The sequence below is a fragment of the Humulus lupulus genome, chromosome 7 (genome assembly GCF_963169125.1).
Source record: "Humulus lupulus chromosome 7, drHumLupu1.1, whole genome shotgun sequence".
In the NCBI taxonomy this organism is placed as follows: Eukaryota; Viridiplantae; Streptophyta; class Magnoliopsida; order Rosales; family Cannabaceae; genus Humulus; species Humulus lupulus.
The window spans coordinates 13521128-13593216 of record NC_084799.1 but is presented as its reverse complement, the minus strand read 5'-3'; the positions used below and the strand labels follow the sequence as shown (position 1 = coordinate 13593216).

General features: G+C 33.5%; 3 protein-coding genes across 3 annotated transcripts; 2 read left to right on the top strand and 1 right to left on the bottom strand.

Annotated features, from left to right (window-relative positions):
* Window positions 1–29671: 29671 nt before the first annotated feature.
* Window positions 29672–31101, bottom strand: LOC133790735 (auxin-responsive protein IAA3-like). Its single transcript, XM_062228488.1, has 3 exons — window positions 30680–31101; window positions 30259–30558; window positions 29672–30146 (listed from the first exon to the last, which is right to left on the bottom strand). Exons 1-3 carry the CDS (start codon window positions 30913–30915, stop codon window positions 30071–30073), a joined length of 612 nt encoding a protein of 203 aa, XP_062084472.1. The 5' UTR covers window positions 30916–31101; the 3' UTR covers window positions 29672–30070.
* Window positions 31102–45239: 14138 nt separating this feature from the next.
* Window positions 45240–47592, top strand: LOC133790734 (auxin-responsive protein IAA16). The gene is made up of 5 exons (XM_062228487.1): window positions 45240–45679; window positions 46403–46632; window positions 46760–46895; window positions 46991–47052; window positions 47155–47592. Exons 1-5 carry the CDS (start codon window positions 45399–45401, stop codon window positions 47190–47192), a joined length of 747 nt encoding a protein of 248 aa, XP_062084471.1. The 5' UTR covers window positions 45240–45398; the 3' UTR covers window positions 47193–47592.
* Window positions 47593–66868: 19276 nt separating this feature from the next.
* LOC133790733 (barwin-like) lies at window positions 66869–67931 on the top strand. The gene is made up of 2 exons (XM_062228486.1): window positions 66869–67327; window positions 67431–67931. The coding sequence occupies exons 1-2, from the start codon at window positions 66908–66910 to the stop codon at window positions 67668–67670; spliced, it is 660 nt and encodes a 219-aa protein (XP_062084470.1). The 5' UTR covers window positions 66869–66907; the 3' UTR covers window positions 67671–67931.
* Window positions 67932–72089: the final 4158 nt, after the last annotated feature.

Here is a 72089-nt window from a genome sequence, read left to right as displayed (position 1 = left end):
TGAGGATTTGGTTAATGCCAAGTTGTTTTGATGAATCAGATGGATAGAGTATTATGAGATTATCTTAATTGGATTTGTGATCCTCTTGATCGACAGTGTTGTGGTTTATTCTCTGCGGAAATTTTCCAAGGTCAAGGAATGCCTTAGGGGTAGAAGTTTCCTTGGACGGGCAAGATATTATATGTGTTTTAGGAAATAGTTCTGAGTCTTCTTACAGATCAGAACCAGTTAGTAGGTTGTTATGACACCTCAGTGATAGGGAAAAAAAAGGATTGCCTATGCATTGTGTTAGTTAAAGGATATGAACAGAACTAGAGTAGAGTTACTCGTGGACCAGGTGGCCAACATTATGTTTGATTTACTCTTTCAGATAGGATCAAGGGAAAACAGTTAAGTGACCCATAGATGGGAAGAATTGAGGGGAATGCCTTAGCTGGATTAGCTAAGGACTATGCAGTGTCAGGTATGAGTTTATTGTGGTAAAAAGGGATCGAACTTGGGATCCGATGGACACTGGGATTAAACGAGGGATTCTGGATGAACCTCATACTACTTTTTTATTCTCTTCATCCAGGCATTATGAAAGATGTATTAGGGTCTAAAAGTTTTATATAGGTGGCTTGGGATGGAGAGGGACGTAATGGAATGCATGACAAAGTTCACTACAAGAAAATGGGGTCTTTACCTACCAATTGTAAGTGTAGGCAAAACTAGCCTAATGGTGGGTAATATGGTATACCTACCAATATAGAATTGGTAGAGACTGGTAGGTAAATGTTAGTGGGGAAATAGTCTTTACCTACACTTATTAATACTGGTAGGTAAAAGAATCAGTGGACCTCACTAAGTTATAAATCAATTGATGAGTCATCAGATGACGTGTCTGCTGACATGGTTTCCATAGTAGCATACACGTGGCATACGTCAATACCGCTAATTGGCATCTTGTGGTTGCTCCACGTGTCAAACAATAATTTGTCCACGTGTCGTTTGATAATTAGTACATATGTCATCATTTGATATAGACCACATGGTTACTGCATGATTTTTTTTATGGATTGAATACTTGAATTATTGTAGTTTAGGTTGAGTAAAATTTTATACATGTTTAAGTAAATATCAACTTTTTATTTTTTTTACAATATTAATAATTTTAAAATTATCATAAAAACTAACAATATAAATAAAAATATATATATAAACTATACATTACTTAAATTTGAAATTTAATAAAATTGCAAGTTTAAAATCAAAATACAAAGTTACAATAATATAAATTCTCAAATTACAAATAAATACAATAAATCTCCCTAATTCTCAACTTTAATTCAAACGTCTCCCTTTCTTTTCCTTTGGCAGTGTAACCGGTTTTGGTTTTATTTCTTTGTATTTTTTCTTTCTCTTTCTTCATGTTCTTAGTTTTCTGTACTATAACTTTTGGACATTTTCTCCAACTGTACAAACTAAAAACCAAGTCCCAATTAGAGAAAGGTCTTCATTTGCAAAAGGAAATCAAATAACTTACTTGTCAATAAGAAATGAACTTCCCAATCTTCATCATGATAAGCAACATATATAGGATCTAATAAAGAATTGAAAAGAAATAAATATTTTAGCATAATAGGAACTAGTGAAATAGAGCCTTGTATGAATATATATATATATATATTTGAACATCTGATAAAAAAAAAAAACACATAATACTTTTGAATGTTGATGTTTTCGAATCAGAGTAAAGAGTTCGGTTGGATGCTTGAGGCAGAGGTGAAGAGATTAATTTCAACACAATAAATATCCCCAATTTAATCATCATAAGGATTTCAGAAAATATATGACTTATTATTATGGGCATTAATAATACTTGATATACCAGCATATATTAAAAACAAATATATGAGCACATCAAGTCCCATAATCATCAACATAAAATAAGTACACTTATTCTTGAACATCATAGGCAAAATAAATTCAAAGTCACAATGACATAAATCCGCAAACTAACTAACAAACTAAAAATCATATTATAGACATAGAACCAGACCCTACAACCAAAGAGCAACACTAAATATCAATACAAATATCAGAATCAATGTACCAAACAAAATATATTAAAATAAATCATCGCTCAAAACAGATCCCTTCATATATAGACATATTAAAACAGATTCCTTCCTCAAAACAGGATCAGTCCCTACAATCAAAAAGCAACACTAAAGCTAAATACAAATATCATAAACAAAGTACTAAACAAAATATATTAAAACAAATCCTTGCTCAAAACAAATCCCTTCCTATATAGACATATTAAAATAAATTCCTTGCTCAAAATAGAACCAGACCCTACAACCAAAGAGCAACACTAAATTTGAATAAAAATATCAGAATCAATGTACCAAACAAAATATATTAAAACAAATCCTTGCACAAAACAGATCCCTTCATATATAGACATATTAAAACATACTTCTTGCTCAAAATATGACCAGACCCTTCAACCAAAGAGCAACACAACACTAAATTTGAATACAAATATCAGAATCAATGTACCAAACAAGATATTTTAAAACAAATCCTTGCTCAAAACAGTTCCCTTCATATATAGACATATTATAACAGATGCCTGGCTCAAAACAGAACCAGACCCTACAACCAAATAACGTAGAGAAAAAATAACATTATACCAAATAAGCTTCTGTTTCAATGTGACTAACTTCCAACTCAGAAAAAATACTAATAGTCATTTGATTGAAACACGTTAGACAAACTACAAATAACAGAGGCAATGAAGGCAAGCTAATCTAACATTAAAAATATTATATGTGAACATAGTGCTCTCAAAGTCTTAAAAACTTGACATACATGGACCTCACAAAATCATATAGAACAAACACGTCTTGGATTCAAATGCACATATCTATGAGCTGATCTATAACTAAAAATATAACAAACATTATTGAAATTAGGGAAGCAGGAAAAAGGAAAACTTAAATCTAAGAACAAGTTTTTTTTTTCAAACACATACACCTATTACCAAGTGGCGGACTAAAAAATAAAAAAGAATCATAAAAGTTACAAAGATTCAAATCACTAGTTAGGAAGATTCAAATCATACAAGTTACTGATTTAGAAAGGACATAAATCCACAATTTTTTATCAATCAAATCAAAGAAAGAAAATAAAATATTGATTAGAAACTATATAAAGAAAATCAGACTATGAATGATTTCTAGTTTCTAGAATTGAAACAATTTATTTAGAAAAAGAGCACAAAAATCCAAATCTAAATAAACAAATTCATTTGAGGTTCAAACACATAAAATTGCAAATTCAAATTAAATAACAACAGTCAAAGCTCATAAATATCAACCACTCAGACTTGTAAACCAAAGGCACACATTTATATTATATTCAAACACATATCACAAAAGATTGCCTAAAACTAAATCAGAATACAAAATTATGGTGACCTAAATCTGAAACAATAAAGAACTAAACACAACAAATCAGAGCAACAAGAAATTCTTTTGTTTTTTAGTATAAACATGACAGTATATAAAACAAAGCAGTACAACACACTGCAAAATAAACATGGAAAAACACAAAATAGATTAAACACAACAAAAAAAAAATATAAATCTAATATCAACATAAAAAATAATCTGAAAATCTCAAATAAAAAAACATATCAATAAACAAAACAGAGTAGAAACACATAATTCCTAACTCTAAATCAATCAATATCATAAATATATAAACAATATATTATGCAATTCGAAAACCTCAAATCCAAAAAACATGGTAGTACATAAACATGGAAAAAATTTGCCTCAGATTAATGAAACATCACTAATCCTTCAGTTTATTGGGGATTTAGTCATTAGATCATACAAAAATTACCTTAACATAAGCAATCTCAAAAGCACAAATCCACCAGCCAATTCAAATACTTCAAAGCCTCTAGCCATTCCAATTAAAGCCTTAAAACCAATCAATCCAAAATAGGTATTATTATAAACTACACAGATTATACACAAAACAAAAGTTGAATTTAGTAAACCAAAAATACCAAGAAATAAAGATTAGTCTTACACACAAAAAAAAAAAAGTCAGAAACCAGAGCCACGGTTGGTAGGGGCTTAGAAGACGATGGCGACGATCTGGGCTCAAGATCGGAGTTGAGGTCTTTGGGCTCAAACTTAAAACTTAGAATCATGCCTGGGTTCGAGGAAAAACGAAGAACAACACTTGGGTCCACAGAAAAATGAATAATATCGTCTGGGTCTAGGAAGAATAATGAAGATTGCCTGGGTTGCGAATGGTTCGAGGCAGAACGACAGCATTGTGTCTGGGTTGCACTTGGGATCGAGGAAGAAAGGAGTCATCTGGGTTTGGGAAGGATGAAGAAAAGGCTGGGTTTGAGAGATGGGGAGTGAGGTAATATCAGCTAGGGTTCAGGCAAATGGCTAAGTGAAGAGAATGAGGGATTTAAGTCTTAGATTTTAGGATTTGTTTTAAAGTGTTATATTAAAATTTTATGTTTGTGTAAGTATGATAAGATGATATGGCAATTGACACCTAGGATATTAATTAACACATAGGGTGACACATCAACAGTTCTTTAAATAAAAAATAAAAAATAAAAATAAAATTAAAGGGAAAAAAGAGCTCCAAATGTTGAAAATTTTCCCTCCAATAAATGTGTAGGTAAATCTTTTCTCTACCAATGTTTATTGGTAGCTAAATATAAATCTAAAATATTTTAACAATTACTAATTTTTACCTACTAGTAGGTTGTACCATTAAATATTGGTAGGTAAAAATCACATTTGCCTACCAATAAATATAAGTAGGCAAGAAATTGGTAGGTAAAGACCATATTTCTTGTAGTGGTTCTTAACCTATTAGCAGGTCAAATCAAAGTAATAGAAACCAGTAAGGTCATTATAGCCTTTGTGCATTCCATAGTGGAAAAAAGGAAACATCGCGACAAGTTTCGCAGTGGAGCTGCCTAGGATAGTGGGCCAACGTGATTTGGTTTGGGTCATTATGGACCAGTATTTAAAGTGAGACACTTCTATCAGTATGGACGAGTAATACAATTGATCAGTATATAGAGATCTATGTGAGAGATGTATTCTTTCATAGAATTTGAGGTCTATCTTATCAGACGAGGACTCGGTTTTTATTTCCAAGTCTTGAGGAAGATTACAGAAGGCAATGAGTATATAGATGGAGTTTAGTATGGTTAATTATCCTCAGACTGATGGTAAATCAGAGAGAGAGTTATCCAATTATTGGAAATTCACCTTATGAGACGTTGTAAATCTCATAAGTTTTGTAAATCTTATTTTTTCTCAGTTTTAAAAAACTTAGTTGAATCCAGTTCATCTAATCTTGGGTTTGAGAATCATTTAATAAAAGTGTCAATTGGACGTAGTTCATCACCAATTCTTGGGGGCCGAACCACTATAAATGGTTAAGATTTGTTAAAATACAAAGGCCAAGTGTTCTTGCATAAGCTAGGTGTAAACACTAAATGACTTCACATAGTGAATATGTGAAATTTGAGTTTTTATTGTAGCCATTTTAAAATTGTGTTTTTGGATCCAAAGTGATACATTGATGTATCTAAGGATGCCCAAAAATTTTGGGAGCATTTGGAGGTGTTTAAGGTCAATTTTGAGAATTTTGACCTGGCGTTGCGTCGCCACCTTAGAGGCGTTACATCGTCTAAAACCCTAGGGTTTGGTGATGACCAACATGGGACGCATTTTCTGGTAGGAGATGTATTGCCTATAGACAGACAACGGGTCGCCTAACGTGTCCGTTGATAACTCTTCAAAATAGAGTTATTTTACCACTATTTATAAGGTAATTGGTGTTAAGTTCTTAAGTTTTTGATTAATTTATTAAGTTTCTAAGTAATTTTGAATTTATTAGTCTTATCATGATATTATAGATTTTTGTGTGTTTTCATAGTTATTTTGTTGTAGTTTAATTATTTGAATTATTGTTGTTTAGTTTGAGGTAAAAAAATGTGTTTTATTGAAACTAAATGTTAAATTAAATTAAGTTGTAATTAATATTTTCAAAGAAGTAGTATGATTTATTTTATAATTGAAAATATTTTATCATGACTTAATTTATATTTATTTTGTAGGAATTATGTTGTATTTTTTGGCTCTTGAAAGCCAAGAAAAAAAAGAAAAAATGTGGCAAATTTGAAAACAAATGCCTAACTACCAGATTTCTTGTCAGGCCCACGTAGCCACCTCCATCAGGCCCAGCCATCTGCCCAGGCCCACCACGCCACCAACAACTTCTCCACCAGGCCCGCCCACCTACAGTTCCTCCCAGCCACCTAGGGCAATAAGGCTTGAGGCCTTGATTAGCGTGCCTGGAGGGCAATAAGTGATTTATTATATTAATATGTGAATTTAATGAGTATGTGATTAGAAATGCATGTTTATGTGAATTAAATATGCATGTGGGCCCCATTTGGTTATTAGGGGCATGCTTGTAATTTTAGCCCGTTGAGGGTATAAATGCAATATTGTGAATATTGTGATCTTTACCACGTGTGAGTGGTGATATATTTGTGATGCACGATCTGAGACAGTCCTAGGGAGCGGTTTAGCTAGGAAGTCACAACGGGACCCGATACTCGACTCGGGGCAAGTCAAGGGGTATTCTGGGCATTAGATATTTTATTGGGGTTATCGGGTTATGGAAATAAATATTTGGAGATATATTTGAAGTTAGAGCGTTTAGGAGGGAATGTTGGAGAAATTTACCATTTTCTCTAAACTTTACCAAGGGAACCATTGAAGCTTAAGCAAGGAATTGAGGCTCTAGACTTGAGGATTAGCTCAGTTTCAACTTGTGGATTCAAGCAGAGGTTAAGGTAAGCATTGAATTGTGATTTTAGCCATTAAATTCCGTAGTTCTTGGCTGAGTTTTAGGATTCTTCAATCTTTGAAGTTGAAGATTGAATTTGGGATTTGATGAGGTTTTAAGCTAGCTTTTTGTTAGGTTTTGTTGCTGGGATTATTCTAGAACTACTGTGATAATTAAATTGAGTTGTGGGATTGATTTTGGGTTTAATTGGTTGGGTTTTGGTTGTGAAAATGGGGGAATTTTCTGGGTTCGAAGGGTCGGGCCGCGGCATTGTTCTTGGTGAGCCACAGCCCTCTAGAATAGAATGGAGGCCAGGATGAAGGGCGGGCCGCGGCACCCCTTTGGTTGGCCTGCAGCGAGCGTCTGCAAAAGTGGGAGGTTGAGCCTCTGGTTAAGGCGGGCCGCGACACTTAAGGGGATTTTGGACCCCGAGAAGGTTTTAGGCTCGGGAATCCAAAAGTTAAGGCTCAGGATGGATTTTATCACCCGGATTGATAGAATTCAAGGTCTAGGAGACTAGAATTATGTTCCAAAGTTATTTAATGGATTAGAACTTGATGGATGGGTGTTGTTGATACAATGTGACTAGGTTTTTAGCGAGGCACGGACTAGGGGACTGTGCTCAGGATATCGGTGCTCGGGAAGCTCGGGACACAGGTAAGAAAGCTGTTGTACCCATAGAGCAGGGCGTGGCCCTATAATTTGTATTGCAGGGCATGACCCTATGTGATTGTGTTGCAGGGCGTAGCCTTATTGCTTATGTGTGTATATTTTTTTTTATGTATTTGTTGAATTTATGATATGTGTTGCATATCTGTGAATGAACAGCGAAGGCCGGGAACGGCGAAGGCTGAGAACGGCAGGAAGCCGAGTACGGCAAGGGCTGGGAGCAGCAGTAAGCACGCGGAGTGCAAGTCGCTAAGGTGAGACCCTTCTCGGATGCTTGAGACATCCTCACGGTGTAGACTGCGAATCCAGAGCCTGGTAAAGCGCCTGGAACGGCATGGCCGCTATGTGTTTAGCCTGTTGGCTGCCTTGTTGTATGCTAATTGATAGTTATGCATATGTTGTTTGTTTCTGTTGAGTTTTCTTGCTGGGCTTCGGCTCACGGGTGCTCTATGGTGCAAGTAAGAGCAAGGGAAATGTCGTCCAACCATGAATACGGAGAGCGTGGAGCGATGTGTGTTATATTATTTTATATAATATAATATTAGATTAAATAATGTGACAAAATGTGATTTGTCACACAAATGTGATTTGTCACACAAATGTGATTTGTCACAAAAATGTGATTTGTCACACCTTGTAACATATTATTGAGAGTCACAAAATTGGACTAATGTGTGTGCCCAAATGTGACATATTTTGGAGTTACAAAATTAGTTACAAATTTGTAACTCCCACATATTACCCAATAATGTGTATATTATATGTTACACATTTGAGATTGGATTTCATAAAGTCATGATGATATATGACTGTTGGAGACATGTTTTTAACTCCCAATAGGTGTTTGGAGGTTACAAAATCAAGTGGGAAAGGATTTGGGACGTTTTGGAAAAATGACTTTTTTGTGCTGAAAATGGCCTGTGGCCGCGGTGAGTGAGGCTGACAGCCTATGTGAATTTTCAGTTTTTTCCAAATTGAACGGTTCTAACATCTCAAATAACTCCCAAATCTCCATTTTAATTCCATAAACATCCAATTAAACATTAGTAACAACCATGAGGGTTGGTGGAATTTGAAATTCAAAGGGGTATCTCAAACTCTATAAATAGGAGCCTAATGCTCACTTGTAAGACACACCATTTTTCATCCACAAAGCACTTGGCTGAAAAATACACCTTGAGGCTTGATTATTCCATAGAGCTATTTCCTTGAGAGATCCCTTAGTGCTTAGAGAATAGGGGGAAATATGCTTTTGGACAAAGGTCTTGAACCTTGTTCAAGTTTGTGATCCCCATTACTCTACACTTTGGTTGTGTGAGAGTTTCTTTGTATTTTCATTCTTTTGATCTTGTTGATCTTATTTACTTGTATTATTATTGTTTTGAGTTTGTAATCTTCTTCTCCTACATCTTTCTAGTTACTTGTATTTTGAGCAATTGAGTTGTAATATTTATTTAATCAATATTACCTTGTCTATTGTATTTTTTGCATAGAGTTGTATTTTTGGTTTTTCCACTTTTCCATTGAGCAATAAAATTATATTCTCTAACAATCAAAAGCTTAGTTTCTCTTTGTTTCAATGGAAGGGGAGACCATCAAGATCATGAACCAAGACCTAGTGAGGTTGGATAGGTTTGATGGATCCAATTTCACTAGGTGGCAAGACAAGGTGAAATTCCTTTTGACAACACTCAAGATAGCCTACATCCTTGAGTCATCCTTGGCTCCTCTAGCCGAGCCATCCGACAAAGACACTCCCGAGGAGGTGGAGAAAAGAAGGAAGAGAGAAGAGGACAACCTTCTTTGTAGGGGTCATATCCTTAATGCCCTATCCGATAGGCTCTATGATCTCTATACCAATACCAAATCCGCAAAGGAGATTTGGGATGCCTTGGAGAGTAAGTACAAGGTTGAGGAAGAAGGTACAAGAAAATTCTTAATTTCTCAATATTTTGAATTTTCTTTCATTGATGGGAAAACTCTTTTACCTCAAATTCATGAGTTACAAGTGATTGTGAACAAGTTGAAAGTTCTCAAGATTGAGCTTCTTAAGGCCTTCCAAGTTAGTGCAATAGTGGCAAAATTACCACCAACTTGGAGGAGCTATAGGAAAATAATCCTCCATAAGAATGAGGATTACACTTTGGAAGAGATCCAAAAACACATTAGAATTGAAGAGGAATCGAGAATAAGAGACACGGGTGTGAATGAGTCTAAAGATGAGACTTCCAAGGCCAATGCGGTTTCACACAAGCATCCAAAGGGCAACAACAACAACAACAAAAGGGGTAGTGGGAACCCTTTAGGTCCAAAGAAAGATCATGGACAATTCAAAGACGTGAGAGGTCATTGTTTTGTTTGTGGAAAACCCGGGCACTATGCTATAGTGTGTAGGTACCGAAAGGACTCACATGAGAATGAGGTAAATGCTATAGAAAAGGAAGAAGAGATCCTAGCATGATTACCAGGTTTATGTGCCTTATTGGGAAAATTGTTATTTTGTAATAAAGCTTGTACTCTTGAAAGCTATCAATAAAATTAAAGTATTATTCTACGATGATTCTTTATTTTTCTATGAGACATTTGTGTGAGACATTAACAAAGTTTCAAAATGAACTTGTTAAAATAATAGGTAAGTGTGTACACTATCATTTCATAATGTGATTATTTGTTTGAGAAATTCTCACATTACACTTGTGTTCACATTTTATTTTGTGAAATATATAAAAGAAAGCAACCAAGTGAAAGTTACTTTCAAATAAGTGTGCCTTGCTTTAGCAAGTAAATGAATCAAGATAAACATTGAGGTTTTTTATCCTGATCCATTGAGTGTTTATCATGAAGCTTAAGGACTCATGATGAACTTTGAGAATCTTAGGTCTAGATTTATCTTGGAGGATAAATGACTTATTAGAAATGAAGAGATTTCTATTTTAAAGTGATATTTTATTGTCACTATATGAGAAATGTGGGGGTGATGCTCCAAAGTTAATCAATTTATTTTGTTGTTAATTAATTGATTAATTTGGTCATTCTATCAAATAGGTGATTTGGAATTCCACATTCTAAATCACATTGGCTATATATGTATAGAATGGATAAATCTAGACATGTTTGGTGTCTAAAGTTACTGTTTGTAATATTTTGATTCAAGAAGGAATCAATTTAAAACATAAAGGAGAATTTTAGAAACAAATAGATTTCTAGAATTAATATTCAAATGTTTATCTTGGATATTAAACTATAAAATAGTGGGGGTGTTGACTATGGTCAAAATCACTATTTTAAAGGGTTAACTATTTTAATCAAACTATGGCTAGCAACAAAGTTCGAATAAAATAATGAGAGTGTCTAAGTATGCATACATGAGAAAAGAAATGATTCAAATGAAATCATTTCTACATTTCAAGGGGTGGGACTTAGACTCCCTAAAGAGATTCATGGTTGATGGTAACCTATCTTATTACTAGTAACCAAACTAGTATTAGGTTCAATAGGTAATAACAAGTCAATCAAATGAATAGATAGTAGTACTCAAATTTTGTCCCATCTGAGATATGAGTACTAGTGTGTTACCAAAATAAGGGTTAAAACCGAAAGGTTCTTTAATAGAACTCAGTCTTGAAAAGACAAGTATTTTAGGGTAACAAAATACTGTAAGAGTTCTACCTATATAGACCTAGGGGTGGTGCCGCCCCTCATGAGAATTGGGAGTCATTCTCAAGAAAAGTCTATGAATGAAATGTGCACATGGCCATTAACGGTGCAAAAGCGAGACATTGAGGTCTCAAGTGAACACAGCAAAGGTGTGTGTGTTATCACCAGTTTGTTATCAAGGGATAGTGGTTCAATGCTTCGGCAACCAAAATTTCAACAAACTTTGTGATAATTACACTAAGGTAAAATTCAAGTCGAAAGACATTTTACTTTATGCACCAATGTAAAGGTTTCTATAGAGAGTGATTACTTAATCAAGTGGGGGAATATTATATTTTAATATAATGTTTGATTGATTAAATAAGTGTTACAAAAAATGATTATTTAATCTAGTGGGGGAATGTTATTGTTATCCAAAAAATTGGCATTGATGACGTGGCAAGTGATCCCTAGACACGTGGCTGACATCTGGAGGAACTCTGCTAGTGTATCGACCAGAAGGTACATTATAAGAAGGAGGCGGCCCAGTCTCACCAACGACCAGTTTGGTCGATGGTTCCGCATGCAATGTAATATTACTATAAAGATCTTTGTAAATCCCGAAATTAACTCACACAATCTCCTGAGTATCCGATTATTCAGGAGAGAATATTTGTAACAATCTTGTGTAATCCCCCTTGAGCCTATAAATAGAGAAAGATAGCTCAAGGAAGGGACTTTTGGGCTTTCGAATTATTTGATACTAGAGTAATTCTACTTGAAATATTGTATTTCTCTTCAGAGGTTAGTGAAACTCATTGAACCCTTGTTCTTTGATCACTCATTTGATTCTCATATCAATAACAATCTAAGTGGACGTAGGTCATTACCAGATCCTGGGGCCGAACCACTATAAAATATCGTGTTCTTATTACTTTTTGTCATTCGGTTCTTTTCAACACATTCATTCACATCAAGCATATTCTGACTCCGTGTCAGTTGACAAAAATCTGGGTCAACATTCTGGTGCTTTTATTGAGAACTTGATTTATAATTGTTGAGAAAATCAATGGCGAAAACTGCAAGGAAAATTGGACAGGCGACCGCCGCTGCACCGTCAAACCCGCCACCTCCTCCTCCTCCTGCAAGCGTGGCTGAGGATGAGCCACATTTAGATTTTGAGGAGGAAGAAATGGATGATGCGACGCTGAAGAGTACTCTGGGAGCGCTGCAAGAAGAGCTGGCTAATCTGAGAGCCAGTCAAGAGACAACTGCCGAGGTTATGGCACGGCAGCAGCAGGAGATTGAACGGCAGCGCGCGGAGTTAAGCAAAAGGAAGGCGAAGATGGACCGCCGCCAGAGCGAAGCCATGGTAGCCTTCGAGGCAGCCTTACAACTGGCTAGGAATCAGGCCGCACCTGTCTCGCAGCCTGACCAACCTATCAATGGGCCACCCCAGAGGGGTCCTAATCCTAGCCCACCAATCCAGCCCTCGAGTCCGCAAAGGCCCGAACAGCCTCAGGTACCTCATGACGATATCCCACTGGACCCTGAGGCACAACCTCCATCCCAAGCTGGTCGCGGCAATCCCCCGCAACAGAGGCAGAATAGGGCAGAGCATCAGCCTCGTAGTCCTAGACGCCGTAGGGGCGATGAGCCAAACCTACCGAACAGAGGTCAGTATCCTCCTGGTAACAAGAGGAACTCAGAGTTAGGCTCTGCGGTCCGGGGTCCCCCATGGCATGATAATGCCCGGGGACATAACGACCAGCGCAAGCCACCCTCAAACGCTCGGGACGTTTCAGCCAGGGATGGAAATCGAGGGAACAGTCGGTCCCACAATAGCCAATCGAGGTTCAGAGATGGCCATGGGTATAATGAGGTCGACTCAGGCAAGGGAAACGCTGGCCGAAGGAATGAAGAAAGAGGTAGAGGCGGGAGCCAGGTACTTCAAGATGACCAACCCAATAGACGGGATGCTGGGGGGCAGCCCAGGCAAAATAATGTCTTCAACCGGCTCGGGGGTAGCAAGCAGCGGAGAAGAGACGAGGATTTGCGAGACGTACTCAACGATCGCTGCGAGCAACATGGCGAGAACATCCCCCCAGCAACAGAGGCCACGACGATTCCTGCCGTTGTACAGGCCCAGATAGATGCCCTCAACCAGGCAGTGCAACAGTTGGTCGGGGGAAGGACATCTTATATTGACCACGATAGGAGGAAAGGTACTCCTTTCGTCCAGAGGATAGCTATGGCAGAAACTCCGAGCAAGTTCAAAATGCCTACGTGTAATGACCCACTACTCTAGACTTTTGGACCATTAACGAAACTATACATACAAAACCTTAATAGAACTTACATTTGCAAAAATACCATAATTTTATTAAGTAACTTGTAAAAATAAGAGTTACTTACAAAATATCAAGAAGGATATGGGATCCCATTGTCTTTAAAAACAAAACATGATTTAAAATGAAAGGAATTACATAAGAAGTGCGGAAAATACATGTAAAACCATACAAAGTAAAACAAGACTACATCCTTGAGAAATCGAACTCTCGACTCCTTGACTCCATTCACCATCGATACACATTCTCTAAGTGTCCACGAATCTTACCGCCTCTAAAGCTATTTTCCTGCACATAAAACAAAAAGGAATGAGCCTAATGCCCAGCAAGGAAAATCTAACACATAGTCATAAACATAAATTTCATAATAAACATAAAGACATATCATAACACTTATTACATACACTTACTATAATGGCCATTATTACTTGGGGTCCCATAGACTAAACAAGTCATATGCCCATGAGATTAGTGGGGTCCTACTAGCTAAGTAGGTCATATGCCCATAATCTATTTGGGGTCTTGTTAGTCATATGGGTCATATGCTCAAGCCTACAAACATACATATTCATAACATATTTTATAACATAAAACATAAGATAACATAAACATAAAACATATAGATTCTATCCTATTTTCCTTACCAAAGTTACCGGGATATGTGGACAGCGTTGGGATTTTTGGAACACTCCTAATAACCATTATGAAAAAGAGTGAGAGAAAAAGAGATGAAAAGGAATGAGAAGACTAAACCATTGAGACACATACTTACCAAAACTTATGTGCTCAAGAACTTAGATTTCCTAACCAAAATAAAGATTAAGGTTAGAGGCTGAGTAGAAGATTATGAGAACTTAAAAAAACAAATACAGAATTGAACTAGAGTTTTGGGTTACCTTGAAGACTTGTAAGACCAATCTACACCTCAAACCGAAATACTCTAAAACCTTACTTCCCAAAGTGTTTGATAAGCTTATGATGATCAAGCTTATGATTCCCAAACCCAGGTGTTTATACTCTCACACTCACTTAGCACTTGCAGCCTCTAAACTTAGAGCAAAAGATGAATAATGGCTGGGTACTAGGTCCTATTTATAGAGTTTAGGAATGAAAGGATCTTGATTTTACTTGAATAAAAATAATAGCTTTTTAGGTGAAAATAATTTGAATAATCGTTCAGCAGAGGCTGAAGACTCATTCAAAAAGATGCTGGACTTATCAAGAAGTTGAATGGCTGAATGGAAAATGAATTCAAAACATTTCAAAATACACTGAAGGAGGCGATATATCGCCCCCTGTAGGAGATATATCGCCTGGGCCAGTATGCCCGAGGCAGTCGTGCATCGTCTCGTGTTTTCCGTATCTACGTGCTGCGATATATCGCCTCCTATAGCTGCGATATATCGGCACACGCTGATTAATTAAACATGAAATTACACATTTTTAGCTAAGTTTGAATGGAGTAAACAGCCTTGACTAAGCACCTCAACGTATTCAAAGCTGCTGACTGACCTTATAGCATTCAAACTTTACTCCTTATTAAATTTAATCCTCAAAATACTTAATTCTTAATCACCCATTCATAACATTTGCTTAAAATCCTATTGGTCCTCATCTAAACCTTATAGTATAATAAATATTATCTTAATATCAGTCATATTAATCAAACCTTAGGTTAAAATTAATATTCTTAAACTATAGGTTAAACTTAGAAAGTCTATAAGTACGACTATGAGTGTCCAAATAATTCCTGGTCTGAACCAAAAATCCACAGTTGCAAAGATAATACTATACATACTATAATACTACTAAATAATTAGCTAAGTAATGTTCTTGGACTTTACACTACGCTTCCAAACTTTGACGGGTACGGAGACCCAGTATCTCATGTCAATTAATTTGAGATACAAATGGACATTCAGAAAGTGTCCGAAGACGCTCGGTGCAGGATTTTCCCTACAACACTTTCTGAGGCCGCACAGGAGTGGTTTTTTAAGTTCCCTCCCACAAGCATAGTTTCCTGGGAAATGTTCGTAAGGGAGTTCTACAGACAGTTCTATGCAGGTCGTGTGCATCCGACCGAAGCAAACCAACTGGTTGAAATTCGCCAGCAGGATGGAGAGTCGCTGAAGGATTACATCCAGCGTTTTATGCGAGCAGCAGCTGGAGCAAAAACAGTGGGAGACGAAGGCAAAATGATGGCCATAACTGCAGGAGTTAAGCGTCGCTCCCCCCTCTGGAAGAGCCTCCGCAAGGAAAGAGTTAGAACTACCCAGGAATTCCTAGACCGGGCTGATCGTTACATCAAGCTCGAAGAAGCCATTTCCGATGATGGAAAGCCCTCAGACAAGGGTAAGAAGGCTGCCGAGCCCGCCAAAGCCGCCAATGGGTCTAAACCTAATGGCAACAACAAGGGCAACGGGAACGACAACGACAATGGTAGGAATGGTGGAAAATGGCCGCACAATGAGCCTTCCACCTCCGACAATAAACGAGCCAAGGGTAACCGTTATGAACCTCGGTTCACTAACTACACTGCCCTCGTTGAGTCTCGGGGAGAGGTTTATCAGGCCACGAGTTCCAGTGTGCCTTATAAAAATCCTGGCCCCATTCGAAAGGATATTTCGAAGAGAGACACTACAAAGTTCTGTCGTTATCATAACGACTACGGACATGACACCAACGAATGCAACCAGCTGAAAGACGAAATCGAGTTCCTTATTAGACAAGGACACTTAAGAAGATACGTACGGGCCTCGGGAAATTCCCAACGAGAAGCTCCGGGTAGCAACGAGCAGGCGCCCATGCGCCAATGCTCGCCGCCCTTACAGCCTGCCCCCGTGACTGGCACATTATTGACCATTTGTGGAGGCCCGAACCTCGCGGGAAATAGCAGAAAGGCCAGGGAACGATATGCTCGGACCCTGCGCCACTACCGGGACATCGAGATGATGACTGTGGAGGACCGCGCGCCAAAAAAGGCTCGATCAGAAGAGGGCGAAATAACCTTCTCTGATGGTGATGCCCAACACGTCCGATTCCCACATACCGATCCGTTGGTCGTGGATATCCAGATGGCTAACATGATGGTAAAAAAAATGCTAGTCGATACAGGAAGTTCGGTGAATATCCTGTATAAGTCTTCGCTGGAACGTATGAAGTTGTCCGTTAAGGACCTGGAGCCCTGCAACCAAACGATATACGGCTTCTCTGGAGAAGGACTCGCCCCCGCCGGGTTGATCAGACTCCTGGTGACGACAGGTACAACGCCTGCTACCAGGACATTACTCTCTACTTTTGTAGTAGTCGATTGTCCTTCAGCGTACAATGCCGTCATTGGAAGGCCTATACTGGTTGATCTACGGGCCGTCATCTCTATGTGGCACTTAGCCATTAAGTTCCCAACGGACGCAGGAGTAGGACGCGTGTTGGGAAACCAGAGAGAAGTAAGGGAGTGCTATAACGCCTCAGTGACGAAGGCAAAAAAAAGGAACATCGAAGGGAACTACCTCAGATAGGTTGCAGATGGCAGTTGATACACAAGCTCAATCCGGTGACGAAGTCACCAAATAGGGTGTTGCCCAAAGTGAGGATAGAGACTTAGATCCTCGCTTTGGGGATTTTGAAGAAAACGTTGGACCCGTCGAGGACCTGGAAGAGGTCCAACTCGACGAAAAAGACCCGACCAGAGTTATAAAAGTCGGGAAAAACCTAGAGCCCACCACGAAGCACGCACTGGTCGAATTTTTACGAAAGAACCAGGAGGTTTTTGCCTGGTCACACAAAGACATGGCTGGGATAGACCCTGCAGTTATCAACCATGTCCTGAATATAGACAAAACTTTTCCACCCATACAACAAAAGAGAAGGCTGCTCGATAAGAATAGATCGAGAGCCTTAAAGGAAGAAGTTGAAAGATTAAAGGAGAATGGGTTCATCAGGGTGGCATTTTATCCATCGCGGGTCTCCAATCTGGTGCTGGTTCCCAAGCCTAACGACAAATGGCGAACCTGCGTGGATTTTACAGACCTCAATAAAGCCTGCCCGAAAGATTGCTTCCCACTCCCAAGAATCGACCAGCTGGTCGATGCAACTGCAGGGCACGAGATCCTCTCGTTCATGGATGCATATTCGAGCTACAACCAGATTAGCATGCATCCCCTCGACGAGGATCACACCAGCTTTCGGACCGATACGGGCTTATACTGTTACAGAGTAATGCCCTTCAGACTGAAAAACGCAGGTGCGACTTACCAACGGCTAGTCAACCACATGTTTAAAGAGCTGATCGGAGTAAAAATGGAGGTATACGTGGACGACTTGTTGGTAAATTCTAAAAAGGCAGAAGGACATGTGGAGGATTTGCAAGAGGGCTTCGATGTATTGAACAAATACTAGATGAAGTTAAATCCCCTCAAATGTTCCTTCGGAGTTGGATCAGGGAAGTTTTTGGGGTTCGTTGTAAATTCAAGAGGAATCGAGGTCAACCCCGACAAAATAAAAGCCCTGATCGACATGAAATCGCCAGAAAGGATCAAAGATGTACAAAGTTTAACCGGGAGGATCGCAGCCCTGAGTAGATTTATATCTAAATCAACAGACAAGTGCGTCCCTTTTTTCAATCTACTTAGGGGAAATAAGAAGTTTGAATGGACAGGAGACTGCGAGCAAGCATTACAGGCCTTGAAAGCTCATATGGCACAGCCTCCCATCTTATCAAAGCCAATCGAAGGAGAAACTTTGTTTATTTACTTGGAAATTACTGAAGTTGCTGCTAGCGCGGTGCTGGTGCGAGAAGAAGAAGGCGTGCAGAAGGCGGTCTACTATGCAAGCAAAAGGCTAATCGGGGCAAAACTGAGATATCCGCCCATTGAAAGGTTAGAATATTGCTTAATCCTGGCCTCTAGGAAGTTACGCCCTTACTTTCAAGCCCATCCTATCACAGTTTTAACTGACCAGCCCCTTCGGCAAGTCCTCCAAAAACCAGAAGCGGCTGGACGATTATTAAAATGGGCAGTCGAACTAGGGCAGTTTGATATAACTTATTCACCGCGAGCAGCAGTAAAAGGACAAGTCTTGGCCGATCTTATTGCAGAGTTCACCGAACTCCCAGACAGCGAGCAGTGCAAACAGCCTAGTGCGCCTAAGCCTCAAGAGAAAGCTCCTTCGTGGAAGTTATTCACAGATGGGTCGTCCAACGAATCCCATGCAGGAGCGGGAGTGATATTGATAACGCCAGAAGGGCATCGATTTCACTGCATTATCAGGTTCGACTTCACCGCGTCAAATAATGAAGCCGAGTACGAAGCACTCCTCGCTGGATTGAGAATGGCGAAAGATATGAGCATAAAAGCGCTTGATATTTACAGTGACTCACAGCTGGTCGTGAACCAGGTTCTAGGAGAATATCAAGCGCGAGGTTTAAAAATGGTGGCCTACTTGAATAAAACAAAGGACCTGCTAGCCCAGTTCACAGAGTATACGCTCCAGTAAATACCGCAGGATCAGAATTCAAACGCAGATGCCTTAGCCAAACTTGCGAGCGCAAAAGATGCTGACACTTTGAACATTGTGCCAGTGGAAAGACTGAGTAAGCCAAGCATACAAGCAGTTGAGACCAATATGGAGATTCGAATAGAGGATACATGGATGGCACCTTACTTGGAGTATCTGACGAACGGTGTGCTACCAGCACATAGGAACAAAGCCAGAACTCTACAAAGGTGACCCGCTAGATACATATTGGTCGATGGTGTTATGTACCGAAGAGGATATTCAATGCCGCTACTCAGATGCGTTACACCAGAGAAAGCTAAGGAACTCATGAAAGAGGTGCATGAAGGCTTCTGCGGGGATCACGCTGGGGGGCAGAGTTTGGCAAAGAAAATTCTAAGGAAAGGCTACTTCTGGCCAACCATGAACGAGGATTCGATGGAGTTTATACGAAGATGCGATAAATGTCAAAGGTTTTCCAAGATTCCACGAGCAGCTCCAAATGAATTGAAACAGATGCAAAATCTGTGGCCTTTTGCGGTGTGGGGAATAGATTTGATTGTGTCCCTACCAACGGGAAAAGGCGGAGTAAAATACGCAGTCGTGGAAGTCGATTACTTCACTAAATGGGCCGAAGCTGAACCACTCGCCACCATAACGACCAAGAAAGTTCTTGACTTTGTCATCAAGAACATTGTTTGCCGCTATGGTTTGCCCCGAAAGATAGTTTCAGACAACGGAACCCAGTTTGACAGCGACTTATTCACCGACTTCTACGAAAGGCATGGAATTATTAAAAGCTTTTCTTCAGTTCCGCATCCCCAAGCAAACGGGCAAGTAGAAGCCGTGAATAAAACTCTTAAAGATACCCTGAAGAAGAGGCTTGAAGATGCTAAAAGAGCATGGCCGGAGCAGCTGCCTGAAGTCCTCTGGTCGTATAGAACATCTCACCGAACAGCGACAGGTCATACCCCATTTTCCCTAACTTACGGATATGAGGCTATGTTACATGTCGAGTTAGATCCCCCTTCACATCGACGTATAACATACGACCAGGACCAAAACAACCAACTAATGATGGAGTCCCTAGACTCAATTGACGAGTTACGAGAAAAGGCCCAACTCCGAGTTGCTGCGTACCAGCAAAAAGTCGCCCGGTACTTTAACTCCAAAGTTAAAGAAAGAAAATTCAACGTCGGTGACTTGGTGCTACGACAAGTTTTCTTAAACACCCGCGACCCCACTGCTGGAGTACTCAGACCTAATTGGGAAGGACCTTACCATATTGAAGAAGTCCTTCATCCGGGCACCTACAAACTTGCACGCTTAAACGGAGATCTTGTTCCACGTTATTGGAATGGAGAACACCCGCGCAAGTATTATCAGTGAACAGTCCTTTTTAAAGGACTGGCTTGTATTAAATTTTACTTTTTACAAGTTTTGCAAAGAGGGTTAGCCATGTTGTATGGCTAATCTCTCGTATATGTAAGATTCTATTTTAGAATCACTCGTAAAGACATGTTTAGTCCATTTTTAATACGAGATTATAAGGGATTGTGCGCAACCAGTCATTCTTGCCAACCTTTGTAAATTTATATTTACGAGTATTTGTTCATTACGTATGTTGTTTTGCTGTATTACAAGTATTACTTTTTCACCCGAGCAGAAATGTTCGAACAGGTCATGGTCAAGGCAAGTGACCAAGGACCTAAAGCTCCTCGATCACTTGGGGGCATAAAAGGCACATCGATAGCAAAGCGTACCGTGAGGTATGTAAACACATGAACAAAATGAGTGAAAGCATGCTAAGGTACTTAGAGTATTTTTCAAAATTTATATTTTGTTAAATCAAGCCAAAGTACTATGCTAAGTTCGGTCACACGGACAAATGTTATAATAAATGAAAATGTTATAGCATCATGATGCAATCTTTTACACCACAAGCATCACTGCTTGGATGTAACTGTTCAAATAAAAGGAAAAGTTTGCTGCCCATGCAGCAAAATTCAAAAAAGATATTGTCTTTACATCACGACCCGTGGGTCGTATGATCAAAAGAAAGAAAAAATAATAATAAAAGCTCAAGAGGCATTAGGAGCAGGAGGGTCTTTATCAGCATTCTGGTTGGCCGCATCCTCAGCGACTCTTTCTTCCTCTGGGCCAGCAATGCTTAGAGAAGCAGGGATCCTTGCTCTTGCCTCCTCTTCAGCCAGTTGAGCAGTGTAGCGAGCCAGCTCAGTAGTCCTAACATCTTCTGAAAGATAACCGAAGTTGGCGCCCTGATTGTTTTTCCAGAAGTTGTAAAAACACCGGAGCGTCGCGTTCTTATACCTTTCCAGATTCTTAGAGTTGTCAAGCTTCAGCTGCTCCACTTGGCTCTCAAGAGTGGCGATGGACTCGTTCTTGGACTTGAGCTCCTCGCCTAGTCTCTTGCATTCTCGAAAATGGACTCAGCTGGCCTCCTGATACTCCTCTCTCTGCTTTATTATAGTTGCCTTCGAAGCTTCAACCTCCGATAGCTTTGTCACCACAACATCCCTCTGCTAAATGATCGCCTCCAACTCCTTCGCATGCCTGGCCTCTGCAGCCGAAAGTTCCTCGGCTACTTTCACCTGGTACCTCTCGATGGCCTTTGCCCGAGCCTGTTCGATGGTGGCTTGGGTGCGGGTACGAGCTGCAGTTGCAGACAGCAAAGCCTGAGGATAGGAGATAAAGTTAGAACCTGTTGCAAAGAATAAAAGACTAAGGCCAAAGATATAAGAAGCACTTACGCTGGCTATTTCATTTAGGGTCCTGTTCAGAATTTGGTCGACCCCCATACTCTCTGCCTCAACCATTGCATCCTTGAAGTGGTCATTCCTCACGATGTGTGCAAGGCGGTCCTTGGCTACTCGTAAGGCGCGGTTCGAGAGTTTGGCCCCAAGAGTTTCTTCCCGCTTGTTTTGTTCCCTGGTAGGCGCAGCCGGAGGGTTTGTCGGAGCAGGAGGAGTCTCCTTCTCAACAGGAGCCGAAGGATGAGCAGAAGTTTGCCCAGTTGGCACGTCCTTGGAATGATCTTCTGTTCGACTCTTTTTGGCAGGTCCCTGGCTTGTTTCGCCGTTGTGTCTCCTGGACGACTTTCGCCGGAGCTGAGGAACTTCCTCTTCCTCCTCAGCCTCGTATAAGTCGAAGACGTTGGGAGTGGCCATATCTGCATACAAGTAAACACACGCAAAGGGTAAGATAAAGGCAGATGAAAACTCTTTATCAAACGGAAAAGAAGGTCACAAAGTTAATACCCGAGCTACAACTACTGGTCGCTACACTATTGACTCTATTAGTCATACACTCACTATCTGGCATGAAGAAGTCTGGCCCTAGATTTGGAGTATATGTAAAGTTGCCCTCCCCGTCAAACAAGTGACAGGGAATTAGCAAGCTATTTAAAAGCAAAATAACTTTACCGTTCTTGTCAGAGGATTCCCCCAAGTCCATAACCGGCTCTTTTGCCTTTTGTTTCCCCTTGCCTTGGGGAGCAGAAGGCCCTTCTGCAGAAGGATTTCCCGTGGGTTCCCTGTTTGTAACCCCCGTCGGCCTCCTTCATGGAGGGGACGCAGGGGGTTGCTGCTTGGGAACCCCCTCGGCAGTGGCATCAGCTACCACAGGTCCTCTTGTTTCATGGCGAGGAGCCAGGAGGCCAGCTAGCCTCAGATTATCATCGGTGACCAGGGACTTGACGCTTTTTTCTGCGTTTTTCATCCTGGCCAGTGCATTGGACCTCAACACCATGTCTGGTGTTGGGATCGGACGTAACCATGGGCCTGAAAGATGGAGTGTATTTTAAGAAAGATGAAGGAAATTTCGCTGATGAAAAGTATTGACCAATAAAAGCAGCACTTACCTCCTCGAGCGAAGGCCAGGTTGTTGCTGGTTATGTCCGGAGTAAGGAAGTACTCCTTGCTATACTGCCCCACGTTGGAGATGTGCGTGGTGGCACTAAGGAACGTCCGGTTTGTCTCCTGGTTACAAAAATGGAAGAAGCCCGTCCCATACTGTTGAGGGTTGGACTTGAGATCAAAAAGATAATTGATCTCATGGGGGGTAGGTTCTGGCCATTTTTTAAGTTTGTACAGGATATAGAGTGCGGCCAGCATTCTATATCCATTTGGAGTAATCTGGAAGGGGGCGACATCGAAATAATTAGCCACCCCCTGATAAAAAGGATGTAGCGGGAGCACAGCCCCCGCTTCTATGTCGTACCGAGACCAAGTACTGTATACACCTCCGGGGAGGTTAGCCCTTTGATCTGCGGCAGGAATTTTGAGAGTGACCCCTGTGAGAGGATACTTCCTAAGATAGTTGGTAAGCATCCTGGGAGTTACAAGGCTGGTCGGGGAGAAATACCACTCGACATCAGGCAAATTCTGATGGCGAGGACGGGCTTTAGTTTGGATATTAGGGTCAGGAGCAGGATTTTCTCGACCACTGGTCGAAGGAACCCTAGCTTGTGAATCAGACTGGGCAGGAAGGTTTGGACTATAGTCAGATTCAGGTCTTTTCTTCCCTATGGATTTGGAACGAGCCATTTGAGGAGGAGAAGGACGAGGTCTGGACGAAGATCGAGAAAAAGGAATCTCGTGGATTCGGTCAGTCGGTTGTTCTTCGCCTTCGAGCAGTTGGGCGAGAAGATCGTCATCGATGGGCCGTTCACCTCCCCACAAATTTGGCATCAAGGTCTGCAAACAGAAGAATGGGGAGGTAAGGATAGATAATTTTTAAAGGCTTTTTTAGAATAGCACTGGTTGAGTATAAAAGTCAAGCTTTAATACAACAGCATTCTAACAAAAAGCTAAATTTTTCCACACGAACAGTTTGAGAAACGGATCAAAGGGTGAAAGCAAAAAGTTTTTCAAAAAGGCTTTTTCAACTCCCCTTAGGGCGGGAAAAACCTATTTTTCCAACTGGCCTAAAAATCGATTTTTTACTTCGATTTTACGTCCTAAAAGTATGATCCCGACTATTAAACTAACTCGTACCCCTTTTTCACCTACAAGACATTCTATTGACAAGCATCTCAAACCAGAAGAAGATGAACTCAAACAGTCGACATACAGAAGCATGCATTACGAAAATACAAAACATAAAGATTCGAAGACTTACCAGAAAGAAGATCGTGGAGAATGATAAAAAGTCTTCGGAGGTCAAAGAGCTCTCGGGCTGAGTCTTGAGAGTACAGAAGAACGGTCTCTGGGAGAAGACGAAAGCTCTGGTTTTAGGGTTTCTGGAATGGGTAATAGCGTGCGTAAAAAGAAAAAGAAAGCTTTGGAGATGTTATATAAGTTTGTCTGTGGCATTAAAAAGGCGAAATCATCAGTTTCCCTTTTTCGAAGTATGGGGAAGCGGAATAGCCATCGAATTATTATTGGGGAACCGAAAAGTCATGATTAGACAGGAGTAGGTTACTTTTTCCAAGAACACACGAAGGGTTCTGACACGTATGGTGGGGTTATCGAAGAGTCGTTCGCTCAAAAGTTTATTTATTGCTTGTAATAAATAAACTTGGGGGGCAAATGTTATCCAAAAATTTGGCATTGATGACGTGGCAAGTGATCCCTGGACACGTGGCTGACAACTGGAGGAACTCTGCTAGTGTATCGACTAGAAGGTACATTATAAGCAGGAGGCGGCCCAGTCTCACCAACGACCTGTCTAGTCGATGGTTCCGCATGCAATGTAATATTACTATAAAGATCTTTGTAAATCCCGAAATTAACTCACACAATCTCCTGAGTATCCGATTATTCAGGAGAGAATATCTGTAACAATCTTGTGTAATTCCCCTTGAGCCTATAAATAGAGAAAGATAACTCAAGGAAGGGACTTTTGGGCTTTCGAATTATTTGATACTAGAGTAATTCTACTTAAAATATTTATTGCTCTTCAGAGGTTAGTGAAACTCATTGAACCCTTGTTCTTTGATCACTCCTTTGATTCTCATATCAATAACAATCTAAGTGGATGTAGGTCATTACCAGATCCTGGGGCCGAACCACTATAAAATATCGTGTTCTTATTACTTTTTGTCATTCGGTTCTTTTCAACACATTCATTCACATCAAGCATATTCTGACTCCGTGTCAGTTGACCAAAATCTGGGTCAATAGTTATATTATTTCATATAATATAATATTAGATTAAATAATGTGACAAAATGTGATTTGTCACACCTTGTAACATATTATTGAGACTCACAAAATTGGACTAATGTGTGTGCCCAAATGTAACATATTTTGGAGTTACAAAATCAGTTACAAATTTGTAACTCCCAAATATTACCCAATAATGTGTATATTATATGTTACACATTTGAGATTGGATTTCATAAAGTCATGATGATATATGACTGTTGGAGACATGTTTTTAACTCCCAATAGGTGTTTGGAGGTTACAAAATCATGTGGGAAAGGATTTGGGACGTTTTGGAAAATGACTTTTTTGTGCTGAAAATGGCCTGTGGCCGCAACCACTGACTTTCAGTGGCCACGACCTGGGGGACAGAAGCCAGTGGCCGCGGCCACTGAAAAGTCCTGGCCGCGGCCAGTGAGGCTGACAGCCTATGTGAATTTTCAGGTTTTTCCAAATTGAACGGTTCTAACATCCCAAAAAACTCCCAAATCTCCATTTTAATTTCATAAACATCTAATTAAACATTGGTAACAACCATGAGGGTTGGTGGAATTTGAAATTCAAAGTGGTATCTCAAACTCTATAAATAGGAGCCTAATGCTCACTTGTAAGACACACCAGTTTTCATCCACAAAACACTTGGCTGAAAAATACACCTTGAGGCTTGATTATTCCAGAGAGCTATTTCCTTGAGAGATCCCTTAGTGCTTAGAGAATTGGGGGAAATAAGCTTTTGGACAAAGGTCTTGAACCTTGTTCAAGTTGGTGATCCCCACTACTCTACACTTTGGTTGTGTGAGAGTTTCTTTGTATTTTCATTCTTTTGATCTTGTTGATCTTATTTACTTGTATTATTATTGTTTTGAGTTTGTAATCTTCTTCTCCTACATCTTTCTAGTTACTTGTATTTTGAGCAATTGAGTTGTAATATTTATTTAATCAATATTACCTTGTCTATTGTATTTTTTGCATAGATTTGTATTTTTGGTTTTTCCACTTTTCCATTGAGCAATAAAATTATATTCTCTAACAATGTGTACATGTTTAGCCTACCTAGCTATCACGGTCAGGGGTATTTTGGGAGATGTGTCTCAATCTAGATTTTGTCGTTTAGTTTACTTTAATCATATTTTTGAGCTATAAAATAGTTCTAAACAGTAATTTTGGGATCCCAAATATATAATGCTTTGAAATTTCAATGAAGGATTACATTTTCAAATTATATGACTTTTATTACAGTTTAGCTACACTTTTAACCTAAAACCTCGATTAGCGAGTTAATTGCACATTTAAAACTCACTTAGTAATGACTCTAAGGCAGTAGGACGTTACAGAAACTACTCCAAGGCCCACGTGTGGCCTTCTCCCAGCCTCCAACCACTCGGCCCAGACCGCAAGGCAGCAGGCAGCCACTTATTTTGGCCATCTTGAGCCCAACAAATGTTCCCTTGTCCCCTTGTCCCCCAATGTCTAAAAATGCCATTTTTGTTTACCAAACTTTTCTACACATTTTATTACAACATTCATCATTACACCCTAAAATTTACCCCTACTTACCTTATTACTCAATTTAAAAATTAATTTAATCAATTTAAATTGATTGTTTTAAATAATTTATTTTGGCTATAAATAAGGGATTTGAAGACCATTTTTGGGGAGGAGTTTATACTACACAATTGCTACACTTTCAAGACCACTCCATTCTCTTCATCTTTTTCTTCTTTTTGGTCATTTTTCTATGAGTTTTTGGAGGAAAAATTTGCAAGTTTCTCCTCCAAATTTTCCTATTTATGTTTGTAATTTTTTGTTTGTATTTGCTATTCTAGTTATGAGTTTCTAATCTTTTTAAGATTATTAAGGTGATGATGAAACAATATATAACTAAATAGTATTTATTTTATATGTTGATTTCCCATTTGTGCGACAAAGTTTATGGATTTTTCTTCTTCAATCTTTCATATTAAATATCATGTATTTTTTATTGTTAGCATATATTTCACTTTGTCCCTCATTAGTGCAAGATCATAATATTCTTTTATTAAGGTGTGCCATTAAATTGTGCACATCAAATGCTTAGAACAAAAATATTATATTTTGCCTTATAAATAATATTATTTGATTTTGTTGTTGTTTCATTAGATTGATTCACACCAAATACTTTGATATTATATTGCTAAAAGTGAAGATAAATCATATATTAATATAATAACTTGTGCTTAAAAAGAATATCTAAATTGAATAGGTGATAGTTTGATTAATTTCTACTATTAATAGAACTTGGGAATCAATGTACTTATAGATATTATTGAACTTATATTTTGTAGATTCTATTATCTTAATAATTTTTCTCTTACATCTTATTTACAATTCCTATCTTGTTTATTTTTTCTTGCTTTAATATCTTTATTATTATCTTTTATTTTATTTTCTTGATACGAAAATCTCATCAATCTTTGGAGCTAGGTTAGAGTTTATTAATTTTGGTTTAAAATAATTTTTTTATTTTTTATTTTAGACAACTCTTTTGGGTTCGACATCATTGTTTACACGATCACTATTCTATATGAACAATTCGTGCGCTTGCGATATAAATATTTAAAATATACCCGTTTTGGGTCCAACATCCTTACAGACACGTGTTTTAAGCTCCTAATAATGTTCTAATCCTATTGGTTGGACTTAATGACTCTACCTACACTATGAAATGGTTCTTATAGAGTTTTGATAGACTTGATCGCTCTCTCAAATCTCTCTCTAAACTCTCAAGATCATAAGTTTTTTCATAGAAATTCATAAAGAAAGTGCTTGTTTTTGTGAATTTCAAGCCTTCTTCAATCTCATTTCCTACTAGAAAAGGCCTTTAGCATCCATCAAGGGCTAGAAAATAGAGAATTCAGACAGTGATACTTTTCGTGTATAAGCCTTGTTTTTTATTCTCATCAAAGAAGAAGAAGTTACAAGTGGTGTTCTAATTAGGGTTTGAAGTTTGCTAGAAGATCCAAGAGTTTTGTTCTAAAACCAGGGTTTGCATTTCTCTATCTCAATCTTTTATTGGATTCTGTCAAAGATAATTGTGTGTGGATACTTATTATTATGGTGATATAATCTCACTCTCTCCCAACATAAATTATTTGTGTTCTTATTATATTTAGTATCTTGATTTTTATATCGTTTATTGACTTTTATTGTCGTTGGCCAAATTTGTGGTCAACGCAATTAATAATATTTTTTTCTAAAATTATGATGTGGACCAATAGTAGAATGACACATGGCATCCTAATCGGCCCCAAGTGTGTTTAGTGGAATTGGTGGTAATAGATGCAACGAAAAGTTAAGTGGTTTTACTCTAAAATTAAAAAAAAAAATAGATATACAAGTGTATATAAAATCAAAGATATCAAGTATTTATGATGTAAATACTCTTGAATTAAATAGTGGTGGAGTACTATAAGCTATTCAAATATTGTGAAAAGACCCTTAAATTCTTAGTTATTTTTTCAACAAAAAGTAGGAGAATCTATAAATAAACACTAAATAAAAGAGATGGTTTTTTTTTTAATTGAGAAGTATATAAAAGATTTCAACTATATATAGATCATTATTCTTTTTCGACAATTCAACTCAATTCACAATAGAATAACAACCGTGTTAAACACTTTTCATAGGTCTTTGATCGACTGTAATTAACTGTCACATAATCTCTTTTTTTTGGTACATAAGATAAAAGTTTGTAAAAAAAAAAAAAAAAAAAAAGTAGAACTCGAAAAAGTGCTGTCTCTTTTTTTTATCACAAGTTTTCACTTGGTGAGAATTACTTCTGATATCTCCCAACCCCACTTAAATCGTAGCCAAATTAAGGTTTGTAATCAAACTGGGCTTATATTAAGATAAGAATGAATGAGTCTGAACAAATTTGACTAATTAATTTATTATGTTAAACTAAAGCATATTAATTAACACCTACACAAATCTGTCAGAGACAGCCCTGCGACATTCCCTAGCTACTTACAGCCAAGGATATATTTATAGATATATACATCCGAAGATTATATCATCATCATCATCACCATGATTCTGTTAATCATGCTATATGATCACACGGTCATGATTCATCACTAGGTTTATTTAGATATATAGAAAACCATGCATGTTCAAGTTCAAGTATATTAATTAGTTGGATGAAGAAAACCATGCCCTGTTTGTGTCAGACAAATTTAGTATACATGATTCATGAACGGTTTAAAGTTTAATAAATTCATATAAATCTTTAAAAAAAAACTGTACTGTGTTAATAAAGTGAAACCATGAATAATTTAAATATATGGGTTCTGATTTGAAAGCCATAAATCTGATACAGAATCAAGATTTTCTTGTCTTTTTTTTTTGCAAGAGAAGATCTCATGAATTTGAATAAATATATATATATATATGTATATAAATATATATAATAAACACACTCGATGTATCTGAGAGAAACCAAAGTCGTTTTTTGTTTGTTTTGTTTTCATTAATTTCCTTTTCAATTTTAACTCATTTCCTTTTATCTGTACAGTAATTGATCGAACACATATATATGATTAAACAAAAATATACAAGCGATCACAATTACTTCTTCGCATTTTCAATTTTTTTTTGTTTTCCTTTCTGTAGGAACATGCGTGAAAATATTCCATCTCATCAAAATTACACATAATAATCAAGATTTGAAATTAATTAATTAGATCTTCCTCACGGAGAGCCCAAGCTTCACGAAGAAGAGCCTTATTTTCCTCTTCAACATGAGATCCCAGTCAAGTCTGGACACGTACGTATGAATACAAACATATACATATATATATATATGTGTGTATAATAATTCTACTTTAAACAGAACAACCCAAGCCTCTAGCTTCTGACCCTTTCATGATTCTCAGCCTTTTGCACGAAGAAGAAAACATTCTGTAAATTCAAAAACACAGAAACCCCATTAGCTATTATCTTACAATAATCAAATACACACACACACACATATATATATATACAAGAGAATGATAATGATAAAAGTACTTACTCCCAAGGAACATCTCCAACCAACATCCAATCTCCATCTTTGTCTTCATAAGTGGGGACGAATTCAGAGCCATTGTAGCCCTCACTCTCGTTGTAGTCACCAACTTTGAACTTAAACATGTCTTCCAAGGCTTTGAGGAGCTCTTGGTACCCTTTGTAGAGCATCAAATCCATTTTTCTTAGGTATGGAGCTCCATCCATGCTGACTTTCACGTATATTCCAGCCTCGTCTGCTTTCTTCATTGATTGTAAGCAGTTTTTGCGGAAAGATCTCACCGGAGGCCATCCCACTACTTGTGTTCTGCAACATATAAATATCAATTGGTCAATTAGTATATAACGTACTTAACTATATATGATAAAACCCAAAACATGACATGATTATTATACAAACAAGTTAGAGAATAACTATATTTTCTTACTTGGTGGGTGAAGGGTTTTCTTGGCCAAAAGTTTGTGTTTCTGAGCTAGATTTGGATGGTTCATCAGTAGTCAAACATCTCTTGTTATTGCCTTTCGTAGTAGTACTTGTGTTCTTCTCAGACTCTTGATTAGTAGTAGTAGTAGTAGTACTATCACAACCTGGTAAGCCTAACCTAAGCTCTGTAGCTTCAAGGTTGAGGTTCAGCTCATCATCTCCTCTTTCAAACATACCCATGTTTGTCTTTTCTATGTAATAACTTTTCTTTTCTTCTGCAAATCTTGGATGTAGCTGTTGAACTTTCCGGCTATCCAAACACAAATCTTATGTCTAGTACTTCTCTGCAATTTCCAGCTGTGTTGCTATGGAATGGTTGAGAGAGAGAGAGAAAATAAAAGTGTTGTAGTGATGGAGAAGAATGAATATTTCAAACCTATTTTATAGAAAAAAGAGGGGAACACCAAGTAATAATAAAGTAACAATAATAATTATAATAGTAATAACCAAATTGGAGATAGGTAGAGGGTGTCGTAAAACACTACTATACCCTCTCATAAGCGCGTGAAATGTAATATATTAAATTTATAGTATATAATATACAACTTAGCATTTTATTATATTTTTCTTTGTCCCAAAACTAATTTAGTATTTGATGTTTAAATGATACCTTGTTAATATTTTGTATATAGTATATTTTCACTATTTTTTTTTATAAAAACTTAAAACATATTAATAAATTTTTGCTAATAATTTTTTTTTACTAAAATTATTGCCAAGATACATTTTTTAATTTATTTATAATAAGGTATTTCTATATACATTTATGTTTTTTTTTTCTTCACACCCATTATTAAATAAACCCATAATAAATTCTTAAAAGATATTTCCACACACTTTTTAAATATGTTTTTGATACAAAACTACATATTCCCTTAAATAGTTTTATCTTTTTAATGTTTTTCACATTTATAATTTATTATTTAAATAAAATTAAATCATATTTATCACTCTCAAAAAAAACAAAAAACAAGTATAAATTTAAATAATTTAAAAAAAGTTGTCTTATTACAATCAAAGTCATTAGTGAAATCACAATACTCAATTTTTGTACTTGTAAAAATTAAAATATGTAAAAAAATTTAAAAATAATTAATTAATGTTTAAAATGAAATAGTTTTTTTAGAATTAAAAGTACATTCTGTTAATATTTTGGTACAACCTTCTATTCCCACTATTAAGTTTATTTGCGACATGCAGGCAAAAATACTTAATTAAATAGATATTTGCAGCGAAAATATATCAATTATAGATATTTACGGCGAAAATACCCAAACTATTAGAAAATTTGACACCACATAAACAAGTGTAACAGTAGGATCAGACAGCTGCACCAAACTGTATCAAAACATAGATGTAATGTATTTTCTCCGTTAAAAAATAACTTAAGTACTTAAGTGCTACAAATATAATAACATGGGTACTTTCACTGCAAATATCTCATTTATTATTTAAATTAAATTAAATCATACTTAAGTAGAATATTAATTTAAAAAATAATCATAATTTTTAATTCAAAACAAGAACAAATATAAATATAAATAATATAATATTTCAAAAAAGTGTCTTATTAGAATTAAATTCATTAGTAAAATCATATATTAAATTTTTATAAAATATGTACAAATTTTTTAAAATAAAAAATAACAAATTAATTAATATATAAAATGATAAATTAGTTGTTTGTGGTAAAAATAAATTTATGTTATTTTTTTAAAATTGATATATATATAATAACAAGCTAGGTGAAGCGTTAGGTGTGGGAAGTTGAAGGCACGCATAGAAAAAAAGAGAGTGGAGAGAGATATTAGATTGGTGGTAATTTAATTATGACAAAATATAGCGATATGCATGAATTTGGACACAAAGTATGGCATAGGCAGCTAATGGTGTTTGTTGTTCCATAAAAGAGCAGAGAGTTAGGGCAGTTGTCCTTGTATTATGGGGACAAGAGTGGGACAAAGGCTTTTGGCCGCCCATATTGAAGACTTGGAAGATCGAGTCAATTAGATTCCCTTGTAAACCAACGTGGACCCTTTGATCTAAGGCAGAGTGAGAGATCAGGTGGGTGCAACCCCATTATGTGGAGTTGGGTCCACATGGGGATGTCCTTGATGGGCAAGGCAAGGCAAGGCATGGGGTGTTCTTAGTTTAGCTAGACTACTTTAGTTTAGAGAGGAACAACGGCAGCTCTAATCGGACTGCAAAACAGTAAATATAGTGCTAAAAAAACACAAAATCAAATCTAACTCAACTTTATTTATCCCACCATTACGATGTTAAGCTACAGTACCCCACCATTTTGGTGGGGTACTGTAGCACCGACAAAATCAAAAAGCAGTACTATTTTGCTTTTTATATTAGTATTTAATAATAAATATATATGTATATTATTTTATATATAAGATAAAATAATATAAAAATAAAGAATATATTTTTTGGTCTAATTTTTGGTATTGTGATTGAAATGGAAAAATGATATAGTGCTAAGATTCCTTAGTTTTGGTGTTGGTGCAACACCATAAAGAAGGATGTAAATGGGACAGATCTGCCCCCCCCCCCCGCTTCCGCCTTGCCCTGCGAACATTTTGCCCCGCCCCAACACCATAAAGAAGGATGTAAATGGGACAGGTCTGCCCCCCCCCCCGCTTCCGCCTTGCCCTGCGAACATTTTGCCCCACCCCATTTGTCCTATTTAATTTTTTTTTAGAAACATTAAATTATAATTTTATAATTTTCTCTAAGCCTAAATATTATTTTTTATTGTAATATTTATATTTTACACTCTATCAACTACACCATTACATATTATATTTTGTTTTTTTATTTTAAGATTTACAAAATAAATACAAGAATAAGGATAAATTATATAAAATATATTTTTCAATATTTATAAAGGTAGGTAACTATTTGGTACCCTGTGTTTTTGCAAAGTATCATTTTGGTACCCTTTGTTTTCAATAATGTTCATATAGTACCCTGTATTTTAAAATCGTACATATTTAGTACCCTAAACTCAAATTTAATTAATAAAATTTTACCAATTTAATCAAACTGCTGTCAATTATGTAAGTTCCAAATTTAAATTTAATTACTTAATTACATATAACTGATGACAGTTTAATTATATTGACGAAATTTTATCTATCAAATCTGAGTCTAGGGTATCAAATATGTATAATTTTAAAATGCAGGGTACCATATGAGCATTATTGAAAACAGACGGTACCAAAATGATACTTTGCAAAAACATAGGGTACCAAATGAGTAAATTCCCTATTGTAAATTTTTTCTAGTCTATATAGAATTAAATATATTCTTTTTTTTTTAAATAGAATTAAATATATTCTAAACTACATATAAAATGTCAATTTTACGTACTATATGTATAAGTAGTACGAGAGAATTGGGTTAGAGTATAGAAAAAAAAAAATTTGAGGCGGGGTGGGGTGGGTCCCCGCCCCGAATTCTACCTCGTTTTTACCGGGGCAAAGATGCCCCCCGCCCTGCCCTGCCCCGCCCGACCTCACTACCCCATTTTGCCATGCCTAACCATATATGATATTATGGGTTGGAGAAACCCGAAGGCTTTAATAATAATGAATATATAAAAACTACCTAAAGTTGGAGAACCTTTATTATTATTACATGTGGGTATGGGGCAGCATCCATGAGCTATTGCCTTGTATTTAGGGAGTTCCTTGGATAAGGGCAATAATAATAATGGTGATTTATTGGCTTTCCTTTTGGCCTCCCCTTGTTTTGGGATTTTGCTTTGAGAAAAAGCAAGCAAACACTATAATTATAGAGCTACCATACCCTTCGTACCAAAAACCCTCTTGTGTTTGTGTGTTTCTCAAAACAAAGAAATGTGAGGCTTAGAATTTTCCAGAGCGATACCATTATCATTATTATTATTATTATTATTGTTATTGTTATTACTAAGATATGAAAGCAAATTGCAAAAGTTTGACTTTTTTCCTTTGTATCGTTGTTAAGTTGAAATCATTTTTAATTGAAATAATAAAAAGTCAAGTGTGGGAAGTAAAGAAAGAATAATCCTAGCCAAACATAGCCTTATGACCTGCTTTCTTGTCTGGAAGAACAGTATCAAATAAAAGAAAAAAGAGAAAAAGTTAGGAGTCCAGTTCAAACCGATACCAATTCAAGTTGTTCGGCTTGTGAGTTGTGACAACTATAACAAATCTATCTAGTTCATGCATTTTTTTCTCACCTCATTTATTTCTTTATTATATGGAGTTGATTTATTAGTTATCTCAAGAATAAATATATAATAATTAATCGAATGATATTAATAAATTTGAGCTCGATTCGATCCCAGTTCTCGTACATGCATATTAATTCACCCAATTAATTTCAACGGACAATAACCAACAATTATAATTAATGCTTTTAAACATTTTTACATATAAATTTAAAAATGTCCCACTTTATAATGGTTTGTCTAGTGTTCTATGATTCACATCCAATCAAATTATAAGATATTTCCTTTTAAAATATTTACTTATAAATGTTTAATAATTTTACAAATAGTACTCACAGAATGGCCTCTAAGTGAGGATAAAGGGCAGAGATGAAGCAAATGGATATCCCATTATTGTGACTAGACTAAATTTAATTTATTTTTTTTAATTTGATACTTCAATAAATTAGGGTACCTAATTAGCAGAGGAAAATAGAATAAAAGTCTATTAATAAAGTAAATTTAACTTATAAAATGAGTAGTGTTCATTATTTTGCTTAACAAACAGGTTACAAAATAATTGTAATTTGGATATAATTATGTTAAGATTAATTATTAATCAAGACCTATTATTTATTTTTAATCATTTTTATAAGCAAATGAGAATAGAAGAGAATAATAAATAGGGGTGTAGTGATCATATGGAGGTAGCGTATGTAATGCCTTATGTTAGGAAATTGTTCATAAAATCTTTCACGTGGAGACGACAAAGTCACAAACATAATCATGAATCGAAAGCAATTTCAAAAGCTTCATGTTTTCTGCCTCGAAACTTAATTCTTGTCTACAATTATGTAATCTACTAGATTTATATAAAGATTTTAGAATCTTATTTCAAACTATGTCGTATATCTCTGATACAATAACACATGCTTAAGTCGTATATGCCATTAAAGATGGCCAATTCGAGCTAAAGCTTACACATGTGACGTGCATATATATATATATATATATATATAGACAAATATTATATACATATGTAATGAGTTTCGTTACCATATATCGTTATATGTTCACTTAAAATGTCACGTATAAGTAACATCACTGCTTATAATGTATTTTGTTATGTGTTCATGTACTACGGTCTATGAATTCACTTAGGGCATATTTGGAAATAATGGTGTAATAATTAGGTCATGTAATTTATTGTGGTAGTAACAACATTATATATTTTAAAATACAAATTATGATAGAATGTTAAGAGATAATTACTTATAACTTCTTATTGTCGGCAAAATAGTTAATAATAGTTATGCATAAAATTAAAATTATGTAATAAATAATATTTTAAATTGATATTAATTAGTACTTACACCTAATTCTCATAGGCATCATGAGAATCGAAGAGTATAGCTGTAATCTCTCAATTATCTTGAATTACATAATTATTATGTAATTACATAGTTAAACAAACACGTTAAATTGAATAATTACAATCTAAATCACACTCAATTTCAATTACAAGACTGTTTTCCAAACACACCTTAGCATGTCTTTAAGCTTTCCGAATACATCTTTTTCTCATGATGTCAGTAATGTTTATGATGCGGTCTATAAATTGACTTAATATGTCCTTATGCTAGACAATAAACTTAAATTCTGGTAATAGTAAATCAATCTCTATTATGATTTAGATGTCTCTACAAATTTAGACAATAAAGTTTATTAATTAGTATTACGAAAAGAGTAAAAAGTGAAAGTATTAGTGGAATTTTAAAGCAAGTTGACGTGATTAAGGTCATCACAAGAAATCTCAAAGTTGATATGGAAAGAAACATTAGTTGTCTCCACACTCAAAGTAAAGCTAATTGTTTGATCTCTCCTTTCCAAACCAAATAATATAATAATAGGAGTAAATAATAATAATGACCCAAAACAGTAATTATATCGATCTAACTAAACCACTCGATATTGTGGCCTGGTTTTCCTTCCAATGCATCTTTTTTATTTTTATTTTTTTTTCTTTCTATACAAACCAAAATGAGTTAAAGTATAAAGTTGGTGTAGCACCGACACCTCAACAACGGTCGGTTTATACAAACTGATAGTGTGTTTTTTACTTAGGAATATACATAAGAAGTGACTGTTAGGCTCGTGTGCAAAAACTAAAGCAACTGTTCTTTTTCTTTAAGCAAAAAAAAAAAAAAGGTAAAAAGAAAGAAAGAAAGAGAGGACCACAGACATGAAGGGTCCACAGATTTTGTTGATTTCATGAGAGACACCACACTTTTTTGAGGTTCGCTTTACCTTCTGGCGCCAATGGGGTCTCCTTCCCCCAATAATGGCCAGCCTATCACAGGCCCCCACACCCTCTTTTCTAGCCCCGACCACAATGGGCCCTTTGAAAAGCCCACTCCAACTAACTCATCCCCTCTCATCTCATCTCATCTCATCTTCTCACTTCTTTCCCTTATCTATATACCATTTTTTGTTGAGAAATTTCATTTGGTTTCAAAAAAATTTATTCTATAGTTTTTTTTTTTAAGAATTTTCACATTTAAGGATTTAGTTTTCCGTAATTATTTTTTTTTTTATAAAAATTGATTTATACTATAATTTTCCTTTTAATCAAATTTTTTTATATTTAGTTAGTTAGTAATTGTGTTTCTCATAGTTTATTTTTTTCTTTAATAAATTGGATCTTTGATTAATTAACATCTTTTTTTTTTATTGACCTCCTACTTGTTTTAATCTCCAGGAGGTCAAATTCAGATTGTTGTTCAATTATTTTAGTGTTATGTTCGACCTAACAAATAAGAAGAATCGAAGCACGCTCTGTAGGATTTGAACCTACGACATCAGGTTTTGGAGACCCACGTTCTACCAAACTGAATAACATAAAAGTTTTATTTATGAAAATTTCTCAAATTTAATAAAAATAATTAATAAATTCTATAAATAAAACTAAGCAAACGTGCATATTGCTTGTTGCTTGTATCTAGTACTAATTATAAAAATAAATAAACAAATAATATTAAAATATGAAAAAGTTTATGTTGCACTGTGTATATTGTATGTGGAATAATTAATTTACAATCATACAAATGATGTTCTAAAAATAAAAATATATAAATGATATACTATAAATACAAAAACATTGAGCATAAATGTTATAAAAAAAGTGAAAATTTTATGTTAAAACTAAATAAATTGGATTTAGGTAAAAATTTGTTTAGTTTTAAAGTTATGAATATGCTTATTTAAACATATATTTATTTTTATTATTTTTTAATTCTTATATAAATTTTAAATAAATAAAATATCATAAAAATAAATAAAATATGTTTAATATAATGTATGACATAAATGTATTAAAATATTATGGAAAAATATTGTCCATAATTTTAATAAATACCGGTTCACTTTTTTTTCAATATATAATAAAATGAATTATAGTTCTATAGTATATATATATATTTATATCAATAATCTATACATATATGATATTTAAACACACTATTAACATAGATATATATTTACATGACTACATGACATATATATAAATTACAATAATATTTTTAAAAATAATAATAGAATAAAATAAAAATAGAAAAAGTCATAGTGTAGATATAGTAGTATACATCCATCAACTATTTTTAGTTTTCAATGTATCTCGCAATGTCCTTTGGTGAATTTGATGAAGAAAAATAACTTCAATCACTTGATGAAAAAGAAATTATCACACAAATTTATAAGATAAAAAAATGATAAGTATGACATTATTATTTTTAAATAAATATGATTTAATTATTTAAATTATTATAAAATATCCTATTTTAATTAATTTATTTTTGTTTAAGTTTATGTTTGTTCTAGTTTTTTAATTTGGCAGTGACAACAATAGATTATATATTATATGTTTAATATAATATTAATATTATACATGGATTTTAAATTTAAGTTTTTTGCTAGTTTTTTTTTAAAAGAAGTTTGTTTCTGGTTGATAGTAGATTATATTATGTTATATGTTTAATATGATATTATTCTAATACCTGAAGTTTAAGTTTAATTAAATTTTATTTAACTTATAAAATATATGGTTTTATTATTTTTAAATAATTGGCGTTGTAAAATATCTCACAAATATCCTATTTTAATTTGTTTAATTATTTATTATTATTAAATTTGGTGTAAGTTTAAATTATGTTTATAATCTACTGTTAAATATAAAAATATTATGTTATATATAAGAATATTCTATTAAAATTAACGAAAAAAATAAAAAATAGTTAAAATCAAGAATTTTCGTTATCTACACACTTATTATATAAAATAAATGTGAAAAATATATTTCAAATAATTATAAATAATAATATTTAAACATACCAAAAGAATAGATAATATTAAAAAACAAAGTGAAAATTTTATGTTCAACTATGAATATCTATAGTGCATATAAAATAAGTAAGAAAATATAATATACCATAAATTAATAACGATTGAAATGAGGTATTTTATTATAACTTATAAGTGCAAGTAATAAATAAATTATACTTACTGTAATTTAGTACAATTTTACTTTGAAAGTCATATTGTACCACGTTTATTCTTTTGTTGAATCCTACATTTTGTTTCATTAATTGTTTGGATCCTATATTTTAACCCAAAATTTTTGTAACATATATTTGGTAAAATAGTTTAATAGAGCCCTAAATTTGATTTTGTTCAAATTTTTTTGAACTAGAATCACAAATAATTCACAAAATTAACAACTCAGCTATAACAAAATTATTATGCCTAACAATTGTGTTGTTATATTCAATTTTTTATTCATCAAAATTGAATTTACAAAACATAAATTCAAAAAATTAATTTGTCAAAACTCAAGATCTATATAATGAAATAATACACATAGTAAAAAAAAAAGTATATATCCTACTATATATGTAATTTAAAATCTGAATAGGAATTAGCAAGAATGTATAATTTGATTAGAAAAGTCATAAAAGTTTGTATACCTATCTCGAAATCCAAATTGCAAAGTTATTGTGTTATCCGTCATCATTAATTTAATGTTTTAGGTTAAGATGAACATCATTTTCTCGTTAAATTATAAGGCAGGGCTGGAGGGAGACAATCCACTCGTGACCTGAACAAAGCCACGTTTAGGTTTTCATTTTTAGTCTCTTGAGATTAGATTTTAATGTTTATGAAAATAATGGCTTTGACATTTTGACACTAGAGTTAGATGATGCTTTGTCTTTTTCTTATCATGAAAATGTGACATATGAAATTTGGTTTACCCTAATCAATCAATGCATTACAGTACCTAATTTAAACTAACACCCTTAGTTAACCAATGCACAATCCAAGGGTAAGTAATTTTCAAAACAAATTATTGTCTTATTGATCTTAAAAAAACCAATACTTGAGGGTAACCAATATATATATATATATATACTTGTAATAATTATCATGTGTCTTAACATTATCTTTCACTTTGGTATTAGTGTAAGTGTAAGTCACATTATTTTTCTTCTCATCCTCCATTTTTATAGTGTTTTTTTTTTCTCCCCAAGTACTTTGAGTACATAAAAGCCGTACAAACAAAACTAGCAAGAGACATGTGGAAGTGGTACATATATGGGCTCCAAACGCAGATCACATTTTTTTTTACTTGCTCGGCCATGTGGTGGAACATATAAATTTATACACGCAGAGCATTTTCAACCTCAATGTTCCAACAAAATTATACAAGAGAAAAATAAGTCTTGCAAAGATGTCCAAGCAATTGCATGACAGTACGGAATTATGAAAATAATAATGATAACGATAATGATGTGTAAACCGAGATTGACCCATGAGAGAAAAAGAAAAGTGAAAACCAAAATCTAAAAATTAAAATTAAAATATGAATTAAAAAAGGTGAATGAGAAAGACTATCTGTATGGAGCATTTAATGGCACACGTGTGCGGTGTGGTGAGGATGGTGATGGAGGCAGGTGAGTACTGTAGAGAGTTTGTGTTCGTGTTCGTGTAGGTGATGTGGTTTGGGATCCTAATAAGTCCAGAGTTATAGGGGTTCTTAGGTCGTGGAAGTGGGCCTGAGAGGGGTGGCCCACAAGCACACGAGGGCCTCTGACTGTGGATTCGTTGGAATGGGCCTGGCGAAGCCGATTGGGGTAAGTAAGTCATTGTCTCACAGTCAATGCTGTAGCTTTTTGTGTCTCCGTCGCTCTCAGATCAGAAGAATCAATGGATGAGTTAAATTTCAGCCATGACCATCCATGAGCATGCATCGCCACTACATGAGTTATCATCATCATCATCATCTTCAATTTTTTTTTTTTTTGGGAGGGTCATTTTGTGGATAAACTTGGAGAAAGTGATATATGTGTGACGAAACATAGAACTTTAAAATTTTACATATCCATTCAATGAATTGTTTCTATCTATCTATCTATCTATCTTTATTTGTTACTTATTATTTTTTTTTTTTGTTTATATGCACATATTTCAGTGTTGAGGTACTTTTAGTTTGAACAATATTTTAGACTTAATATTTCGTTTTAACTTTTTAAATAATGGTTATTTATTTTATAATGTGATATATGGTATCCAATCAGTTGCTTAGATGAATACATGTGCCTTGTACACGTGTCGACTTTTATGCCTAGTGTGCCATGGTTATCCACACTCGTACATAATAGCATTAGAGCACTCCTAATACCCTAATTCGCCAGTGAATTCAAATTCATGATTTCTAAAATTTAATATTTGAGTTATTTATTTTCAAATTTTTAATTTAAATACTAATTCTAATTTTAAGCTACAAAATAAAAAATTGTTATTTTCACATTTTCTCTAAATTCAAATCATTATATTCTAAAATCCTATAAATCTATTACTTTTTTAAAATTTTAGATTATCTACCGATTACATATTTAGTTTTTTAAAATTCAAAAATTGTTTACAGAGATAACGAATCAATCACATTTTTAAAAACTTATTTTAAGACTATAAATCTAAATTTTCATTTTAGAAACATAGTTTTTGAAAATAATCAAACATTACATACACTTATGTGACAATTTTCTTCACCTAATCATATTTACTTAAGATAAGTTTTACAAAGTAAAAGTGAATTGCCACATAAGTGTGTGTAATGCTTGAATGTAATTTGTGTGTGCATATATCATTACTCATTTTCTATACGGGAAAAGTAACATTCCACTTGATTATGTAAACTTGAGCTAGTTTATCCTTTTAGCGCTTATGGGGAAGCACAATTCATTAAACTATAATTATTTTATTAATTTTTTATACATTTTTGTATATATGTGTAATATTATTATATTTAATTATTTTATTTTTAAAAATAAATAAAATATATTTAAAAATATAATATTTAAATAATGCCAAGAAAAATAAAGAAGATAATGTATAGTATAATGTAAAAAAAATTTGGTATAAAATAGAAAAAAATGTGTTTTAGTAAAGTGTTTTAAGTATAGAGCAAAACATACATTAAGAGCGTATTTACATCGCTACTTTTGATCGGTGTAATTTGATAACTGATTCAATATATTTTTTTTTTTAAATTAAAATATACATATTAAATTATACCAAAAGTCATATTTCATATAAGGATTTGAGTACTATTGGTACACCCTAGTAATACTCTGTACACAAATATCTCATAGGAAGTATAGAACAACACTCAAGTAATATCACAGCCAGTATATTAGCACTCAAGTGTTTCATTTTTTCAAGGGGAGCATTAAAATTTAAGTAGCATCTACAAACATATGATTAAAATATCTTATTTACTATTAATTATACATACAAGGGAGACTTTGTAAAAAATGACAAATAATTTAATTTTGTACTCACTTAATTGTAGACCAAACGAAATTAATCTACTTTTTTTTTTTAAAATAAAAGAAAACATTAATCTAGTTCAATCGCTCTGTTTTCATAAAAACCTCCATGTAACATAGTATACCGAAATTAATTTTATATACGAACTTAGTTTAAAAACTTCAATAGGACTTTTACTTTTATTACAACTGAAAAAAAAATCAAAATCAGACTGATGATTAATTATATAAAACATAATGTTAATTTTGTTATTTGACTAAAATTCATTGGACAGCAATGGTATTTCCTCGAACCAAAAATAAAATAAAATAACATAATAGAAGAAAACACCTAACTACTTAAACAAGTAGCTACAACGAAACTTTAATTAAAATTTTGGGAAAGAAAATAAAGCAGTATTCTTTTATATAAAAAAGAACGTACATTAATAAAAAAAAAATATTGTGCAGACAAACCTCCTAAAAAAATACACATTATTCTGCCATACTATTACTAACGCAACTTTGTAAACACAGCAATTGACAAATGAGCTAAAAAATTAATATTATAATTAAGTCATGAGAATAATAATTACGTAGTCTAGAATAATAAACTATAATTAATCAAAAGTTAATTAAAATAAACAACTCGAGGGACAGGCATGTATAATAAAAATGTGAAATTAAAAAAAAAATTGATAATGTGGTCTGTTGCAATCATTTCAAAAGATATTACTTTAGACATCCAAATCTTAATTAATGTCTCTTTGATCTTAAATTACCCGTGATTTTGTTTTAATAAAAAAATATATTAATTTTGTACAAACAACAAACTTTATCAAAAAAAATTGAGCACTTTCTTTAACTTAACTGTCTACACGCGTGCTAAAGTGGGAGCACGATATATACGGCGTAGGAGATTATTCCCGCAAGGTGTTGTTTTGGTGGGCTGGGCTTGTGGGGGCCCAGTCAATGTCCCCCCTTCTTCAGTCACATGGGAGGTTTTCCTTTCAGAGTTGAGTTGACTTTTATCGTCTGTTCTCGCATGTGGGGCCCACTGACCAAAACTCCTTTTCTCCACCGTCTGATTCCTCGAAAGTTCACAAACCCCGAATCAACAGGTGGAGATCCGATCTTCGTCCTAATGATGCGTAATAATATCTATCATTCTGTGCCACTTCACCCGATACCAGATTCTTCATTACACCCCAAATAATAATAATAAAAATAAAATTTTATTTATTATTTATTATTATTATTATATTTTTTAATATTAAACAATGTGCAACATGGTGGGTCATTCACAACCTGGATATTTTAGTATTTTTAATTTTTTGTTTCAAATTTTGTACCCAAAAGTTTGAAACATTTACAAATATACCAAGAATGTATTATTTTTTGTTTGGAAGGGACACCACATAAAGTGCTGGAATTGTGATAAGAATTAAGATAACTATTAATTATTATTGTACTTGGAGAACGATAATTGATAGTGTGTATTTTTCTCTTGATTGAACTTTTTTTTTGTGGAGCTGGAAATTTAACTTTATGGATATGCATAAGTGATAAAATCGTACTTATAAAAAAAATCAAATCAATAATTAACCAAGAGTTGAAGTTAGCTACTATATTTGTAGACCACATATTGTGCCATTGTTTTTTCACATTTAATCATGGAATTGGTAAGTGTTTTTTATTTATTTATTGTGTTTGTGATGCTTTTTATGAGTGAAGCCTATACCTATAAGAAAATGACTCATGTTTCAACGTCCAAGGCAAAATAAATAAATTTAATTTTGTATAATTAAGACCAACCAAACACATCATATTGCTGGTTTTGTTGAAAAAAAATAGCAATGTAGTTTAATAAAGTTTGGCCTATAAAAGGGTCAATAGAAAACGAAATATAAATAACTATCTTCAAGCAATTTTTACTAAATAATAAAATAACACAATAACTGCAGTGTTGTTGATAAGCCTTATCTTTAAAATAATTACCAATTATACATTAAAGCATCTTTAGTCGTTATCTTCTATACATAATAGAAGTATACGTATAATTTTTGGAAAATATTATAATTGTCAAAGACATAAACCAAACTACTTTTATTATTGTCTGTTAATTAATTATTGTTTTTTTCTAATAATAGAATTTTGTCATAAAATATAAGCAATTTCCATTGGTGGAGCCTTAGGAAACAAAATAGTAAAAAGCAAACAAGAGAGCTCATAGCCAACCCCAACTTCGTATATCTCTGCTCACTTGGCCACAATCATTCTAAAATTCCACGTCATCCGTGACGTCACTCCTCCCCGACAATCTGCTAAAAACGATCCAAAAACAAAGTTACACATCACTATCCACGTGGCCTCATCTTAGCCGTCTAAAAATCTCGCCCATTTGTTAAAGCTCTAAAAAAAAGTCTTATAAGTTAGACCATTCGGTTCCCTACATCGCCTTCTTCTTTCTTAGTTTCGCCATTTTCGTTTTTCTGAGCTCGTATTCGCCATAACTGAAAGCTAAAGATATTTGCAGAATTTAAAGAAGGGAAAAGGGTTTGTTTATTTATCTTAAGAGAGGAAAATTGGAGACTGGAATCATGGGTAGTGTGGAGCTTATTAACTTTGAAGAGACGGAATTACGCTTGGGTCTTCCCGGCGGGAAGGGAACTGGTGAAGTCGCCGGAGGAGTGCCGGAGATGGTCAAGAACAACGGGAATAAGAGAGGGTTCTCTGAAACTGTTGATTTGAAGCTTAATCTTTCGTCTAAAGATTCTGGGTTGTTGGATCAAGTTGATAGTAAGAAAGAAAAGGTTACTACTGTTGCTACAGCTGCTGATGCTGCTTCTCCTTCTACTGAATCTTCTAAGCCTCCCGCCAAGTAAGTTTCTGTTTTTTAGCTTTTTATTCGTTATGTTTCGTAATAGTATCTCCCTTTGATTCTTTTACTTTTATTCATGGTTTCATATTTTGGTGTATATCTGATTGTATGCGTAGGTTTAAGGTGTTTGATCTAATGCGTGAGAGAAATTATTATGTATTTTTATTAATTATAGAAGGTCATAAACTAAAAAATCTTAATTCATGGAAGAAACTATGATGGGTTCTTTATTTTTATTGATTTTAAAAACATTATCATGGTTATCTATTAATTTATTCTTCACCTCTAGAAATTGTGATCAATAAGTGATATAATTAATGTGGATGAGTTTAAAGAAAAGGTTTGGGTTGGGTTGGGTCTACATGGACGATAACCACATGTACAGAGTAATGTACAGTGGATGTGGGCTTTCCTTTTTGAAAGGTTCTGGTTGGTTGTCGGGAAGACAAAGGAAAAGAACAAAACATAAGGAATCTTATACTCTTTCTTTCTTTCTCAACTACCAAAGAATTATTGAACAGCTCAAAAGTAAGACCTTTAAAATAAAAGTATATGACTTTTTTTTTGGGGTGTAATAATACACTTTTAAGTTTTTTTTCTTCTATATTTACTGTTTATAAAACTTGGTTAAAAGGTCAAATAGTAGTGGGAAAAACCCAAATAATAAAAACTTAAAATGGTTGTTAAATAGTGCTAATAGTGGACCAACTTTTTGAACTTCAGGACACAGGTTGTGGGTTGGCCACCCGTGAGATCGTTCAGAAAGAACATCGTTTCAGCACAAAAGAACAGCACAGAGGAATCTTCAAAGGCAGGCACAGGCAACAGTGCAGCATTTGTAAAAGTTAGCATGGATGGTGCACCCTACTTACGTAAAGTGGACCTCAAATTGTACCAAAGTTACCAAGAACTTTCTGATGCTTTAGGCAAAATGTTCAGCTCTTTCACCATTGGTAAGAAATAATAATAAAAAAAACTAGATTGCCCATCATGGATTTTGATGTTAAAAGTTACACTTTTGGGTTAATATTGCAAAAGGGTACTAATAGAAAGTGGTAAATCTTTTTGCTTTGGTTAAAGGTAACTGTGGCTCACAAGGAATGAAGGATTTCATGAACGAGAGCAAATTGATAGATCTTTTAAATGGTTCTGAGTATGTACCAACCTATGAGGACAAAGATGGAGACTGGATGCTTGTTGGTGATGTTCCATGGGAGTAAGTTCCTTCATCTTTTATAAAAAACAAACTTCAGATATAATTTGTATAAATTTTGTTACAAAATTCTAATGAGAACTCTCTTGATTTTGCAGAATGTTTGTTGACTCATGCAAACGATTGAGGATAATGAAGGGATCTGAGGCCATCGGACTTGGTTAGTAGACATTTAATGCTTTTGAAACTTGTTAAAACTTATCAAGTGTTTTTGGGGTCACGGTTTTGCTTAACCTAATCAATTTAACTCTTGTATACACAGCACCAAGAGCAGTGGAGAAGTGCAAGAACAGAGCTTGAAGCCATTTTTCACGTTGAACTCAATCAAATCATCAGTCCAACACGATCAAATGGAATCAAACCGGCTCGAAAGGGATCGAGCACGGAGTTTGAATGTGTCTTAATTGTACCATGTTTTTTTTTTTTGAAGCATAATATGTTCAAATTATATGAGAGAAATGTTTCGGAAGTTTCTTAGAGACAAGGAGTAATAATATAGAAGATGTTCATATTACCTTGCTCTTGATCATGTGTAATTCTCTTCTTCTTTCTTCTTCTTTTTATTTTTTTGGTATGGATTTGTCTAATAATAATTGTCAATGTGTTAGTTGTCATTGGGTGCTTTTTGTTCCCCATAAATTCTTTTATATGGTATGTATTATTTTATGTGGTGTATATTATATGGGTGAGATTCTTTGTATCGTGCATATATTTTTATACATGAATATTTATTTGAATTGATAAATTCAATTCGATGTAATTGTCTGTCTTGGTTGGTTGGTTGAGAGGAAAATAACTAAGATTCCGAACAAAGAGACAGGATGATACATGGCCATGTGAACTTTGTTTAAAGCATTTATTCACTTCAAAATAATTTAAATGCAATGATCTAGTGACACAGCTAGCTGTGCACCATAAATTGTCCCTACTGGAAAACAATAAAATAAATTATATAAAATTGCATTGATTATGATGCATGGTTTCTATCAGAAATTAATTATGATAAAACCTAAAAAAAAAAATATTATTTATCAAATATACTATACATATTTTGAAAAATAATATTTATGTTAGACAAGTGCTGCTTGCTTAAGGGATATAAACATGTACAGTAAAATGCATGTGACAGTGCTTATAGCATAGACATAAAACTGGGGATCTGAGAAACATTTTTGGCCTTTCTTTTTCAAAGATTCTTAAAAAGTCATTAAAGTTAATAATAAACATTACCCTTTATTAAATTCCTTTTTTTTTTTTGAGAGAGAATATCTTGTATTGATCTGCATCATAAAATGAGGGATTTGCAAGATCTCTTTAATGTGGATCAACAACATAAAACTTGGGATTTGCACATTGTGTCCTTTCCTTTTTTTGAGATTCTTTAAAGCATTTACAGTATTGGAGAATATATAATGCTTCCTTTTCTAGTAAGCAAATCAATAATTGTTTAACAATGTTTTTAATGGCTGTGGATCTGATGTACTGTGCAGAGTAAAGACTATATACTCTTATTTTCTATTTGGTCAATTAATTCTGATGATGAAGTTAAAACTTGGATGTGAAACCACATTAAATGAACAATATATTCTTCATAACAATTTTTTTTCTTTATTTTAACTCATATTTTTTGTATTGGGTTTTACAGTTCAATTATAAAGTATATTTTTGGAGTCTATATCTTCAAACTTTTAAATACATATCACCTAAGATACCAAAGTATATTCCTAAGTCAATTTTCACTATTAAAAGTCCTGTTTTTTGCACATGCTATTTTCATTCCCATATAATGGGGGTGTGAAATATATTGGTCTTTCTCAGTCAATGAAGAATAACCAGGTTTATTTGGCGCATATACATTTTTAAAGTTAAAATAACTGATAATGTTTAATTTTTTTTTTTGACGAAAAAAACTATTTGAAAGAGCTTGTAGGTGATACAAAATTAAAAAAAAAGGAAGTATTTAAACCCTTAAAATATTTTTCAAGATCCTTGTCGTAAGTATTCAAGAACGAAAATTATAAAATTCAATATCCTTTTGTAAATATATATATATATAACCTGAAAATATATATGAAAAATATTATTTTGGTCATGTGTTTTTCATTAATATGCGATCGGTTTCTGTGTTTTGTTAAATGATAATTCAGATTTTGTGTATTTACAAAATGAATCAAAATAGTACCACAGACTTGATTTTTGTCAAAATATTATCAATTATAAGATCAATTTTCGGGTCGTTAGTGATGTGATGAGTTTAGAGAAGTGAAGAAAGTAGTCGAAGAGCTAAGATTGAAATATTATATTTGAATTTTTTTATCAAAATTGAGTATAAGGTACTATTTTGACTTACTTTGTAAAAAATATGGTCCAAATTGTCATTTAGTAAAACATAAAAGTTAATAAAAAATTTGGAAAAAACACAGGTTAAACTTATATTTTCCCAAATAAATACTACTCAAACACACTCTTACAAATATTTGAGAATTTTATTCTAATTTATAGAATATTAAGATTAAAAATTAATTATTTGTGTAATTGAATCCGAAGCTTTGTATTAATATTTTTTATTCTTTATTTTTAAATAATGGAAACCTGCCGATCCCATTCATCAGTATAATATTAAGGAATTATACCTTACGACATAAATTAAATAGATTTTAATTTGGAAAGAAAAATAAAATAGTAATAAACTTGCAATTTTCCCTTTAAATTATATTTCTTTACGTTCTTTTTTTTTTTTTAGAGATAATTACATTTCCGACCGTAATATAAAAAAAAATATTTTATATGGTATACGGTTTTCCTGTATATAAATATATATATATATAAATATATATATATATTTACCCTTTGTTTTATTTTTGTCTTAATTTTTAATAAGAATTTAGGCATATCAAATAATATAGTAATAAAAGTAATAATAATTATAGTTACTACCTTCAATAAAATAAAGTAGATTAATTTATTTTTATTTAAAATAAATATATTTATTAATATTAAAATTAATATTTATATAATTACTCAAAAAATAAATAAATATTTATATAAATTACAATATGCTGTTAATTAAAAATAATATTAATAACTATATGTTACAATATATAGTTAAGGATAATCACAATATTATTATTCTTTATAAAAAAATTATATATATTTTTTAAATCATAGGCAGTCAAGTCTGAATACTCAATGTTAAACCAAAATCATAATCTAATCCAAGTTTCAAGTTTTGTTACAAAAATATATTTAAAGTTAAAAAATTAGTTTTGTAAATATTTGTAATAATCATGTTAAATAAATTTATAAATATTTATGTAAATATGAGCTACAAAAATAAACTTTTTAGTTGTGAAATTAGTTTTGTAAATTGTTGTTACAAAAATGTAAAACTTGTTTAAAAAACATATTTAATTTCACCACTATATTCAATAAAGTGTTTCATAATAATGAATATCTTAAATTTATATTTTTAAGTTGTATAGCATAAATATGATAATTCATGTAATTTTTTGGTATAATATTGTAACAATATGGAAACGTATAATATTTTTATGTATATTTTGTTTATGATTTCTTAACTATAAAATATTTTCGTAAATATTAGTTACAAAAATATATTTCTTAGTTGTAAAACTAGATTTGTAAACTATTGTTACAAAAATAAAAAATTTAGTTACGAATTTGTTTGTAAGTTTTATCTACAAAAAAACAAAAAAAAATCTATAATTCTATAACTGATTTTGTAAATATTATTTACAAACACGTAACAAATATTTACAAGTTTGTAACATATATTTACTAGTTTGTAAACGTTGATCACAAAAAATTGTATTTTACAGCTTTTATTTATAATTTTGCCACTCCGTATTTACAATTTTGCCATTCCGTGTTTTTATCCAAAAATTCTGTATTTTTGTAATGCACTGTATTTTTCAGATTTTTTTTTAACTTTTAGTGCATTTTTGTTGATTTCCCTTTTTTTAATGGGTTTTTTTGGAAAAATATCAATTTGGCTATTTGGTTTTTCTCATATGTTTTGTTAAATGACAATTCTAACTATGTGTTTTACAAAATTGATCAAATTAGTACCTTATATCCAATTTTAGTAAAAAAAAAATCAAATATAATCTTGAGAAGTTTACATAAATATGGGAAAAATATATATAGTTTCTAAATTTATGGGAAAAAAAATAATTGTACAAAATATGGTAAGTTTTGGAAAAAAAGTTTAAAATATGGTAAATAAATTACCTTAAACTTAATACTCTTATTTTCTCTTCTCTCCTCACGATCTCTCTCTCTTCTCATTTCTTTCTTTCTCTTCCCAATTCAATGGTCATCTCAGATTTCTTCCGCCAATCCTACCTCCGCTGCTGCCTCCGTCGACGACGACGAACTGATTTTCTTCTTCTTCTTCTTCTTCTTCTTCTTCTTCTTCTTTCTTTCTTTCTTTCTTCTTTTCTTCGTCTTCTTTCTTTCTTTCTTCTTATTCTTCTTCTTATTTGGTCTTTCTTATTATTCTTTTTCTTTCTTCAAATCTAGTTTTCTTCTTTTTCACATCTGATTTTGAACTTCATATTTGATTTTTCAGGGTTTTTTTTTTCTAAATCTGTTTAAGTAACCAGGTACTTGACTTCATATTTGATTTTTCTGGGTTTTTTTTTTTCTAAATCTGTTTAAGTAACTAGGTACTTGACTTCATATTTGATTTGATTTAAGAAATGTACTTAAGAAAAGTTGACTGCTATTATTTAGTGTAGACTAGGGTAGTATAAGAAGCTAGGTAGTTGAATATTTTAGGGTACTTTTAACATATGAAAGCTTAGGTTAGCTGATTAGTTTTTTTGGTTGAAAGGGGCAAAAGTTGTCAAAAGGTTCTTCTCTGTGATGTTTAGATCAATAGGTTTAGCAGCCAAACATTCATCAAATAAGGTTCTAACATAAATATTTATGTGTTTATTAATTATTTAAAGAAATAGAAATAGAACTAGAACGTTTGCTCAAAATATGTATGGATAGGCTTACAAAATTTATTCATAATACAAGTACAAGAAATAAAAAAACAAGCAAACAAAACTTTTGATTTTTCTGGGTTTTTTTTTTTCAAATCTGTTTAAGTAACCAGGTACCATGACGCCTGAATCATTTTGTAGAATATCAAGATGTCGATTCATATTCAAGTGTATTTATTACTGCTTTCTTTTCTTAGTTAGTAGATTTACTGCTTTGCTTAGTTCCTATTTACAGCTGTATTTTATTTTCCTAGGTATCGTTTCCTCTTCTGTATTAATTAGCTGCTTTGTATGTGTATATATATACCCCTATTCTCTATGAAAAAGATACAGAATAAAATTATTCTTTTACCACAGTAAGCTTCATGGTATCAGAGCTGTAGTTGGCTTCTCTGTTCACCTCTGTTTTTCACTAACCAAAACAGAGCTCCTGCTCCTCAGAAGTACAGCCCTTCTGTCAACTACTCCTTATCATTATTTCATTCTTATTTGTGATCTCTTGCTATTTGCTTCAATGGCAAATGGTGGAAACACATCTCCAAAGAGTGGCGACTCCTCTTCCACCACTAATTCTCAAAAATCTTCAACTCCGGTCACTTTGCTCCCATCAGATAGCACTGTTATTCCTGTGACCAGTCACAAACTCAACGGTCAGAATTATCCTCAATGGTCCCAATCTGTTATGATGTTCATCAGTGGTCGAGGACGTGACGACTATCTTACTGGGGCTGCCGTTCAACCAAGTGTTGATGACCCGCAATATAGGAGCTGGCGTACTGAGAACAACTTGGTGATGTCTTGGCTAATCAACTCAATGACAACTGAAGTCAGCGAGAATTTTCTTCTCTACAAAACAGCACAAGATATTTGGGAAGCAGCCCGAGATACTTACTCCAGCCAAGATAATACTTCTGAATTGTTTCATGTGGAAAATCTCCTCCACGACCTTCGACAAGGTGAAAACTCTGTTACCACATACTTCTCTGCCCTTAATCGATGTTGGCAGCAACTAGATCTCTTTGAAATTTATGAATGGAGGTGTCCAGATGACAGCAACCAATTCAAACGAATCACTGAGAAAAGACGTGTTTTCAAGTTTCTTTTGGGCCTTAATAAATCCTTAGATGAGGTGAGAGGTCGTATACTCGGTACCAAACCTCTACCTAGTCTTCGGGAGGCTTTTTCTGAGGTTCGTAGAGAGGAAATTCGCAGGAAAGTGATGATGGGACAGCCTGAATCTGCTGTAGAAATGGATGGATCAGCCTTGGTAGCCCTCAAAACTCAAGTCATACCCGATTCAACAGCGTTTAATAGTCGTGGGGGGCCTCAACATCATGACAATCGGTCTCGTAAAGGTAGACCATGGTGTGATCATTGTAAGAAACCTGGACACTACAAGGAGACTTGTTGGGTGCTGCACGGCAAACCACCAGATTGGAAACCAAGACGAGATCGGGATAGCAGAAGCAATATGGCCTCAGTTGAAGCTGAAAAGACCCTGCCCAATGTGCAAAATGTGCCTTTCACAAAAGATCAGCTTGAGATGCTTCAACAGCTTTTCAATAGGCCTTCTCAATCAACCATGGCTTCTGATTTAGGGGCAGTCACTCAGCCAAGGTCCGATAATCATTCTCTACATGTTGCAAAGTCATCTTCTAGCCCTTGGATTGTCGATTCTGGCGCATCAGATCACATGACAGGTGACAAGTCATTTTTCTCTCAATACTCTCCAGCTAAGAGTCGTCATACCGTTCGGATAGCAAATGGTTCTCATGCCATAGTTGCTGGGAAAGGAACCATACATCTCTCTAAAACCCTGTCTCTTTATTCAGTCTTATTTGTTCCTGATCTTGACTGTAATTTTCTCTCAGTTAGCAAGCTTAATAAAGATTTGAACTGTGAAACTAAATTCTTGACAAACTCTTGTGTTTTTCAGGACTTGGATTCGGGGAGGACGATTGGCAATGCTGAACTTTGCTCTGGCTTATACATCCTCAAAGGAAACAATTCCTCTTCATGTCGTGTTCCTAGTTATCAGTGTCAAAATGTCAGTTTTGAGTCTAGTAAAGATAGTGAAATTATGTTGTGGCACCAACGATTAGGTCATCCTAATTTTACGTATTTAAATCGCTTGTTTCCCTCGTTATTCAATAATAAGAATCCAAAAATATTCCAATGTGATGTTTGCCAATTTTCAAAACATACCCGCAGCAACTATCCTCCTCAGCCTTATAAATCATCTCATCCTTTCTCTCTTATTCATGGTGATATTTGGGGACCTACAAAAATATCCAATATCACTGGTGCCAGATGGTTCTTGTTATTGGTAGATGATCACACACGCCTAAGTTGGACCTTTCTTATGAAAGAAAAATCTGAAACAAGTCAAATTTTCAAAAACTTTCATGCTATGGTTCAAACCCAATTCCAAATGAATATTCAAGTGCTCAAAACAGATAATGCAAGAGATTTCTTCAATTCCTCTCTTGGCCCTTACCTTGTTTCTAATGGGATCGTTCATCAAAGTTCATGCATGGACACACCACAACAAAATGGAGTGGCAGAACGCAAAAATAGACATCTGCTTGAGGTGGCTCGATCATTGCTCTTCACTTCTACTGTTCCTAAGAGATTTTGGGGGGAAGCGGTTCTTGCTGCAACCTACCTTATCAATAGAATGCCTTCTAGAATTCTAAAGTTCAGAACTCCAATGCAAACTTTCCTTGAATACTTTCCAAAATCTCACTTGGCTTCGCAAATTCCTCTCAAAGTTTTTGGATGTACTGTATTTGTTCATATCCATAGTCAAAATCGAGGTAAATTGGATGCAAGAGCCACAAAATGTATCTTTGTTGGATACTCACCCAACAAGAAGGGATACAAATGTTATTGTCCTACTTCCAAGAAATTTTTTCACTCAATGGATGTAACTTTTTTTGAACACCTTCCATACTTCTCCAACTCTGCGATTCAGGGGGAGAACTACAACCATGAATCACAGAATTGGGAATGGTTTATTGATTCGAATCTGCCAAATACTCATAAACTTCATTCATCAATTCCAACACCTCTAGACCAGCCATCAACTAGTACTTGTCCTAAGTCTACACATCCTGACCAGCCATCAACTAGTATTTGTCCTAAGTCTACACATCCTGAACCTCCATTTCAATCTATTCCCCTTCTTTCTCCAAAAAATAATATCAAGGTTTACACAAGAAGGAAAACCTGTGAACAGCCTGTGCCAGTTCAGCAAAGCCATGAGTCCAATCTGAGACCAATCAATCCTGAGATTGTGCAAGAAGAAACTGAACTTGACCCTCGTATTGAGTGTGATTCAGAGTTAGACAAGCCAATTGCTCAGAGAAAAGGAGTCAGGTCATGCACTCAACACCCACTTCGAAATTATTTGTCATACTCAAGTTTGTCTCAGAACTTCAGAGCTTTCATCTCAGCCCTAGATCAGATTCAGATTCCCAAGACTATTCATGAAGCTCTTTTGATACCTGAATGGAAGGCTGCTGTTCTAGAAGAGATCCGAGCCCTTGTAAAGAATGGGACATGGGTGATTACTGATTTACCTCCTGGAAAGAAGACTGTGGGATGTAAATGGATCTTTTCAGTAAAACAAAAGGCTAATGGGAGCATAGAAAGATTCAAAGCTCGTTTGGTGGCTAGAGGTTTCACTCAATCTTATGGGATCGATTATCAGGAAACCTTTGCTCCTGTAGCCAAATTAAACACAGTTCAAGTCATCTTATCTGTTGCTGTGAACCAAGATTGGCCTTTGTATCAGTTAGATGTTAAAAATGCATTCTTGAATGGAGATCTTTTGGAAGAGGTATATATGGATGTTCCGCCAGGTTTTGAAAGTAACCACTCTAAGCACCAGGTATGTAAACTTCGAAAATCTCTTTATGGGCTCAAACAATCACCTCATGCTTGGTTTGAAAGGTTTGCAAGAGTACTTAAAATAGATGGTTACTCACAATGTCAAGCTGACCATACTTTATTTGTCAAACACTCATACAACAATAGAATTGCATTATTGATAGTGTATGTTGATGATATAGTAGTTACTGGAAATCATGAGGAGGAAATCAATCATCTAAAGAACTTGCTTTCTAAGGAGTTTGAGATCAAGGATCTTGGGCAGTTGAGGTACTTCTTAGGAATGGAAGTTGCTCGTTCCAGTCATGGTATCTCTGTCTCTCAACGGAAATATGTTTTGGACCTTCTAAAGGAGACGGGAATGAGTGGGTGCAAACCTGTAGAGACACCCATGGATCCTAACATTAAATTGGAGCCTCGTGGTGAAGGAATAGTGACAGACAAAGGGAAGTTCCAACGTCTTGTGGGTAAATTGATCTATCTAACTCATACTCGCCCATATATAAGCTTTGCTGTTAGTATAGTTAGTCAATTCCTGAGCAATCCTTCAGAGGGACACATGGAAGCTGTATATCGAATCTTAAAATATCTCAAAAAGGATCCCGGAAAAGGTCTCATGTTTAAGAAATCTCTCAATCGCTCGCTTGAAATTTACACAGATGCTGATTCGGCAAGGTCCCCAATTGATCGAAAGTCAACCTCTGGCTATTGCTCCTATGTATGGGGTAATTTGGTTACTTGGCGAAGTAAAAAGCAACAAGTGGTTGCTCGCAGTAGTGCAGAGGCTGAATTTCGTGCTTTAGCTCATGGAATTTGTGAAGGGATCTGGATAAAAAGACTGTTGGATGAACTTAGAATCAATGTAGAAGACTCCATAGAAATGATGTGTGATAATCAAGCTGCTATTGCCATAGCCAAAAATCCAGTCCATCATGATAGAACAAAACATGTGGAAATTGATAGACATTTTATCAGTGAGAAAATTGAAGGCAGAGTAATCTCACTAAAGCATGTTCCTTCTCGTTTTCAGATTGCTGATATTCTTACTAAGGCTCTACATCGTCCAAATTTTCAGGATCTGAGTTCCAAACTTGGTTTGACAAGCATATATCGTCCATCTTGAGGGGGAGTGTAGAATATCAAGATGTCGATTCATATTCAAGTGTATTTATTACTGCTTTCTTTTCCTAGTTAGTAGATTTACTGCTTTGCTTAGTTCCTATTTACAGCTGTATTTTATTTTCCTAGGTATCGTTTCCTCTTCTGTATTAATTAGCTGCTTTGTATGTGTATATATATACCCCTATTCTCTATGAAAAAGATACAGAATAAAATTATTCTTTTACCACAGTAAGCTTCACATTTTAGTCATATCAAATTTTTTTTAGATCTAGGTGTAACCAGTTACAGTAGCGATTAATTTAGATTTTTTTGTTTAGATTTGATTTTGTTTTCACACCTGACTAAGTAACCAGGTACCATAGCAATTGGTTATGTTTTTTAGATTTGATTTTTTTTTTCAAACCTCGCTGTAACCAGTTACGATTATCAATTTAGATTTTTTAGTAATGTGGCAGTAACCGGTTACTACTATCAATTTTAACTGTCATGGCAAGTACTCGAGTGAATTGTAACTGGTTACTGATAGATTTGGAAAAAAAAAAAAACAGATCAGAATACATAAAGAAGAAGAAGAAGAAGAAGAAGAAGAAGAAAGTAACCGGTTGCCCTTATTAAAATAACTAATTGATAATTAGTTACTGAGTCAAACCTAAAAAAAACTCAGAAAATAAAAAATTAATCTAAGAATTAGTAGTAGAAGAAGAAGGTAGTACCTGGTTACCCTATAAAAAAAAATAAAGTAAGGGAATCAATTGAATGGTCTAAAACAGTAGTAGTACAACAACAACAACTTCACCTTTCCTAGTTTCCAGTTGGTCGTACAACAACTTACATAGTTTCCAGTTACAATTACATTCATTTCATTTCTAGCCAAGCCTTACACTTGCCGAAATTTCAGTTTGGTTTCTTAATTAAAGGCCAAGCAAGGCAATGTATCGACGGGTCCCAGTGTAGCCTCGTAACCCTTGGAGAAGAATCTCGCTCCGATTAGTTTCCGGTTACAATTTGAGGCAGTGAAGTTGGTGCCCGTTTCGCACGCGCCTTTCCAGCTACTGGGTACTGGTCCAAGACCACTGTCGTCGAAGCTTTACTCTCCGGGCAAACCCCGGTGTCTAGAACGCCAATGACGATATCACTTCCCGAATCGGACTCGTGGTATATTGAGTCGGTCTTGCCAAGCCCAAGAAACTCCAGTGTCCGAGTCGTGTGGAGCTCGTATTTGACCTCTGGCCAAACAGAGAGGACTCCGGGTTGGGCCTTTAGAGCTTCGACTTCTTGGGCAGTTAACTTGGTGGAATACCCATGGACGACATTGTTGTAGGTGTAGAGCATTTCGGCCGAGTCAGATACCGATTTGAGCGACGAGTCGTACCAGTGGGAGTGGTCGCTGGCATCTGGTACCCGGCCATTCTGATGATGTAAGTTGTTTTTGGGTTCTTTTCCACGCTAGCCATGCAAAAATGGTTTAAACCCAGAAGAACAAAAATCACCAAAAAATTAAACTTCTTATTTTCTTCTTCTTACTTGGATAAAATTTGGATTTAAGAAGAAGAAGAATGAAAAAAGCTATGGCATAAATACTCCCTCAAGAGAAAGACAGTGACCAAACTATCCTCGCTTTTTCTAAAAGATAAAGTATAAAAGATAAAATATGGTCTACAAATAAAGTTTTACAAATATATGGAAAAAAACTCCAATAAAAATGTAAATAAAAAATATATGCCATAAAATTTTTTAAAAAAAAAACTACCATATTTTTTAAAGTTTATAAAAAATTCCCATATTTGGTGTAATTTCCTTTATAATCTTTGATTCTAAGCTCATCGACTACTTTCTCTACTTTTCTGAACTCATCACATCACTAATGGTCTGATAATTGATTTTGTAATTGAAAATATTTTGACCAAAATCAGATTTAGGGGTATTATTTTGATCCATTTTGTAAAACACAGGATCTGAATTGTAATTCAACAAAACACAAGAACTAATCGTGTATTCAAGAAAAATACAGGGGTCAAAATAATATTATGCTGTCTTGTTTTGGAAGGGAAAAAAAACAATGGTTAATTACACCTCTCTTCTTTTATGCGTATTTGGCTTGACCATAACATGTTATTATTTTTAAGATGCTGTGAATTTGTATATATGTACCTTTTTGTTTTAATTATTATTACTTTAAACACGATGGTCAGACGATGTTTGTTTGTGCTCGGGATTTATTTTAAGAAAAATATTATGTTATTCATAAGATATAATCGTTTTGGATAAATAATGTCGTTTTCAAGATAAATTCTTCCTTTGATATAATCGTGTCGTTTTCTAAGGATATTTACGGTTTTTTATTTTAATTTTATGATTTGTTCTCCATCGTTGCTCTACAGCCATATCCATGAATCTATCAACTTTAATTGATTTTTTATGTAGCATATAAAATTATTAATTTTGATTATTAATTGCATTCTTTCAATTATTAAGTTATGTTGAATTGTAGTAATTGTATTGTATTGAAGTTATTTGTTATTATAAGTTTTGTTATTGTATTGCGGAAGTCATTGAAATTTTGACGATTTTGGAGAATGGCTGCAATTCTCAAATAATTTTTTTCCTTTATTAATATAGTGAGATTTTATAATTTCAACATAATTTATTTAGTTGACAATTTTAATATCTTTTTATCATTTCATTTATTATTTTTCTTTTCAACTAACTACAAATATTCTTGATATTTGAAGTAAAACAAGAAAAATACATGTTTATAGATTATAATTTTTATTGTTATTTTAGAGTGAGATCTTAATTTTACGATTAGAACTTTTTGTTTTTATTATTGTTATTTCATTCTTAAAATTTTAATATTCACATCAATTTTATTATTTTGGTATTTTTTGTAGTTTGTTTCTCAGTTTTCTAATCAAAATGATGTAGTTTTAATGTTGGCTTTGGATCGGTCCTCCATTTCATGTTGAATATGACATGTTGATTTTAGTCCTTGTATTCTCTAAGAGTTCCTTATATTTTACTAAGTTAGTTCTTTATTAGAGAATGTTACAAATTTGTTGTCTAATTTTCTCCTAATCTATCTAAAAGTTAGTCGTTATTTCTAGGGTTTATACTTTTTCAGACTTTGTGTGTTGTCTTATTACTTGTTTAGACCTTGTATTTTAACAAATTACTTTTTGGACCATATGTTTTGTAAAATGGTTCAAATAGAACCCTAAACCCGATTTTGGTCAAAGTTTTCTCAACTGAAATCACAAATAATTCACCAAACTAACAATTCATAACAAAAATAAAATCATTCTGCTTAAAAATGGTGTTGTTATATTCAATTGTTTATGTATCAAAATTGAGTTTAGGAGTCTATTTGACCCATTTTACAAAATATAAGGTCCAAAAATAAATTTTTTAAAACACAAGGTCCAAACAGGTAATAAAAAAAATTACAGAATCTAAAAAAGTATAAATCCTTATTTCTATTAAATTGTTACTCGAACTGTTTTTATATTATGATGATGTTCTAGATGCTGCAGCTTTTAGAATGATGTCGTTTTTATACGTTGGTGTCATTTTTCTGATTCCATCCCATCAATTTTTATAATATTGTCGTTTACCAAAAAGATGTCGTTTGAATTTTCTGATATCGTCTTTTGTTTTTTTAAGGTATAAAAATTGTGGTGCCGTATATCTGTATTATTATTATTATTTTGATAATTGACCAAATGCTTATTTTATGGATTACATAAAGTTATAATAAAAGTTAGAATTTCTTCCAACCGAGGTGCATGTCTAGCTAAACCATTAGCAGCCTATTACCATTTTGCGACATATGAGCTAGTCATAAAAGACAAATAACAAAGATCTAATATTTCTAATAATACAAACCTAAAAGAGAGAACCTCGCTCACAATAACCTTTGAGCCGCTCACAATAAAAGAAATAAAGATAACAAGCTCTAAACACCAAATAAAAGCAAAAGATATCGCCAAAGCCTCCGCATCTTTTGAAGACAAATAACTTGGAAGTCTCTTCGCCATAGCTCCTAATGGAAAATCGTCAAAATCACAAATAATAGCTCCGAAACCAAGAAGGTCATTCTCAAGATTGATTGCAACATCTACATTCAACTTGAGACGACCTAGAGGAGGGGCTTTTCCATAAGACTGGGTGCACAGAAACTTGATGTAATCCAAATTAGGGTTGAACTAACAGAGCTCTTATAATATTTATCTGCCCATTGAAGTAGAACAAAAGCAGTATGATAAGGAGAACCATGTTTTGCTTTGTTTTGCTCTCCCAAATAGTCCATGTATAAATGATAAGTGAGCAAAATTCGAAAAAAGACAAAGTGGAAAGTAAAGAATGTAGAATGTCAACCATACTCCAAGAGAGTGAAGGCTTTATGATGCTCCAAAACTTTGTCAATTACCAAACTTGAGGATATATAAATGACATAGGAACAAAGCATGTAGCACATCATCGTGGTGCCAATCACAATAAAAGCAAGAGCAAGCACAAGCAACATGATGAGTTTGGAGAGATACAATAGTAGGGATGATATCATGACAGACACGCCAACAAGTTGACTTTTCGCTGAAGCTTCAAAGACCATAAGGTACGCCGCCATTTCACTACTACAAAAACATTATTTTAGGACACTCACATAGATGCGAGTCCTAAAAACAACTCCTGAACTTTTTAGGACTTAAAGAATTTCTTTTAGGGCTCACGGAGCGAGTCCTAAAAACTGATGCATGTCCTAAAAGTTTGATTTGTTTTTTTAATATACACCTCTTGGACTTTTTAGGGTTCGCGAAACGAGTCATAAAAACTGACGCGTGTCCTAAATTCTAGATTTTTTTTCTAAATTTTTAATACTATTAAATTTTTATTTATAATAATTTTTATATCAAAATTTAAATTAATTATGATATAAAGAATAATATACTTAAATTTTATTTAAAAAAATTATAAGCTGTTAGATTTTAAATATAATTAGAAAATAAAAAGTAATAATATATCATTAATATTTTATTGTATTTTTTTCTTAATATCATTAAATTTTGTATTTAAAATTAAAATAAAAACTAAAAATTCTACCCAACCCACGTTTTTTTTCCTTTTCTCCTAAACCCTATCTTTATCTCTTTCTCACTTCTCAGCCGCAACACTCACCCTCTCAACTCCCTCTCCCTCACGCTCGGCGAACAGCACGAACGGCGAACGATCATGGGTATTGGGCAAACGGTGGGGGCTTGGGGGCCGATCATGGGAAAACAGCACAAACGATAGGGGCTCGGGGGTCTTGGGTGGCTCGGTCTCGCGGAGGGGTCATGGGTGGCGGTGTAGTTAGCGGCACGACAATGTGGTTGGACTCGGCGTCGTGGATGCAGGCGCAAGTGGGGGACTCGACATCATTGGCTCAATCGACTGTAAGGCGTGGGGCGTCCATGAGTGCTGGGTAAGTTTTATTTCCTTCTTTTCTATGAGTTAGCTTCTATCTATTTCCTTCTTTTTAATAACTTTAACACTCTAGATTTTTAGTTAATTGATTGAAACCTGGTGACTGCAACAATGGACAGATGGTTTACTTTGTTAACAAGGTATCTTATATTTTCTTCTCTCCAGATGTTGGATGTGTACGGTAATCATGTTATGGAAGGCTCTGAAGTTCAGGTGGATGTACAAGGATTTTAGATGCTAGATCAACTAGGCCCCAGGCGTAAGGTCAGTATCTTTGTACATTTCTTGCATAATTATTTAATATGAAGCATATAACTATCGTAGCTTAATAGGTTAGTATGAAGCATATAAGATAGGCTCACCCTTTTATTATTGGTTTTACTATGTTCTGTTTTCTGTTTCAAGCTATATTTCAGCTTATTGAGATAGTCCCTTGATCTCTATTCTTTGTATTTTTTTTCTTCCCCATTATTAATAAGACAAAGAAGTTTCTTTTTTAAAAAAAAAAAGGAAATTACCATAGCTTAATAGTTTTCCTTGGAAGAAAGCATTTAATTACTTCTAATGTTTTAGTTCTTAAAATGGACCTAAATGCATATCATCTTGATAATAATTCGTTAAATATAGGTGAATTCTGATGGATGTGTCGACCTTAGTGGTCTCTTGAACATAACAGCCGGTTATGGAGAGAATGGTAAGTGTCTTTACCTGAGAACTTTATCTCTGTTAAGTTGGGCTTGTAGATCTCTAGTTATGAGTGGTAATGCAGTTTTATTCATGCTCTTATGCCAGCATCACTTAGAATAACTCAAGGCAAACGTGTGTTGAATAACACAAAGTTTTGTGTTTGTTTGTGCGTGTCAAAAAATTGCTATGCTATAACTACGTATACAACTCTTGAAGTGTATATTTATTTTATTGTCTTCATATGGAAGTAAAATCTCTGTTTTTGAGTTGATTAAACAAAAGCTTGAGAACATCGTCAAGTGATGAATGAATGACATATGTACTCAAAAGAAATATGTAATATTGACTTACAAGTTACAACATGTTATACTATATTTGTACTATTCATTCTATATCTGTGTCTTGTGCAGTATCATTCTCACTTATTGTCCTTAGGCTTACCAAAAACCACCGCCTCTCTTCATAGAGGCGTAAGCCTCTTTCCCTCCTACCAGGGCTTAAGTCCTAAAACTTTTTATGATCGCCTCAAATTGAAGCGCGCCTCAGAAACGCTTTTTTAAATCATGTTCGGGTCTTTGTCTTCTGTGAACTGTAATATAATTTGATCTTAAAGCATTGAATTGGTACTTGGCTTGCATCATGTTGTTTATGAATGCTTGTTTCGTTCTTGAGAGTGCAAATTAAGAATGAGTTTTGTGTTTCACTCTTTACTCATCTTTATTATGTATGATATTGATCTAATTTTATTATGCAGGGTTGCAAATAGCTCTATTATTGGGAAATGTATAACAAAAAAAAATGTCATGATGCTGCCATAGTTGATTATTCCAATGTTTAAAGTGGACAAGAAGTGTTCATTCAAAGAAAGAGATTGAGAGAAAGGTTGCTAGTCATTGATTAATTTAGTCAATTGAGTTATATATGCTCTTTTTTATTGTACTAATAAGTAGGAATTTATTCTATTTTATATTGAATTATGTTGTCGTTTATAATACATGTTGAGAAATTTAAATTTCTTTAAAAAAAATTGGCGTTTTTTCAGTTTTTTCTTTTTTAATTTCTTTTAATACATTTTGGACACTCAAATGGATATATATATTTTTTAAATAAAAATAAAATTGTAGCTACATTTTTTTTAAAAAAAAATTACTTTTAAGGGCATGCAAATCGAGCTATAAAATCTTAATTTAAAGACACTCAACGAGATCTTTTAGGACACGCATTGCGAGTCCTAAAAATTTACTTAAAGACACTCAGTTTTAAGGCTCTCCAATAGAGGACTCGCGCCCCGCGAGTCCTAAAAAGCCTGTTTTGTAGTAGTGTTTGGACAAATGCTGAGTGGAAAAAGGAGTAAATAGGCGTGCAGCTGCAACATTAGATGTACAATGTCGTATTCAAGATACTTAATTTATTCTATGACATTATCTATTTGAATCCCGTGTTTCTTCATCAAAATTGGGTTTAGTGGTTTATTTGAATCATTTTACAAAATACAAAGTCTAAAAAATAATTTGTTAAAATACAAAGTCCAAACAAATAATGAGACAAAAGATATGATCCAAAACAATATAAATATGATGTAATAATAAGTTCTTCAATAAGATGGAGTTTTCGTAAATTCATAAATAAGAGGCAGTAAACACATGATGTTTCATACTTTATTTTCGTTTTCCAATAAGATGCAGTTCTGTTTTGTTTTCTTCTAAAGCAGTTTTGTTAATTCATAAATTGTCGTTTTTTTTGTTGTTATCCTTTTAAAATATGTGTCGTTTTCCAAATTACTGATGGTTTTAGAATATTGTTGTTTTTCTATAATAGTGTCGTTTTATTGATGCCATCATTTTTATAATATTGTCGTTCACCAAAATATCTGTAGTTCTTGACTGTCATACATCTATTGTTCGTTTACATACAAAGGTTAATTTATTTGAAGTTCTAGCAAATTAATAAAGAGTAGAAACGTAGGTTACACATATCTAATTTGTTATCTTGTCACCAAAGTTCTTTGATTCTCATTTTTTGCATGTAGTTGTTAGTTTTAGAAACACAACATGAGCATTAGGAAATCACAAATGAGATTCAACAACAACAATTTTAATGTTGAATCAATTCTAAGATCATATTTTATTTAGGACATTAATTGCACAATAATAAACATGCTTCTTAAGTTTGGCATTGAATCTCCAACGGACATCTTGATCCTGTCTTTGATGCAAATCTGTCCAAAAAAACACAAGAGACACAAAATCTAGAGAGAAAAGTGGAAAAGAGAACCTATGGAAAACAAACCTTTATCAAACCACCATGTACCAATTATCACACATACACCTATGTATATCATGCCCTTCTACCTAAGGGTATCTTGGACTTATATTATTAATTTAATGATGGTAGATTATGATTTGATGGACCAACTTACAGTTATTAGGGTGCTATCATGTGCCTAAAATACAATTAGTAAGTATTAATTATTCTTTTATGGTTATGATTATAAGATTATGTTTGTTATTATATTAATTGATGTAATAATTTTAATAGTAGTACTATATTATATATACCTAAATGTTCGAATAATAATGATAGATATGTGACTTATTTATGTCCAAAAGGTATATTACACTGAAATTATTATGCTTTCTACTGTTGAGAAAATCTTTGTCAATTCTTAGGTTTGTGATATGGTCCACTCTAAAGGGTGAAAAAGAGGGACTAAATAAAGGAAGACATCAAATGGGAATTGGAAACTTATTTTTACAAATTTACCTCTCCAATATGATTATTTAACAACATATCAAATTATTTATATTGATTAACAAAATAATTAATACTAAAAATTAAAATTTTAAATATATATAGTATCTTATGAAGAGTAGAACACATTAAAAATAGAAAAAATAGAGACAAACAATTTTTATTGATATAAAAGAAGATAAAAAATTTGCTTCTTTTTAAAACAGATTGAGCCGAATTAAGAGTAGGACATATTGGAATAATTAAATAATTAAACAGAAAGAATTGGTCGTAAGTTTGTAATTAATGTTGTTTCCTCTAAGAATGATGTCGATTATTATACGATGATATTAGGGAAATTTTAAAAAATATATACAATTCATAATTTTTTTGTTTGAAAATAGGGTTGAGAAAAATAATTAGAAAAATATCTATATATTTTTTTTTTACAAAAATACCTACTGGCAATTAATTAATAAATATTAACAAAAAGTAATTGCAAATGGCATTTCTGTAAATATGTATACATTTTAAAAACTAAGATTTCAATGCATTGTCATTATTTTTAACATACCAAATAGCACAGCGAAAAAAATACTTTATATCTAAGACAGCAACATTTTTATTTTTAAATAAGTCCGTATGGTTGAATAAAAAATATATATTAAGATTTTCATGCCATTCCTACCAAAATATAATGTTGAGACGACTTCAATGGCAGTCTACTAAACGTTATTATTATCCATATGCATTTAATTAAAACTCCGCAGCCGCCGCACATGCTTTTAAATAACTTTTTTTTAGGTTTGGAAAAACACTCCAATGAATTGGTCATGCAATACCTCATCAATGTTCCCATATGTCTCCACCGTTGGATCAGCTAACTTCTCACCATGCAAATGATCCAAGACCCATCCAACGGTCTCAACACAATGTCTACTACACTATCCCAATGTTTAAAATTATAGCAACACATGGGCATTCATGACCATTCAACCTCGATAAAAAAAAAAGTCAAGCCAAATCTTTAATCCTAAATATATTTGTCATATGTGTATAAATAGGTCACACTCACCATCATTTCTTAAACGCAAAAGTCCTGAGAGTAAAACAATGAGCAAGCTTAGCATATTGGTGTTGGTTTTGGTGGTGTTAGCCATTGGTGGAGCTACGGCCGAGCAATGCGGAAGCCAAGCGGGCGGCGTCAAATGCCCGAACGGGCTGTGCTGCAGCAAATTCGGGTGGTGTGGCAACACCTTCGATTACTGCTCGCCCCAAGCTGGGTGCCAGAGCAATTGTTGGGGTGGCCCAACACCTGGACCAAGCCCACCTAGCGGCAGTGAAACTGTTGTACGAGCCACATACCATTTCTACAATCCAGCAGAGAACAACTGGGACTTGAGGGCTGTTAGTGCTTTTTGCTCTACTTGGGATGCCGATAAGCCTTTCTCATGGCGCAGCAAATATGGTTGGACTGCCTTCTGTGGACCATCCGGACCTAGGGGCCGTGACTCTTGTGGAAAGTGTTTGAGGGTATGCTCATATGCTCTATACCTTTTTCTTCTTTACCTTTTTAATCTTTGGTAACTTTCGTTTGATTGATTTGGGTATCATGTGATTATATATACATTTACAGCTTAGGAATACAAGAACTGGGGCAACCATAACAGCAAGGATTGTGGATCAGTGCAGCAATGGGGGCCTAGATTTGGACTTTAACACTATATTTAAGCCATTAGACACTGATGGATTTGGATTTCAACAGGGTTCTCTCCAAGTGGGCTACACATTTGTCGACTGTGGTAATGAGCTTAGTGATGATGAGCACCATCACCCTCTGAGCTCCATTATTGAGGAGAAAACTCAAGGGTTTTAATAAGAATATACACCCAACAGACTCTGCTTATATATAAAGCTGATAAGGCTTAGTTAAGCTTAAGATTAAGAGTTTAAATAAAGTTTTGGGAACTTTGTGTATCACACCATGCACATGTGATCTGAAATGTTCTTCTTGAGAACATAAATTTGTACCATGTTGTAGTATGCTTCTGTTTTTATCCAGTAATTACAGGGGATTATTATCATGGCTCAATTTGTGGTTATTATATGGTATTAATTAATGTCCAGTTTAGTCATAGATCTCTTGTTTTTGTCGTATGTTAATAGATTACTAAAACTTTATCCAAGAATTACGCTTTTTATCTAAATTAACTTGTATCAATTATTGGTTGCGTATTTAGTGCATCATGATATAGAAAATAAAACAAGATATTGAGATATATTTCAATAGCTAGAGTTAGAAGAAGCTTGTTGCCAATCGTAGTTACCTACGTGTCCATATTTTATCCAAAACATATATAAAATATTTAATAAATAAATAAAAATATATAGTGATGACGATGTCGATGCAGAGTCTTGTCCATATTACCTTAATTACCATTTATGTATAGGCGCCGCCTCACATCTGTTTAGGTTTGTAGCTGAGGAGACTCGGTCAAAGCAAGTAGCCGCCATACGTCACTGATATGATCAACTCATATACCGACCTCTCTCTCTATCCTTCACTCATTAGCTCACTTGACTTATATCATCTTTCATTTGAAAAATATACGTCCCTAATTTTGCCTTTTATCATAAATATTTCTAAAGTAAACATGTTACGGAGTTATACGGCAGGAACTTCAAAAGGAGTCCGGTAAAGGTTCATTTGTGTTTTTAATTTAGTTTTTGGTGTAATTTTTGTATGATAGTGTATATTGTAGTTATTTAGAACATCTTGTAATTTTCAGAAAATTCTAAATAATTTATAGTGCCAAAAACTAGATTTAAACATGCTATTTTCCACGCGAATAAAAAAATTAGTCACGCGTGCAATAACATGTTTTTAAACTAGTTTTCGACATTGTAAATTATTTATAATTTTTTTAAAATTTGCAGAATACTCTAAATAACTACAATATACACGGTCATAAAAAAAAAATCGTGCTGAAAACTGTCCACGGATTGAGAATACAAAATAGCCTTACCGGTAGGGCTCTTTTTGAAGTCTCTGCCAAAGAAATTTCCAACATGTTATAGCACTCTCAAATGGCTGTACTATCCCCATTCTTTAAAATATTTTTTTAAAATATATATTTTTTATTTTACATAAGTTTTACATTATTAGTTACAAAAAACGTACAATATGCACGTTTGCTTAGTTTTATTTATAGAATTTATTAATAATTTTTATTAAATTTATATTAATATTATATAAATTTTGAAATAAATATCATATTTTAATTAAATAATTTATTTATTTTGTTTAAGTTTATATTTATTCTAGTTTATGAATTTGGAAGTAACAACAAAAGAATATAAATATATTATATGTTTAATGTAATATTAAATATTTTACACGAATTTTATATTTAAGTTTCTTTCAAGTTTCTTTTTTTATAAATAATTTGTTGTTAATTTACAGTAGATTATATTATATGTTTAATATGATATTATTCTAATAAGTGAGTTTAAGTTTAGTTAAATATTTATTTAAGTTATAAAACATATGATTTTATTATTTTAAAATAATTATCTTTGCAAAACATCTCAAAAATATCATATTTTAATTTGTTTAATTATTTATTATTTAAAAATAATTATCATTATAAAATATCTGAAAAATATCTTATTTTTAATTTGTTTAATTATTAATTATTTTTAAATAATTATCATTGCAAAATATCTCAAAAATATCATATTTTTAATTTTTTAATTTATTTTATTTAAGTTTAAGTGTTTAGAAACTATTGTTAAATATAATAATTTAAAAAAATAAAAAACCGTTAAAACCAAGAATTTCTGTTATCTACACACTTATTATATTGATAGATATACAATATTTTAAATTCTCTATTTTTTCTCTATATCATTTAAATATTATATTTTCAAACATTTTTTTATTTATTTCAAATATTTTCTATAACTATATCAATAATATTCTTATATATTTTAATATTTACAATTTCTATCCATATGTAATATCACGTAGTTATATTATAATTTAAATTTACCCAAATTTATAAGATAAACTAAAATATCAATAAATCTAAAAAAAAAATTACAAATAAGAAATTTATTATTATCAAAGAATATTTTAAGAGTATTTATTAGAAATATTTAAATATAATATAAATATAATATTTTTTTGAAAGATTGAGAAAAAAGAAGAAGTGAAAAATTAATAAAATATTGTGTTGAAGGATGAATATTATATATTAGATATATCTTTTTATAGTATCTAAAAATATTTGTAAAATGAATCATTCAATGTATACCTATTTTTCTTAATTTTAACTTTTTTTTTTTTTCTTTTCAATTTTTGGTAATATGACTCACTGGTTGGAGCACTCCCAATAAGTGCTCTACTCTATTCTTTAAAATACCTTCCCAAAACACAAATTTTTCTATTTTACCTCTAAGTTTTACATTATACCATACATCAACTTCTCTATATATTTCTCTACATTATTTAAATATTATATCTTTAAACATATTTTATTAATTAAAGTAAAATAAAATAATTGAAAAAGAAAAAAAATAATAAATATATACTAAATGGGATAGAGAAAGCTTATAAAGAAAAATAATAATATTAAAATATTATATAAAGTATATGTAAATGTAGATATGGATTAATTGGAATTTGTGCATAGCTATTATAAATATATGTATAAAGAAGCTGATAGAAGATGTTTTTGTGAGTTTTAGCTAAATATTATAGAGAAAGTGTATTACAAAATACATCACCAAAACATAATTTTTTATAATTTACCTTAAACTTTTACATATACCATAGACTTCTCTATTTTTTCTCTACATCATTTAAATATTATATTTTTTTAAAATATTTTATTCATTTTAAGAAATAAAATAATTAAATATAATAGTATCACACTCATATATATATACAAAAGTTTATAAAAAAATAATAAAATATTTATAGCTTGATGCATAGAGTTTCACTACATATAAAGAAATCCTATTCATTTATGTAAAATATAAGTTTACATCACCCATAAGACATTTTACCTCCTGGGGAGTGCTCTAACCACACATATTCATTTATAAGAGCACTCACAATAAATGCTCTACTCCATCATTTAAAATACCTCTCTAAAACACACATTTTTCTATTTTACCTCTAACTTTTATATTACACCATACATCAACTCCTCTATTTTTTTCAGTTTATGTCATTTAAATACTATATTTTAAAATATTTTCTATTAATTTAAAATATTTTCTTTAACTATTAATAATATCATAATATCTTTTAATATTTATAAAATCTACCCATATATCATATCACATAATTATATTATAATACTACCCATAAAAAAATAACAATAAAAATTTATTAAAAAATGAAATATAATAATATTATAAAATATTGTTGACTGTGGTTTTAGCCAACGATATGAGAACACCAATAACGACAAACCTTCAAGAGAATTTAAACGACACAGACAGTTTTATCAAGAAAAGTAAATAACACACAAAATTTTTATAGTGGTTCAGCCCCGTTCAGTCGGTAATAGCCTAATCCACTTAGAGATTTTATTACTTTATCTACACTCAAGATCAGATGAACCAATGTCAACTGAGTTTCTTCAGTGTAAATTTTTAGGAATACAAAAAGGGTTCTCTCTCAAGGAAAACACACTTTCTCTCTCTAGAACTCAGACCAAATCTCAAATTGCCAAAAAGTCCTTTTCTGATCCCATTAACCCTCTATATATAGGCTTGGGATCCTAAACTGATATCCCCTAGGATCGGGATATTCTATTATTTATATTATATTTAAATTACACAAAATATTCAAAATACAACAGATTCTTCAATTTGAGTGAGGAATGAGAGATTCCCGCGATGCCCAGGCCGATTCTTGCTGAAGCCGCTTCTGGGAAGTTGACGTTGTCTGGTCGAACACATGTATGTTGGATACATACAAGTGCTGGTTGGACATATGCATGCTGGACACATGCATATGGACCATACCCCTTGGACTCCCCTCGGACCAAGGTCTGAGCCACATTCTCCTTGGCTCTCCTTGGATCAAGGTCCGAACACATGCATTGGCTCTCCTCAGACCATGGTCCGAACACATGCATTGGCTCTCCTCGGATCATGGTCCGAGCCACACTTTCCTAGGCTCTCCTCAGATCATGGTCTGACCGGACTTCTTGTGCACTTTCCCTAGGCTCTCCTCGGACCAAGGTCCGAGCCACACCTCATGGAGCTTCTCCTCGGATCA

Coding starts and splice junctions, on each gene's coding strand:
- LOC133790735 (XM_062228488.1), bottom strand. CDS start 30,915: ATGGGTATGTTTGAAAGAGGAGATGATGAGCTGAACCTCAACCTTGAA. Junction 30,559..30,679: donor GAAAACCCTTCACCCACCAA/GTAAGAAAATAT, acceptor TATATGTTGCAG/AACACAAGTAGTGGGATGGC. Junction 30,147..30,258: donor GTTGGAGATGTTCCTTGGGA/GTAAGTACTTTT, acceptor TTGAATTTACAG/AATGTTTTCTTCTTCGTGCA.
- LOC133790734 (XM_062228487.1), top strand. CDS start 45,399: ATGGGTAGTGTGGAGCTTATTAACTTTGAAGAGACGGAATTACGCTTG. Junction 46,633..46,759: donor GTTCAGCTCTTTCACCATTG/GTAAGAAATAAT, acceptor CTTTGGTTAAAG/GTAACTGTGGCTCACAAGGA. Junction 46,896..46,990: donor GTTGGTGATGTTCCATGGGA/GTAAGTTCCTTC, acceptor TTGATTTTGCAG/AATGTTTGTTGACTCATGCA.
- LOC133790733 (XM_062228486.1), top strand. CDS start 66,908: ATGAGCAAGCTTAGCATATTGGTGTTGGTTTTGGTGGTGTTAGCCATT. Junction 67,328..67,430: donor CTTGTGGAAAGTGTTTGAGG/GTATGCTCATAT, acceptor ATACATTTACAG/CTTAGGAATACAAGAACTGG.